Source organism: Euleptes europaea, chromosome 18 (assembly GCF_029931775.1).
Source record: "Euleptes europaea isolate rEulEur1 chromosome 18, rEulEur1.hap1, whole genome shotgun sequence".
NCBI classification, from domain to species: Eukaryota; Metazoa; Chordata; class Lepidosauria; order Squamata; family Sphaerodactylidae; genus Euleptes; species Euleptes europaea.
In genome coordinates this window covers 13521339-13588819 of record NC_079329.1, presented here as the reverse complement: position 1 = coordinate 13588819, position 67481 = coordinate 13521339, and the positions used below count along the sequence as shown (strand labels likewise).

Below are 67481 nucleotides of genomic sequence, written 5' to 3'. Positions count from 1 at the left end.
AATTATACCTGCGATTGGATATCCTAAAGGAACTGGTTATCTTTGAAATCCAGAAGAGGACTTTTGCCTCCTGATTTACACCAAAAATTATTTCATACTTACCTTGTATCTTTGTATATATTTAGCAACTTAGTAGTTAAGATTTCATGTTGCACGCTTGTTTTGTCTTTTCTAACTTTGTCACCTATTATATATCTGCTACTTTGTATCCTGTCTATGTGCTTCTTTGTACCATTTCTCCCATGCTAATTTCCAAACCTCCAGGTAGTAGCTGGAGAACTCCTGCTGTTACAACTGTTCTCCAGCCAATAGAGATCCGTTCCCCTGGAGAAAAAAGCCGCTTAGACAATTGGACTCTATGGCATTGAAGTCCCTCCCTGCTCTAAAGCCTGCCCTTAGGGTAGGAAGGCCTTTACCCTTGCCAGATGCCATGCCCTACCATCGGCTGTTTAAGAGGGGAAATATAAGAAGATCCCTAGATCAGAGAGGTTATGTCCGTGTGGAACAGGGGACATTGAAACCATCGAACGTGCACTGATATGTTGCCCATTCTACCACGAAGTTAGGTCAAAGCTTATTTCCCCCCTACTTGGTAAATTCCCCGAAGAGTCAGTTGAGCATTTGGCAAAGAAGCTCCTATTAGGAGAAGACCCTCAGCTTACGTTCCAGACTGCCAAGTTCTGCGCTGTTGCTATTAAAATACGCAGAACTTTATGAGAGAATGATTGTTAGAATATTTTACAATTTTATCAATTTTAATATGATCGTTTTAACCAGGGGCTGCTTTTATTGACCTTACACCTTTATATGTCTGTGATTCTGCAGTGCAAAACTATTGTGTCTGGAAACTTTGACGTGTTGGCACATGATCGGTCAGTTGACCGTATTAATAAACTTGACTTGACCCTGCCCTTAGGGTTGCCAATCTCCAGGTAGTATATCCGGATCCCTGTAGCACACTGGATGAGCTCGGGGTACCTCTCTTCTGCTGGCTCATATGGACAGCTGGGGAGGCTGAATTTTCACTGAAGATTTGAGGCACAACCTCTTGCACTTTAGGAGGACACTGGGTGAAAACGCACGGTCACTTTATCCTCCTTTAATCCCTGTTTCAGCCAGGATTCAGCCTGGATCGAACGCATGCGTTTCGCCTAATGTGAGTTCGATCCTGGCTAAAACAGAATTAAAGGAGGATAAAGTGACCATGTGTTGTTGCCCATTGTCTTCACTGTTGCTCCAGAAGATTACTGGTTCGAATGGAACTTTTTGACCATAGAACTATTGGGATTTTTGTATAGGTATTTGTATAGTGGTTGTGCATGTTGACTTTTTCTGTCTTTGTGTATTGTTAGATATTGTCCTGGTATGTTACATGGGAAGACACTGCAAGTTTAAGGTATTGATTTGGCACATTTTTGACTGCTGTTTATTGTGTTGAGCATACGTTACATTAGGCTAACCTCATTATATGTCACCTCCAGGTAGTAGCTGGAGATCTCCTGCTATTACAATGGATCTCCAGCCTATGGAGATCAGTTCACCTGAAGAAAATGCCCGCTTTGGCAATTGGACTCTATGGCATTAAAGTCCCTCCCTCCTCAGGCTCCACCCCAAAAACCTCCCGCCGGTCGTGAAAAGGGACCTGGCAACCCTATCTCCAGCCGATAGAGATCAATTCCCCTGGAGAAAATGGCTGCTTTGGCAGTTGGACTCTATAGCATTGGAGTCCTTCCCCTCCCCTCCCCAAACCCCATCCTCCTCAGGCTCCACCCCAAAAACCTCCTGCCGGTGGTGAAGAGGGACCTGGCAACCCTATTGATCAGGTGTGTGCTGGGGTTTCTGTGCTTGGAATTTCATTCCCAGGCATGCACAGGCCAAATTCAGGACTGTAGTGGACTTAAGCCTTCTCCTCTTCACTCTTTTCTGCACCAGGAGGTTCCATTTAGCTGTCTTGCTTACCCATTGACAGAACTATAAGCCCTTTAATTTGGCTGCTCGCTACCAAGTACATCCCATTCAACCCAGTGGGACTTTTCCCCATAGGTACACATGCATCGACAAAGATGTAAGGATTGTGTAGAAGTAGGGTTGCCAACCTCCAGGTGGTGGCTGCAGATCTCTCGGTATTGATCTCCAGCTGACAGAGATCAGTTCACCTGGAGAAAATGGCCGCTTTGGCAGTTGGACTCTATGGCATTGGAGTCCCTCCCCTCTCCAAACCCTGCCCTCCTTAGGCTCCACCCCAAAAATCTCCAGGTATTTCCCAGCCTGCTGGCAGCCCTATGTAGAAGTTGCAGAGACTTCTAACTCCTTGCCTGGAAAACCTTCACCTGCCCAGGTTTTGGGTTTTCTTAAACAGTTTTAAGATGCCAGAGAAGGACTGGCTAAAAAGTTATCAACCCTACAAGTAGGGTTGCCAGGTCCCTCTTCCCCACTGGCGGGAGGTTTTTGGGGCAGAGCCTAAGAAGGGCGGGGTTTGGAGAGGGGAGGGAATTCAATGCCATAGATTCCAATGGCTCAAAGTGGCCATTTTCTCCAGGGGAACTGATCTCTACCGGCTGGAGCTCAGTTGCAATAGCAGATCTCCTGCTATCACCTGGAGGCTGGCAACCCTCCCTACAAGAAACTCTTGCTATCAAGGAACAGGCGTGTGTGGAATATGTGGCCTCTAACTTACTGGGCCATACCTCTCAGCAATTCTTCCTTTTACGTTTCCTTGTCCCTGTTCTCCCACTGAGTGTTTGGAAGATTCTGTGGCTTCCTGTTCCGACTCTGATGGCCTTCTCCCGTTCCCAATGAATATTCTGGCAGGGTGCCTCTGGCAAAGCTGGGTCATCACAAGCTCGAAGGGGAAGCTTTCCTTATTGCTACATCTCCCAAAGCAGGCTTAAGCACAGACTCACTATTATGTTTCTAATCTTGTGCCTCCCAAAGCCCAGGAGCACTGTAAGGTTTACTTACGTTGTCAAAAAGAAAAAACACAAGGGAATAACATTCACGAAGTTCATCTGCAGTACTGCCAGAGATATATCAGGGCAGGAAATAAACACAGAGAGCAGGTCTATCCAATAGGGTTGCCAACCGCCAGGTAGTAGCTGGAGATTTCCTGCTGTTACAACTGATCTCCAGCTGATAGAGATCAGTTCCCCTGGAGAAAATGGCTGCTTTGGAATTGGACTCTATGGCACTGAAGTCCCTCCCTTCCACAAACCCTACTATCCAATGAAGCTTCCCAATTAGAGTTGCCAACCACTAGGTACTAGTTTAGGGTCGGAAGGTCCCTCTTCGCCACTGGCGGGAGGTTTTTGGGGCGAAGCCTGAGGAGGGAGGGACTTCAATGCCATACAGTCCAATTGCCAAAGCGGGCATTTTCTTCAGGTGAACTGATCTCTATCGGCTGGAGATTGGTTGGAATAGCAGGACATCTCCAGCTAGCACCTGGAGTTTGGCAAGTAGAGTTGCCAGGTCCTTCTTTGCCACTGGCGGGAGGTTTTGGGGGCAGAGCCCGAGGAGGGCAGGGTTTCGGGAGGGAAGGGACTTCAATGCCATAGAGTCCAATTGCCAAAGCGGCCATTTTCTCCAGGAGAACCGATCTCTATCGGCTGGAGATCAATTGGAATAGCAGGAGATCTCCAGCTAGTACCTGTAGGTTGGCAGCCCTGTACTAGCTGGTGATCTCCCACTATTACAACAGATCTCTGGGTGATAGAGTTCCCCTGAAGTAAATGGCTGCTTTGGCAATTGGCCTCTATGGCATTGAAGTCCCTCCCCACCCCAAACCCCGCCTTCCTCAGGCTCCACCCCCAAAATCTCCAGGTATTTCCCAATCCGGAGCAGGCAAACCTATTCCCAATGGCCTCACACTGAGCACAAACCACATGATCCCAGATGTCTGTTGGCTGAGCCCTTCTTCATCATGACTCTCAAGGTAGGCTTTACCTTTGCAACGCTCCTTGGGGCAGTTTTATTAAGAAGTCAGCTGATTCATACGTTTTTTTCATGAAAGGACAGTGATATTCTAGGCTAACAACTCAAACCGGATCTATTGATCCCATAAAGAGGACATGCTGAAGGCCTACGCCTACCATGTGAGTTCCTATGTAGGTCAGTCAGAGGAGACTTCTGGACTGGTAAACCCTGAGGGAGGAGAGACTCAGGTGGCCATTCTGAAATGCGCAAATCTCAAGCGAAGGGCAGTCTGCAGTCTGAATCAGGATTGAATGAAAAATACACACGGCAATGCACAGGCTTCTGAGAAGGCCTTTGGAAGCCTCTATATTGGACTGATGGTATGAGAAACAGCCAGAGAGAATTATCTGTGGAACTAGGGTTGCCAACTGCCAGGTAGTAGCAGGACATCTCCTGCTAATTCAACTGATCTCCAGCCAATAGAGATCAGATCACCTGGAGAAAAATGGTCGCTTTGGCAATTGGACTCTATGGCATTGAAGTCCCTCCCCAAACCCCACCCTCCTCAGGCTCCGCCCCAAAAATCTCCCGCCCGTGGCGAAGAGGGACCTGGCAACCCTATGTGGAACCCAGGCAGGATGCTACTGCACTCGTCTTGTTTGTGGGCTTCCTAGAGACAGCCGGTTGGCCACTGTGTAGGGTTGCCAGTAAGGCTTCCAGGTCCCCCCTCTCCTCAGGCGGGAGGCTATCGGGCTGAGGTCGGGATTGTATGTGCGCACGGGCGCACTCGCGTACGCATCAACACGTGTGCGCGTCACTTCTGGTTTACAACCAGAAGTGCCACCTTGCGAGGGGCCTTTTCTTCTTAGTTTGAGCGGTAAAGAGCTGTGTGCATGTTTGCCCACCGACCCTCAAGTAGTCGGCAGGCAGAGGGATAAATTACTGGGGGTTTGCCCGCCACCACTGGGCACCTGGCAACCCTACTTCAATGCCTTAGAGTCCAATTGCCAAAGCGGCCATTTTCTACATCTGAACTGATCTCTATTTGCTGGAGATCAGTTGTAATAGCAGGAGATCTGCTATTACCTGGAGGTTTGGCAACCCTACCACTGTGTGAACAATCTGCTGGACCTGATGATCCAGTAAGGCTTTTCTTATGTTCTTATGTAGCTTGCAGGGCCTTTTCTCTTGTAGCCTCTTTGTTTTGGCACACATAACTCAGGGATAGGGTTGCCATCCTTCAGGTTGGGGCTGGAGATTTCCTGGGATTACAACTGATCTACTGGGGGGGGATGGGGGGGTAGGGTTGCGAGATCCAGGTTGGGAAACTCATAAAGATTTGGGGATGGAGCCTGGTAGGGTTGCCAACCTCCAGGTATTAGTGGGAGATCTCCTGCTATTACAACTGATCTCCAGCCGATAGAGATCAGTTCACCTGGAGAAAATGGCCGCTTTGGCCATTGGACTCTATGGCATTGAAGTTCCTCCCCTCCCCAAAACCCCACCCTCCTCAGGCTCCACCCCAAATACCTCCTACCGATGGCAAAGATGGACCTGGCAACCCTAGAGCCTGGAGAGGACAGGGACCTCAGTGGAGTACAATACCATACCCTCCAAAGCATCCATTTTCTCCAGGGGAACTGACCTCTGTAGTCTGGAGAGGAACTGTAATTCCGGGGGGTCCCCACGTCCCACCTGGAGGTTGGCATCCCCATCTCCCGACGACACAGTTCACCTGGAGAAAATGGCCACTTTAGAAGGTGGACTCTATGGCATTATACCCCTTTGAAGTCCCTCCCCTCCACAAACCCCGCCCTCCTCACGCTCCCCCCTCCCCGCCCAAATCTCCAGGTATTTAGCTGTTAACCCTATCCAGGGAAGATCTGTTTGAGGTGAGATTTGCAGATATTCTACATCTTGAAGATATGCAAGACCCTTTTTATTTTGAAAGCTCTGGAAAAATTTTAAACAAAGTCTGGGTTAGTTGATTGCTCTGTTTACCTGTAGTTGGGTAACTACAGCTGAAAGTGTTCTACTTTTCAGTAATCTTTAGTTGGCTTATTTATTTATTTATTTGGAATATTTCTATGCCACCTCTTCACAGCTTTGCTCGAGATGGTTTTAAATTAAAAACCACAGTATTAAAGCCCAAGCCATTTAAAACCCATATTAATTTTGTCCGCTGACTTGGGCATTTTGAACGAGGGCCTCAAGGGAACCTCTCCCTAAATACTATGGCGATTGTCTTCTTTTTAATCTTATTACGTTTTGTCAAAGGGTGGAGGGAGGGGTAGACCAAACGAACACGGCTGCATGAGCTGATGCTGTTTTTTGCATCTCCAGCACAACTGAATTTAGGGTTGCCAGCTCCGGGTTGGGAAATACCTGGAGCTTTTGAAGGTGGAGCCTGAGGACGGTGGGGTTTGAGGAGGGGAGGGACTTCAATGAGTAGGGTTGCCAACCTCCAGGTAACAGCTGGAGATCTCCTGTTATTACAACCGATCTCCAGCCAATAGAGATCAGTTCCCCTGGAGAAAATGGCCGCTTTGGCAATTGGACTCTATGGCATTGAAGTCCCTTCCTTCCCCAAACCCCGCCCTCCCCAGGCTCCGCCCCCAAAATCTCCGGGTATTTCCCAACCTGGAGCTGGCAACCCTATCAATGAGGTATAATGCTGTATTTCTAAAGCAGCCATTTTCTCCAGGCGTACCGATCTCTGTCGCCTGGAGAGCAGGTGTAATAGCGGGAGATCTCCAGCCGCCACCTGGAGGTTGAGCAAACCGAAAAAATAATATAACAGACACACAAGCCACAAACAAGTAATTTAAACATAAGCCTAGACTCTTTCACTATTATGGCATGTATTATAACTCATACATAAAGAATATCAAGGAAAGAGTAAGTCATTCATCTGATGACATATGAGTCTCACCGAGAACTGCAAACGTTGTGGTCTGATGGATATTATGTAATATATGTTATTCTGTAGAAGAGAACGAAACAAGTTTAACTGGAACTTGTCAATATTGTTTTTCTCACGTGGATCAGGTTCCCAATCCTTTTGAGAGCCGTTCGCAGCTCAGTGTGTCTCCCGACCTTGAGCTGTCTATACAAGATTGCCTCAGCATATTTCCTCCCACCTATTCACATCAGAGTCTATTTGGACTTTGGAGCTTTTTGTCGCTATATGTGATTGGCTTACTCCTCGTCCTCTGGATATCATCTCTGCACATGCTCGGTGCAGCATTGTATGGGACACGTACCATTTGATCCTGCTTTGGAGGATTGTTTCAGCATTCATTTGTGGAGGCATTTTAAGATCCTCGTATATGATTTTCCATGCTTGCTATTCTTTATGTATATGATATATTGACTGCTATAATACTGAATGACTTACCCTTTGCTTGATATTCTTTATGTATGAGTTATAATACATGCCATAATAGTGAAAGAGTCTAGGCTTATGTTTAAATTACTTGTTTGTGGCTCGTGTGTCATATTATTTGTTCGGTTTGCTCAGTTTAATAACACCACTTGGAGGTTGGCAACCCTAATTGTAATATCTCAGTAACACTTCTGCATAGCTTAGCTCCTGCCCCTCCTCAGATTGACCATGAGAGTGGTGAGAATAGCAGATACCAGGAGATACCAGGGGGAACGTCCCCATATGGTGTTGCCATTGTGAACACCTCTGCATTTGCAAAGGCAATAAAAGCTGCACAGGTAAGGTTGCCAGTTGCGGGCTGGGCAATACCTGGAGATTTTGGGGATGGCGCCTAGGGAGGGTGGGGTTTTGGAAGGAGAAAGACCTCAGCAGGGGATAATGCCATCGAGTCCACCCACCAAAGCAGCCATTTTTTCCAGGGGAACTGATCCCTTTCGTCTGGAGATCAGTTGTAATAGCAGGCGATCTCCAGGTGCCACCTGGAGGTTGGCAACCCTATGCACAGGGAATCATCCCTGTGAGGGAGCAACCCAGATACCCTGGAAGGCCCTTGGAGGTCAAACCCTCCCCCCCTTGTTACCCCCCTCCGGTAACAGGCATTCAGAAGTATACTGCCTCACCACGTGGAAATTCCCCTCTGCATCTCATAGCCATTGACAGACCCCTCCTCATGAATTTGCGTATCCCCTTTTTAGAGTCGCCTGCCATTGAAGCACACACTGGGTGTCTTTGGGCCAGTCATTGTCCGCCTACCCTACCTCACAGGGTTGTCGTTGCGAGGATAAAATGGAAGGGGGAGAACAAAGCTGTCGTAAGCAGTTTTGGGTCTCAATTGGAGAAAAAAGCCAGGTATAAATATCTATGTAACTAAATAAATATAAATGTTTTAAATAAATGATAAATGCATGACCCTGCTCCCACACTTTGAAAGCTTTATGAAAACCACAATGCCTGTGTTTGAAAAGCAAGTACAAGTTAGCTATGACTCATTTAAATCCCATTACTTTTAAAAGGACAGACAGGGATGGGGCATAAATTGGATTAACTCTGCAGAGGATTAACTCTGCAGTAGTTATGATGAACTTTAGTTGGATTGGGGCCCTAGCCTCTGAGTTTTTAATCAACCTTGGTAAAGTTGTCTTGAGATCTAGAAATCTTTTTTCTTTCCCATTCCAGTTCTGCTGGATAATAGTCTGAAAGCGACGTTGTAAAATCTAATGCGGAACACCGGCTGTGTTATCAACCAGAGACGCTGGAAGTAAGGAAGACCAGAGATTTGCTAAAGGATCCCCAGCTGAATAGCTGATCCCATATAAAAGCTGGCTGTCGTGGAAAAGGTTCACCTGCTCACAGGATCCAGATAATAGGCCTGTTTGATCTCTGGGTAAATTTTTATTTCCAATCTGTTACCCAATTTTATAGAGCAGGGAAGGTGGGCGATGCGGCTTCAGTTCGTCATGTCAAAATTGCTGCCATTCCCCTTCGGCATGGCTGCTCCTTCCCTTGTTATGAACACATCCATCTGAATACATCCGTTTCTTCAGTAATGGAGCTGCGGTCTATACCTGGCAAGGCGGTCCGTTTCCTGCATGGGTGTGTTGCGCTGAGATCGTTTTGGAGGAACTGAGGCCTAAAAAGCCTGAACCAAGCGACGACGTTCAATGGTGAAGGTACACAAATCATACATCTGGATGCCAAAGCAAATGAAAGGGGGAGGAAGGTCAGGGGGTTACGGGGAGCTGGGAGGACGCCTTGATAAGAAAGGTTCTTGTCAAATGGGAGGGAAGAAGGAGAAGACCGTCTTGAAACAACAGGTTGTGTGGAGATCCGCCTTGACAAAAGAAGAGGAAGTCAAAGGTGAGGGATACTGAAAACGAAAGCGATGATGTCCAGTTTTACGAGACAGCAGGAAACAGCCAAGCCACAGGGATTTGAGGTCAGCGGTTGGGTCGGGCCTCTACTCGCAAGCTAGTTTCCCGTCAAAGCTGGACAAACAGATGGCGAAGGCCTGAAGCGCACAGAGCGGGTAGCGGTAATCCATGGTGAACACGTCAGGCGCCACACGGCCAAACTGCAGCACAATGTACTGGGCTGTAGGTTGGGGAGAAACAGACAAATGAGATGAAGGGCAGCATTTGGATACCAGACGTTGTCCCTCTGCCCACCCTTCCAACCAAGGCCTCCTTAGAAATGTGACCCGGATTTTCCTCTCACGCAGACATATCGCCCTGCTCCTGGCCATCAGCTTCACCTTCTCCCTTTCCACCTTGCTATCTCTGCACATACGAGTGGAGGTAGTTGGTTGCAGTGAGGGTCCTCACATGGCCGTGTCTACACTAACCCATTTTTCCTTGACCTAATCCAGTAAATAACGTACACTGCTAGTGCAATCTGCACCAAACCCTTGATCCACCAAGGGCAACCGTTTATCCAAAGACCTCTTGTCTATTGCATTGGGGTCAAGCCCGACAAGAAGGAGATCCCAGGATCACCCAATGTCTTTAAAACACACATTTCTGGTCAATCAATCAATCAATCATACATTTCTTGTCATCTTGGCCCTGATTCAAACCAAGGCCAGGAGAGGGGAAAGTTGGTTTAAATTTTTCCCCTCTATGTGGCTTCACCAATAAAATATGTCCTTCCGGGGCTTACAAAAAGAAGGCCTTTGCCTAGTGTTGCCAGGTCCCAGGCGGGAGGTTGGAGGGTGGAGCCTGAGGAGGGCGGGGTTTGGGGAGGGACTTCAAGGCCATAGAGTCCAATGGCCAAAGCGGCCGTTTTCTCCAGGTGAACTGATCTCTGTCAGCTGCTAGTACCCTACCTTTGCCTGATGTTTGGGTCCCTTCCTAAGATGTCCTGGGTCCCTTGACCAGCATGCTGCATATTTACTTAGAAGTGAGTCCTCCTGAAAGCAATTGAGCTTACTGCCAAATAACCCTGGTTAAGACCAGTCCATAAAGCCCCCCCCCCCCACTCTGGAAATGGCATCCTCATAACCTCTTCGCCCACTCACGGTCGTCGTCTGAGATGATTTGGAAGTTCTTGACGGAGGCCTGGGTGACACGGCCATGAAAGTTGAGGATGTACGACTGGGTTGCCTCGTTCCAGGCAGGCATCTTGTTATGGAGTTTGATCAGGTTCTGCATGTTCCGGTTCTGGTACTGAGTCAGTAAGGTCTCGTGTTCCTGTGGACCACAAACATATGCATCAAGTGATTTGCGTTGGGCGGTTTTGCCCCCAGAAGTGTGCCAACTGCAGTGACCCACTTACATTTTTAGGCTGGATACAGATCCTCTCATTGTCCAAGGTCATGCCAGGGATGATCACTGTCATCTTCCGTGGGCCCCTGAAGCCCAAGACATTTGTTTCCTAGGGGAGGGGGAAATGGAAGAGGAGAGAAGCACGGATGCTGTTCTGAGCTCTGAGAGGATGGGTGGGATAAAAATGTGATGCATGGACGAAAGCTAGCATTTTGGTTTAAACATTTTCTTGTCTCCTCCAACTGCCTCATAAGAATATAAGAAGAGCCCTGCTGGATCAGACCAGTGGTCCATCTAGTCCAGCATCCTGTCTCACACGGTGGCCAACCAATTCTTCTGGAGGGCCAACAACAGGGAATAGAGGCTGAGGCCTTCCTAAGAACATAAGAAGAAACCTGCTGGATCAGACCAGTGGTCCATCTAGTCCAGCATCCTGTCTCACATGGTGACCAACCAATTCTTCTGGAGGGCCAACAACAGGGAATAGAGGCTGAAGCCTTCCCCTGATGTTGCCTCCTGGCACTGGTTTTCAGTTTACTGCTTCTGAACGCCAGTCACCATGGCTGGTGGCCACTGATAGACCTGTCCTCCATGACTGGTCCTCGTGCTGTGCCCTGGCAGCATCCTCCTTGGAGAGAAGCTCACATAGCAAATGGCAACCAGCTCTTGCCGCAGCTGGGCTGATTCGGGAACAAAAGGTTTCTTGTCCGGGCTTGTTCCGTTGTCAAACACAGTAAACTTGGTCCCCAGCACGTTTGATCTAGAAGCAAGGGGAAAAAATAATGCTTGCGTGTTTCAAAATTAATATTATTTTATTATCCTTTGAGTCTCCCAAAAAGTAAGCTACTTGGGGGGGTCTCTTTAAATAAACAAATAAATACATAAATAATTATCCCCCCTTAGCTTGGTTTCGGCTGGGGCGAGCGGGCTATACATTGAATTAATAAATTGAAATAATAAATAAGTATCTTGTGGTGCAATCATTAATGGAATTATCCCCTTCTAAGCCTACAGATTCAATGCATAAATCTGTTTAGGATCACACTGTGGATGTCCCTCCTGTTTGGGGTTTTGTTTTAATTGCTGCAGAGGACCCTGAATATGGGTTGCCAAGTGCCCGGTGGTGGCAGGTAAATCCCCGCCAATCCACCGGGCTGCCCGCCGACCAGCTGAGGGCCGGTGGGTAGCACGTGCACCTGCGCGACCTCCAGCGTCCTTCCGGGTTTACTCGGAAGCGACGCAGACGCTCTAGCAACCTCTGCAGAAAGAGCGTCCTCTGCAGAAAGAGTGTCCACATAGGCGCGTCACACAGGACGCACGCATGCATTGCACCAAGTGAGCATGTGTGTGTTGCGCACTGCAGCAACGCTCCTAAAAAGCTCCTGCTGATGGAGCTATGGGACCTGGTAAGCCTACTGGAACACTCCTAGGGAAAAATTAGATTTGATCTCAATTCCCACTTCCCCACCCCAACAGTGATGTGCTGCGTAGGAAGAAATATCCATATACCTACACGGTGGCTGTATGTTCTCCTGTGAGGCAAAAAACAGCTCTGGGGGGGCTGAATGAGATTGGGGAAACGGTGCAGGAGATAACACCCTGCCTCACACAGCTTGCCATGCCCCAGTTCTGAATCAGGGCCCCCGTGAATCCTATTTCTACCTTTAAAGACTGTTGACAGATCTCCTGATATCATGTCCAATTGGGCCTGTTGCTGAGCGTCCCGGAAAAAAGCCAGGATTCAAATGTAAAAAAAATTAAATAAAATGTTTTTTAAAATTACTCTACATGGTTTATGGTAAAAGCCTTTGGCCACATACAATAAATGCGACTTGAACTTAAAACCAGAAAAAGGAATTGTCTTATGCTGCTGAAGAGAAATCTGGTTTCATAACCCTCCAGAAAAAAAAGCTGTGAACATTTTCGAGGTTTAAGAATAATTTTCTGCACAGTATGAACATTTGTTTTGGGGCAGGTGGAGCTGCAGAGTTCTGCGTAACTCCAAAGACTTCCAGCATTTAATTTTTTTCACTGACCCAATAAAGACATTGCCTCACTTGTTCTCTCTCTCTGTGTGCTTTTCTTTCTTTCTGTAGGACCAAGATGACACTGAGCCCCTGGGCTGTAACAGAGGGTGTTAAGGAGCCACATGTCTTGTATTGTGTCGTCCCCCCACCCACAACAGCTGCTTGTGAGAGAAATGAGGCCGAGACAGACTTGCCCCAGGAACGTACGGGAGAAAACAGACACACCTGACTTTTCCAATGAAACTCTCCCCGCCCCGTGACAGATCGATGGGATCCAGAGAAATGAGGTAATTAGAAGTCTTGCTTTTTTTCCTCTTCCGTCCAGACATGAGGAAACGCTGAGAAAGAATGCCCAAATGTCAGTGAGATGGATTCCTGGCCAGAATCTCTTCCTGTCTGCCAGCATTCCCCATCGAACGCTTCTCTCACCTGCCAGTTTTTGCAACTCCCACTACTGTCCACAGGAATCCCTTCCCCGAGCCATCGTTCCCATCCAGACTAATCGCAGAATAATCTGGGCTTCTTTAATCACAAAATTAGTCACAAAACCCAGGAGTGGATTGCCAAACAATGGCAGAGGTCGGAAACTGGCATAGATCTCACCACTTCTTTGTGTGATTGATCTGCAATAGATCATGCCCATCAGGACATTCTGAAGGAGACACTTCCCTGTTCCGGGAACCATGGCCACCAATTAAACTGGACAAGAAGACTGTCCTCTTAAGAAGTGTCAATTATATGCCCAGGCCATCAAGGCCAGAGAGAGCGGCATCTAAATTTCTAGAACAGGGGAGGGATTGTAGCTCTAGGCCAAACTAGATATGATGGGAAGGATCTGTATGTGTTTATTTATACAGGTTGAGTATCCCTTATCTGGACTGCTTGGGACCAGAAGTGGTCCGTGTTTCGGATCTTTCCATATATTGGAATATTTTGGAATTTTGCATCTACAATAATGAGATATCTTGGGGACGGGACCCAAGTTCATTTATGTTTTATATACACTTTATACACATAGTCTGAATGTAATTGTAAACAATATTTTAAAATAGTTTTGTGTACATTGAACCATCAGAAAGCAAAGGTGTAGCTATCTCACCAAAATACCTGTTATCTGCTGTTAAACAAACAACAAACTAACTAACAACAGTCTTTCAGTCTCCACCTATGATGCAGTGTACACTGTATTTTATTTTATTTTTTTAGGTGAAAGGAAACATTGAAAGCAGGCAGGATGAATCTGCCTGCATGCTGGCTTGAAGGGTCCGGTTTTTGGATCAGTCTGGGTATGTGAAGTCTGGATAAGGGATACTCTACCTGCATACATGTGCCCCATAAACATGTCCCCCAGAAGCAAAGTGAATGGGCCAGGGGATCCAAACCCTGCCTCCCTTCTGTGCCATACTCCACAGTACCCATACTTCTGGAATCAAAGCCAGGCGGAATGGAGTATGTCACGATAAGATGTGGGAAGGACAGAGTTCAGCTCCCCTTGACCAAAAACTTAAATTTAGACATGAACAGATAGATATCTATGTAAAAAAGTGTGAATCTGTTCTCCCCCCAAATCGCAGTTTACTTGGCCGTCAATGGTAGAGCACATGGGTTATACACAGAAACTACAAAGTTCAATCCCTAGCACATCTAGTAAAAAGAATCTCAGTTAGCAAGTGTTGCGAAAGACCTTTCTCTTTCTGAAATCCCAGAAAGCCCCTGCCAATCAGAGTAGACAATACTGAGCCAGATGGACCAATGGTTAGACTCAATATAAGGCAGCTTTCTGGTTTATTGGATTCCCTTCCCCTGAAGGGTCACCAGAATTCCAGCCTTTCAAAAATGATAACGAGATGGCAGGGATAAAGAGGGTTATCTCTTACGGATACTGTGGACTGCAAAAAAAACCAATCAGTGGGTTATAGATCAAATCAAGCCTGAACTGACCCTAGAAGCTAAAATGACTAAACTGAGGCTATCGTATTTTGGACACAGTCTCTTGCCATGAAAACCCCAAAAGGGGTCGCCATAAGTCGGCTGTGACTTGAAGGCACTTTACACACACACACACATGAGAAGTCAAGAGTCACTAGAAAAGACAGTCAGGCTAGGAAAAGTCGAGGGCAGCAGGAAAAGAGGAAGACCCAACAAGAGATGGATGGATTGACTCCATCAAGGAAGCCACGGCCCTCAGTTTGCAAGATCTGAGCAAGGCTGCCAAAGATAGGACATTTTGGAGGACTTTGATTCATAGGGTCGCCATGACTCGGAAGTGACTTGACGGCACTTAACACACACACACAGTTTTAAATCACGGAAGACGGCCTGAATTTCTGGGAAAGGGTACACGTTCAAACAAGTCAATAGAAATAACTGATCCCAACTGCCGAAAGCAGGTTTTCTGAATCAAAAATGACAACAACAGACTTATTTTCCTGTTGTCCGATACCTTCTTTCCATTTTCCATCTCAAGATGCAGGTAGTAGAAAGGGAAGATGCCTTTGTCCATTCCCTTCCGATCCCGGGTGATGCGACACTGGATCGTGCTCCCTTGAGGACAAGGCTTGAGAACAAACGCCTCTATGTCGTCCACCTGGAGGGACAGCGGGATGCTCGATTCCCCACTTGGAGTCTGTCAGGGTAAGAAGAAAAGACGGGTGGGCCCTGATGGAACGAGGTTTGGAACCTTTCTAGAGAGAGAACATTCCCTGCAGTAACTCATTCAGGGCCGGCGTCAGCATACCTTGAGGTGGGGCAGCTGCTAAGGCCCAGATCTTCTGATGGGGCCCACTGCCGTCCCCCACTGCCCCCCACCTGCTGACCTCCCCGGCTGCCCATCTGCTTGTTGTGAGCCCTCCTGCCGCTAGGGTTGCCAACCTTCAGTACTAATAAAAAACAAAATTCAAAACTCGTGCTGTACAAAATTCGTGCTGGGTCATGTGGACCCAGCAGCATGAAGAGAAAGGCAGGAGCCTTTTGCTCGCTGGCCAGAAAAGGCCTGCCTTCTGATTCTGGCTACAGGCAGCCTTCGTGGAGTCCACAGAGCTAGGGTTGCCAACCTCCAGGTACTAGCTGGGGATCTCCTGCTATCACAACTGATCTCCAGCCAACAGAGATCAGTTCACCTGGAGAAAATGGCTGCTTTGGCTATTGGGCTCTGTGGCATTGAGGTCCCTCCCCAAACCCCACCCTCCTCAGGCTCTGCCCCCAAAACCTCCTGCCAGTGGCAAAGAGGGACCTGGCAACCGTACCTGCCAGCCACACTTCCAGCTGCATGCGCTGCTCAGCACAGCCAGGAAAAGGTGCATGAGCATTGAGAGGACTGGAAAATAACCAAATGGTTGGGGGAAGGATGGATGGGTGGGTAGTGGGGGAGAATGCAGGAAGGTGGGCAGGGAGGTGTGAGCAGGGGGGCACAGTGGCAGGATTAGGAGAGGAGGGGGGCCTGGGCATTCTTAGGCCAGGGCTAGGGTTGCCAGGTCCCTCTTGGCCACCGGCGGGAGGTTTTTGGGGCAGAGCCTGAGGAGGGTGGGGTTTGGGGAAGGGAGGGACTTCAATGTCATAGAGTCCAATGCCCAAAGTGGCCATTTTCTCCAGGGGAACCAGTCTTTATCGGCTGGAGATCAGTCGTAAAAGTGGGAGATCTCCAGCTTGTACCAGGAGTTTGGCAACCCTAGCCAGGGCCCACCAAAACCTGGAACTGGTCCTGGACTGGCGTGTCACTTGTTGGGATGGAAGGGCACAACTGAGTGCACATGTGACTGAAGAAAAAGGGAAGAGAAGGAGAAGAGTTGGTTTTTATATGCCGACTTTCTCTACCACTTAAGGAAGAATCAAACCAGCTTACAATCACCTTCCCTTCCCCTCCCCTCCCCGCAACAGACACCCTGTGAGGTCGGTGGGGCTGAGAAAGGTCTAAGGGAACTGTGACCAGCCCAAGGTCACCCAGCAAGCTTCATGTGTAGGAGTGGGGAAACCAACCCGGTTCACCGGATTAGCCTCCGCCGCTCACGTGGAGGAGTGGGGGATCAAACCCGGTTCTCCAGATTAGAGTCCACCGCTCTTAACCAACACTCTTAACCACTACACCAGCAAACAGTCCACCAGCAGACACTCCACCTGAGGCCCAGGGGGAGGGAATCCATGCTACAACCAAGGTCAGGAGAAGCAGAGCTTGCCTCACAACCCCAATAAATCCCCATGGGGACACCAGCATGCAGCCGCCAATGCCTGTGTGATTTCAAGGCCTCTTACATTAGACACTCCAATCTCCTCGCGGGTGTACATGACCCTGCTCAGCGTGTCCTGATCCTCCTCCTTGAAATCTTCATCCTCTGCTTCATCATCCTCACTCACACTCCTCGTTCCATTGGTGAGAGACCCTGGGAAGAGGAGGGTGGGTGTCGAAAGGGTGGGTGGGCATGGCAGGGCGTCCACGCCCTCTTCTGCCCACAGGCTGGCACTTCTTCTGGTGAGAACCCCGGAGTCCTGGCTCCTCCACAAGACCCTTTTGGGGGTCCTGCTAGCCTATCAAGCCCAGACTTTTAGACCACCTTGTCTTGCTTTATTTTTATATAAAATAATAAGTTAATAATTAATAACCTCTTCCCACCAGCGGGCACTTCTTCTGGCAAAAACCCAGGAATCTTGGCTCCTCCACAAGATCCTTTGGGGGTCTTGCTATCCTACCAAGCTCAGACGTTTAGACCACCTTGTCTGCTTCGTTTTTATATAAAATAGGAAATTCATCACTAATCTTAACAAAATCATACGCTCAATTAAAATCATAAACATACAGTAACAGCCAAATCCATTTTTGCCACCGTCTCTAGGCTCCAAAACCTGGAGAGGGGGATGGCATGGGCACAGGGCAGCAAAGTACGCTGAGCCAGCCCTGCCAAAAAAGAAGACCCAGTAGTCTCAGACGGACAGATTTCGGCATTTCCCCCCTACATTTAGAAGAAGAAGAGTTGTTTTTTATATGCTGACTTTCTCTACAACTTAAGGCAGAATCAAACCGGCTTACAATCACCTTCCCTTCCCCTCCCCACAGCAGACACCCTGTGAGGTAGGTGGGCTGGGAGGGCGTGACTTGCCCAAAGTCACCCAGCTGGCTTCGTGTGTAGGAGTGGGGAAACAAATCCAGTTCACCAGATCAGACTCTGCCGCTCATGTGGAGGAGCGGGGAATCAAACCCGGTTCTCCAGATCAGACTCCACCGCTCCAAACCACCGCTCTTAACCACTACACCACGCTGGCCATTTATGCATAGGAGGTTTTGCCGTGGATTTGGCTCACTCTAGATCCACATTTTCCCCATCCCACATTCTCAAAACTCAACAGTAAGCCCCTATGGTAATTTGGATGGGGAAAATGTGCATCTGGAGGGTGGCAAATCCAGGGCAAAACCTCCCATGCATAATTGGCCTAAGGTACCCCAAAGGTAAGGAATCAACATGAAACCATGGGCTAATATTGATACAAGTGGTTTTGTGAATAGTATATAGTAAATTTAATGCAGACACCAAAATAAATATAAATGTAAACAACTTGTAGGTAGCCCTGTTCAAGCCTCTATGTATCTATACTAAACGTGCCAAATAAACATAAGAACACAAAAGCACAACACTGCAACAATGTATCCAAACAATATCACAGCTCAGACCAAACACGTTTCGGCTGTGAAGCTTTCTTCAGTGGTCTGAATGATACACTTCTGAATGCATCTACGCTGTATCAATATTAGCCCATGGTTTCATGTTGATTCCTTACCTTTTGGGTACCTTGCAGTGCATTCCTGAGGGGAATGCCTGCGCCGGGCTTAGGAGGCAACGCAGCGGCGCTGCCTCCTAAGGAGGTTTTGGCCCTGCTGAAACCTCCTCCAGGCGCAAAAAATCGGGGCAACCCCAAAAAAGGGGGCATTCCCAGGCCATAATGGCTTAGGAGGCCGCCTAACTGCGGCACCGCCCCCAGCCCGGTGCCGTGACGCCCTGGGAGCGCCTCCCAGGACACCAGGACGCCCCAGGAACACCACCCGGGATGATGCCGCGGCCTTTGCCTGTGACTGATGGCCAGGCCTTCAAGCCGACGTTGGCGCCACAAACACCAGCGTATGTTGCCCGGATGCCGTCGCTGTGGGCCCTTACACCGGCACAGGCCTTGGCCAGCCTCCAGAGCACGTTTCGTCCTGGCTGCTGGCGTGGCTCAGGAATGCACAGTGAGTCTAGTTTTATAGGGTTACGGTTTCTCTTCCCCTGATTTTGTTGCTATATGGGTGAGAAACCACAAATGCAGGAGGCGTTTGGTTTACAAAATAAAACATTCCCAAAAAAGCAGGACCAATTCCTGGCACCAGTGGCCCCTGTGGGATGGAGAGAAATGGGATTTTTGCTCTAGTGGCTCCCCGGTTTATCCATAGGCTTGCCAGGCCCCGCACCTCCACCGGCAGGAGCTTTGCGGGGCCGTGGTGGAGTTTCAGCCGAGGTTGCCAGAGCGTCTGCGTCGCTTCTGGGTAAACCTGGAAGTGACGAGCACGGAGCATGTGCGAGGGCTTACTGAGCCCGCACACGTGCCCACTGTGCCCGCCAGCCCTCAGCTGGCCGGTGGCCAACCTGGTGGATTGGGGGGATTTTACCCACCACCACCGGGCACCTGGCAACCCTATTTATCTGGCCTGTCCTTTTCTGGCAATCCACCTTCTTTCCTCCCTCCCAGCCTGTCTCTGGTGCTTCCCTGTTTCGCTTCCCTGTTCTCGGCCATATTCCCAGAACGCACTGAGCCAAATGCAGCCAGCTGGAGTGTGGTTTGGCGCTTGTTAACTGGAATACTATTTACCTCGGTGGACGAGTATCCTGGCGCGGGGCTTCTTCATGGGCGCGGGCGGTACAGTCAGTTCCCGGAAGGACTCTTCCTCACTTTCAGAGGTGCTTTGGAGAGAACAGGTGTTATACAGTTCGCTGCAAGCATCCTCAGACCCTGCAGACTCCGCGCCTTCATTCGGGGGGCTGTCCTTGGGATCTAAATGGGATGAGACACAGGATCAGTCACTTGTGGGTGAATTCCTCACAGGAACAGGCTGGTGGGGTTTCCCCATTGCTGATATGGGTGCTGATACAGCACAGCACCAATAGGGCTTCTACAAGGCAGGATACCATGGCTTAAGTTGTTCAAGCCAATCCCCACAAACAGCTTCTACTCCTACCGTTCCTGATGCACAGGCCTTGCCAAAAACCTGTGTGCCTTGCAGAAATGCAGAGATGTGGGGTTTTTTTGTGAGCCAGCAGAGGCTCTGCACATATGTACAGGCCCTGGAATCTCACCCTCCACATCCATGATGACAGACGGTACGTCTCGGCTTGGAGATAAAAATTCTTTCTTGGATCTGGAAGCCTGCCCATGCCTCTGGCCACTGGATCGCCCTACAGATGGTAAAAGACGAGTGACTGTCCATGCCAGGAGAATGGATGCCTAGCAGCTCAGGGTTAAAGTTCAGAGGTGCACAGAATCCATATATCTATATCTGGGACATTGATTCATAGGGTCGCCATGAGTCGGAAGCGATTTGACGGCACTTGACACACACATACACATACACACATCTGGGTCTCAAAAAGCCAAATGCTGTACCTTGGATAAATTAGGCAAACCGATTACATGTGCTTATTGTCATTATATCTGCCTGGTCGTGAGAAGGATACAGGAACCTCTTTGGTTCCTGCCATGGCATGGGACTTTGCCCAAACATTTGAAAGCTCAGCTGTGCAGGGGGTCTACTCCCCCCCCTTTCAGAACAGATGTGACTGCAGAAGCCCAGAATGCACATGGCTTTGCCTTAAGGTTGCCAGCTCCGGGTTGGGAAATACCTGGAGATTTGGGGGATGGAGCCTGAGGAGGGCAGGGTTTGGATAGGAGAGGGACTCCAATGCCATAGAGTCTAATTGCCAAAGCGGCCATTTTCTCCAGTGGGACTGATCTCTATCGGCTGGAGATCAGTTGTAACAGCAGGAGATCTCCAGCTAGTACCTGGAGGTTGGCAACCCTATGGGGGAGTTAGCTGCCCACACCCCCAGCCCCAATCTGAATTAACCCCTCCTCCCAAAGCTGTTTTTAAGCCCTAAAAAAGCCACACAGGATCGCTGTTGATGGCTCCCTTGCTATCTTCTTTGGTTCTTATTTCAAAATAGTGGGGAACGGGTACTTTGCGGGCCTGCTTTACAGGGGAGGCTGTTTCTGGAGTATTGTATCCAAGTTTGGTCACCTCAGTCCCCAAAGGTAAAAGTCAGCCTTCATCCAAACAAAGGAAAATATCTGGCTGTCTGGGAAGAGTTACCTGGCGGTAGCCTAGAAATAGAGGGACACTCAGAGATGCTGGTTGCCTAGCAACCGAGCCTCTTCCCAGGCCTCACCTTCTCTCTGCTTGGCCTGCCAGCCTTTCTTGGGCTCCAACTCCTTCTTGCTGATAGGCTGGGTTTCTTCCAAGATGGCCTCTTCCAGCTCCACTTCATCGGAGAAATCTGTCCAGGCAGGACAAAAAAGGAAAGACGAGTCCTGATTATGGAACAAAATAATATTGTGTAGAGGTGGATGGCCCAGGCTAGCCTGATCTCATCAGATCTCAGAAGCTAAGCAGGGTCAGCCCTGGTTAGTATTTTGATGGGAGACCACCAAGGAAGGCCAGGGTTGCTGTGCAGAGGAAGGCACTGGCAAACCACCTCTGTTAGTCTTTGGCCATGAAAACCCCATAAGGGGTCGCCATAAGTCGGCTGCGACTTGACGCCACTTTACACACACACAGAGGTGGAGACAGAAAAGTGTTACTATATAAAATAATATTAGGTAATTCTTTCTAGAGCCTTTTCTAGAGTCTTTTCTAGAGTTGCTAGAAAAGACAGTCGTGCTAGGAAAAGTTGAGGGCAGCAGGAAAAGAGGAAGACCCAACAAGAGATGGATGGACTCAATGAAGGAAGCCACAGCCCGCAATTTGCAAGATCTGAGCAAAACTGTCAAAGATAGGACATTTTGAAGGCCTTTGATTCATAGGGTCACCATGAGTCGGAAGCGACTTGATGGCACTTAACACACACACACACACACACACACACAATTCTTTCTATTAACACAAAAATATGTCATGTTAGTGTCACATGACAGGAAGAAGACGAGCTAGTGCTATGACCTAAACCATCGGGGGCATTGGAGGATTGACGCGTGGGGATGGAGGAAAAGAGAGAGAGAGAGAAACAAGGGAGAATGTGTGTGTATGTGTGGGGGGCAACTCAACCTGCTTTTGCTTAAAAGGAACCCTCTCTAGCCCTGTGTGATCTTGCTTTGCTGTCCTCCCGCTCTTCTCAGCATGTGTGCAAAGAGAGGAAGGAGCCATCATGGCTCAGGGGTACAACATGGGCTTGGTATGCAGAAGGTCCCCGGTTCAATCCCCAGCATCTCCGGCTAAAAGGATCAGGTCACAGGTGGTGTGAAAGACCTCTGCCGGAGACCCCGGAGAGCCGCTGCCAGTCTGAGCAGACAACACTGACCTTGATGGACCAAAGGTCTGATTCGGTATAAGGCAGCTTCATGTGATGCTGCTACCCTTAACGCAGCCAAAGGGGGCTGCATGACACACCTGAGGAGCACGTTGCAGACCAATGGATTAGATCACCACGGGCAAGAGTCTGTGGAAGAAGCTGTAGGGTTTTTTTGGGGGGGGAGGGGTTCCCGCCTCAGGACTTTCTGTTACCTCCGTTTTCTCCTTGGCCATTGTGGATCCGATTCACTTGCATAGAGCTGCCCCATAGGTGACTGCCAAAGTGGGCCTCTGGGACGGATTCCACAAGGAAAGGATTGTTTGTACCTTTGGAAAGAGAGACAGAAGGAGAGTTAGACATGCTGTGCGTATGACCCACCCAACCTCTCCTGTTTCGCTGAGAGGGAAATCTCTGGTCCAATACACACAAGTGTCTTGAGTGATCTGAGTTCAAATCCCAACTCAGGCCCAGCTCATACATGCCAACTGCCGTGGGTTGGATACAGTGCAATGGAGCGAAAAGGGGGCATTCCACACCATCATGGCAATTTTTGCCACTACGATGCCACTTTAAAAAACTGTAAACATAGTCCCCTGTGCAAGCACCAGGTCATTACTGACCCATGGGGTGACGTCACATCCCAAAGTTTACTAGGCTGATTATGTTTACGGGGTGGTATGTCATTGCCTTTGGTCACATTAGGAGAAGACAAGAGTCACTAGAAAAGACAGTCATGCTAGGAAAAGTTGAGGGCAGCAGGAAAGAGGAAGACCCAACAAGAGATGGATTGACTCCATCAAGGAAGCTGCAGCCCTCAATATGTAAGACCTGAGCAAGGCTGTCAAAGATAGGACATTTTGGAGGATATTGATTCATAGGGTTGCCACACACACACACACACGTGTGTATCTTTGCCTTCCCCAGTCATCTACACTTTACCCCCAGCAAGTTGGGTACTCATTTTACCAACCTCGGGAGGATGGAAGGCTGAGTCAACCTTGAGCTGGCTCCCTGAAACTGACTTCAGTCGGGATCAACAGAATACTGGTTCAGGGAACTCAGAAATGTGTGCATGTGTGTGGAGGGGAGAGATGCGTCAGTGAGTTAACAGTCCTAGGGCCGGCTCATTCTTTAAAAAGGAATGCTTCTTCACTGGTTGGAATTCTGCATCCTGCTTGTCAATATTCTCTAAGGCCTGCCATGAGAAGAGAAGCAATTACTGCAGAACGGACTAGACGGCACGGCATTCGGGACCCGGAGGGTAGCAAACAAGCTTACCATTGCACAAGCTGTGCTCGCTGCAAGACTCCATGAGCGGGACCCGTTCCTCGTGCTTGCCCCCCCTGCGGCGCCCCTTCACTTTGGAGTCCATGTTGGCCTGCACCATCAGAGGTTCCTGGCGCTTGCGCCGCTGCTTCTTTTCAATGATCCGGCGCTGCAGGGGAAATGGAGAGAAGGTCAGGAAAGAGAAGGCGGGTGACCTATGGGGCTTATACTGGGTTGCCAGTTTCCAGGGGCTAGCTGGAGATCTCCTGCTATTACAACTGATCTCCAGGCCGATAGGGGATCAGTTCGCCTGGAGAAAATGGCCACTTTGGCCATTGGGCTCTGTGGTATTGAAGTCCCTCCCCTTCCCAAACCCTGCCCTCCTCAGGCTCCGCCACCTCCCGCTGTTAGCGAAGAGGGACCTGGCAATCCTAGGCTTATATCTCCCACCCTCCGTCAGACATTGGGACTGTCTCTGGGCCTGGCTGAATTCACCCAGGTTACCATCCAGAACCACCGGACTCTTTGCACATGCCTAAGAGGGTCTTAACTCAAGAGATGGATTGACTCAATAAAGGAAGCCACAGTCTTCAATCTGCAAGTTCTGAGCAAGGCTGTCAAAGATAGGACATTTTGGAGGAATTTCATTCATAGGGTCGCCACGAGTCGAAAGCTACCTGACGGCACTTAACACACACAAGAGGGTCTTGTGTTTCTCAAAGAGGAATCCCTTCCTACCCATCCCCAACTGCTTTTGAAAACGAGGGCACTTTCAGAATAAGGTATATGGCATTGGGGAGGGGGTTGACAACTGGGGATGTCCCCCATTCAAGGGGAACAAGTCAAAGATCTCACTGGCGGTCTCTAAAGTTCTCTTGATCTTCCACCCAGGACACATAACCTCGACAACATCATCTTAAATCTGTCTATGCCTAGGGCTGCCAGCTCCAGGTTGAGAAATACCTGAAGAATTTTGGGGCGGAGCCTGAGGAGGGTGTGGTTTGGGGAGGGTAGGAGTCCAATGGCCAAAGCAGCCATTTTCTCCAGGTGAACTGATCTCTATCGACTGGAGGTCAGTTGTAATAGAAGAAGAGTTGGTTTTTATATGCCGACTTTCTCTACCACTTAAGAAAGAATCAAACCAGCTTACAATCACCTTCCCTTCCCCTCCCCACAACAGATGCCTTGTGATGTGGGTGGGGCTGAGAGAGCTCGAAGAGAACTGTGACTAGCCCAAGGTCACCCAACTAGCTTCATGCGTAGAGCTGGGGAGAACAACCTGGTTCACCAGATTAGCCTCCGCCGCTCATGTGGAGGAGTGGGGAATCAAACCCGGTTCTCCAGATAAGAGTCCACCGCTCCAAACCACTACATCACGCTGGAGATCTCCAGCTAGTAACTGGAGATTGGCAACCCTAGTCCATGCCATTGCTTTTCTTATGGCTCATTTTTCCATGCCAGTGAGTCTATGAGAGGCGCACAACTTCCAGAACCCTTGCGAGGCCTGGTTAGGACTGTGGAAGATGGAGCGGAGCCAGGAGATGTGTCCCTCAGACTTGCCCTCTCCCCGAAATACAGCCCAGAAAGCCTTCCCTCCCACAGTACCTGGAATTCCAGTTTCTGCTGCCGGAAGGATGCCGCTTCATCGCTGGCATTTCTAGAATAAAAGGAGGTGTCCACATCAGGCGGTAAGTCGGGGAGAGACCAGAGGCGGCGGTATAGATTCCAGTACATTCTGAGATGCTGCATCGGCCTGCCAGCTCGGGCAGCTGCAATGGCAGGCGGCAACTCCCCAGGATTACTCCTTCCTGGGGTTTCTGGATGCCATAGGACCAAAGGGACTTTGTGACCTCACAAAAGCCCCAAGAGGCAGCCACTGGTGGGGTGGGAAGGCACCTGGACAGGCTTCCCCCTCAACCCCTCAACCATCTTCATCCAGACAACGATTTTGATTTTGCCCAACTGCTTTGGAGTGTACGATTCTCTCGAACATCTGTATGTTCACACTGATGGAGAATTCAAAAGGAGGAAGGGGCAGGACCAAGGACACCTGCGAAAACAGGAGCTGTTCCCCAACCGTGCATTCCTCAGCAGAACGACTCCCTTCTAGGCTAAGAAGGTTGTAACTCAGCTTGGTGCATAGCTTGGATAGATAACATCTACTGGTGTTCCCTGGCCCTGCCAAAAAATCTGGCTCTTCTCAACCAGGGCCAGGGCCTTCTTAGCTCTGGCCCCAGCCTGGTGGAACACCATGCCCAATGAAATTTGGGCCCTGTTGAAGATAAAGCAGTTCTGCAGGGCGTGTAAAACTGAGCTGTTCCACCAGGCATGTGGTCGACGACAATGGCGGTATTCCATCTAGCTGGCCTCTCCCCCCTCCCCGCTTTCTCCACCTCTGTTATGCACCCACAAATGATGTAGTTTGTTATGCTGCTATAGTATTGGTGTTATAATTAATATATTAAGACGTCTGGCTTTTGCTGTTGAATTTCTGATGTAATTAATGTGAAATGTTTTAAATGGTTTTAGAGTGTCATTAGCCTGGCTTTCCTGGCTTCGACCAGGAAAGGGCGACCTGTAAATTAAACAAATCCAGTCCAAGAATCACTGCACTCTAAGATTGTAGTGTAGACATTATTGGAAGTGAAGGACTTTGCACTGTCTCAGCCTCAGACTCTAGAGTGGGGCTACAGAGAGCCAGAGTGATAGGTCAAAATATGTGTACCCCTTCCTTTTCACTGCTCTGGTGCTGCCCCTTTGAGGTGTTGATTGCTACTCTCAGGGAATCTTCCTTTCCTTCCTTCCTTCCTTCCTTCCTTCCTTCCTTCCTTCCTTCCTTCCTTCCTTCCTTCCTTCCTTCCTTCCTTCCTTCCTTCCTTCCTTCCTTCCTTCCTTCCTTCCTCTCAATTGTCAGAGCAGGGCTTGGTTTCCTGCATCTCCATCCACCCTAGTTTAGCTAGTTTAGAATGCTATCTCTGTCCCGTCTAGAATAGAGTTCCTGGTAATAAAGGACTCATGTTTGTTTGCTAAGATTAAAAGACCCTGTGCAAACTATGTTTCCTCAAACAACAGCCTAACGTGATCCCGCCGTGCCACGTGTGCTGGGTGCCCACCGCAGATCCTGTCCGAGATCACTGCTGCCTGTTGGTCTTTCCTTACCTGGCAGGTGCAGACGAGGGCTTTTTACTCGATGTCGCCACGGGGCTGCAAAGACACAGCGCAGGTGGGTCACCCCATCAAAACACAAAAGCTCTCAAAATACCGCGCTAGTCTGAAATGTGTGTTGACAAAGCAACCAGGAGAGGGAATTCTGTTCTTGCAGCAAAATACTAAGTGCTCTCAATACCCACATGGCATTAAAGGCCGAGGCCAATCCTGCTAGTACAAATTGTGGATCTGTCAATTAGTAGGGTCAGCCCAGGCCAGATATGGGATTGAAGAGAGGCTGGTGTGCAGCACCCCACAAAACCTCTCTTCTGTCCCTCTTAAGGATAGGGTTGCCAACCTCCAGGTGGTAGCTGGAGACCTGGAGGTTGGCAACCCTAACGCATACACCTCTGCCTCCCCCTCCCTTCCAATGGAGGAATGTCATGTTCTGCAAGCTAACATAGGGTTGCCAACTCCGGGCTGGGAAATTCCTGGAGAATTGAGGGTGAAACCTGGAAAGGGGAGGGATCTCAGCAGGGTATAACGCCATACAGTCCACCCCCCAAAGCTGCCATTATCTCCAGGGGAACTCTGACCTCTGCAGTCCAGAGATCAGTTATAATCCCGGGAGATCCAGAGTCCACCACCAGCCACATCAGATTGGTCTTCACTTTGGTATGGCCTTCTCATAAGCACAAAGTTGTAAGAATCTCTCTGCTCTCATTTGTTCCTTCTGGGGGCAAGCCACAACTGCTAAAGTGATTTTTCAATGGGTGAAGTCTCTAACATGGACTAGAGTTGCCAGGTCCCTCTTCACCACCAGCGGGAGGTTTTTGGGGTGGAGCCTGAGGAGGGTGGGATTTAAGGAGGGGAGGGACTTCAATGGCATAGAGTCCAATTGTCAAAGCGGGCATTTTCTCCAGGGGAACTGGTCTCTATCAGCTGGAGATCAGTTGTAATAGCAGGAGATCTCCAGCTAGTACCTGGAGGTTGGCAACCCTAAACATGGACATGTCTTTTGACGGAAGCCTTGCCAGTGGGTGATTCAGTGCCAATGACCTCAAGGTGTGGATTAAAAGCACGAAAGGCTACCACTTGGAAGCATTTCTTGTTCTTCCGAGATGGACAGGACAGAATTAGCTCCATAGGGATTAAGAAAGAGAGCTCTCTCACACACACCAAAGTGCATGCAGAAACTACAACAGCCCCAAAACTTACATGTCAGGTTTTGGAGATGGTGGTATCGGAGCAGGTTCCAACTGCATCTGGCAAGCAGAAGGGAGAGAGAGAAAAAACGGAGGCCTAATGCGACACTATTAATTCTACTTTGACATTCCTGTAGGAAACAGCGCTATCAGATTCAATCCCCCACCCCTCCATCCAGGCTTTCCCTGACTTCCCTTTACTTTGCCATGAATCACTAAAGCCAGCTCCCCTTACTGAGATTTCAAGGGGCCAAAGGCACTTCCGTATTCGGACAATAATGGATAAAACACACACTTTGGCTTAAAACGCTGATACCCCGCCTTTTGCTACAAGTCTCCAGGGCAGCTAACAATCCATATGAGCAAAGTAGTTTCTAACCTCTGAGAATTCAAAGTATCCTGGTTTTCCTTCTTCGCTCACCCTCTTCCTAGTGAACCCAGGAGTTTTAGCCCCTGAAAGACCAGCGAGTGTAAGGTTGGATCCCGCCTTCTCTCTCCAGTTCGGAAGGTGCCTTCAGACTGCTGTCGGCAAAGGCGGGCTGGAGGCAATTCAGGGCTTCCTCCTCCCCCACCTCCCGAAGCATCAGCTTGTCTCTTGCCTTAATCAGCTTTGTCCGTCTTAAGGCTGTGCTTTGAAAGGTGTGTTATGTATGGGCTTTGGGAGTGGGGCCTGCGAGCAGCTATTCGTTGAGTTGGGCACCAGGCATGTATTTATGCCTGCAGGTGACCAAGAGAAGAAGAGTTGGTTTGTATTCCCCACTTTTCTCTTACCTTTAAGGAGTCTCAAAGCAGCTTACAATCGCCTTCCCTTCCCCTCCCAGCGTGGGGTAGTGGTTAAGAGCAGTGGTTTGGAGTGGTGGACTCTGACCTGGAGAACCGGGTTTGATTCCCCTCTCCTCCACATGAGCGGCGGAGCGGAGGCTAATCTGGTGAACTGGATTTGTTTCTCCACTTCTCCACATGAAGCCAGCTGGGTGACCTTGGGCTAGTCACACTCTCTCAGCCTTACCTACCACACTGGGTTAGGGTTGCCCACCTCCAGGTAATAGCTGGAGAACTCCTGCTATCTGATCTCCAGCCGATAGAGATCAGTTCCCCTGGAGAAAATGGCCGCTTTGCCCATTGGACTCTATGGCATTGAATTCCCTCCCCAAACCCCACCCTTCTCAGCCTCTGCCCCAAAAACCTCCCGCCGGTGGCAAAGCGGGACCTGACAACCCTATACTGGGTGTCTGTTGTGGGGAGGGGAAGGGAAGGTGATTGTAAGCTGGTTTGATTCTTCCTTAAGTGGTAGGGAAAGTCGGCATATAAAAACCAGCTCTTCTTCTCCCCACAACAGGCATCTTGTGTGATCAGTGCGGTGACAGAGTTCGGAGAGAACTGTGACTAGCCCAAGGTCACCCAGCAGGCTTCAAGTGGAGAAGTGGGGAATCAAACCCGGTTCTCCAGATTAGACTCCACCGCTCTTAATCACTACACCACGCTGGCTCTGAGTTCTAGTAGAGAACATGGAAGAACAAATCCCTCCGTATCTCTTTTCTCAACCCTCGTGGTTTTATAAACCTTGGCCCCACATACACATCTTCCTCCTCCTGGAAATAAAAAAAAGTGAACGAAAAATCCACAGGATGCATTCTTCTTTTCCCCCATTCTCTTACCTCCCTGGGAGATGTCCTTCAACTGAACATGTACGCTTTAGGAATCCACTGTATTGCCAGTGGGCGAGTGTTTTGGGCAGCCTGTGGTCAGGCTTTGCAAGGACCACCCAGTCCCTCAGACGGCATTATTGTGGGCAAAGAGCAAATTCTGCTCGGGAACGGAGGTTTGTGGATCGACCAGAGGAGAAAAGTCTGGAATTCTTTTGTACAAAAAACACCATAACAAAAGCACCTCCCTGCAGCTGCTCGAAAACCTACATCCTTTGGCGGTCAAAAGAGAAGCCGCCAAAGAGGGTGGCGTTTTCTGAATGGACAATGGTTAACCATGGCAGTGCTGAACCACAAAGTGTTCCATTCCATTCCAGAATGTACGAACAATGGGATTCACTAGGGCCCTTCTGTTGGGTTGCCAACCTCCAGGTACTAAGCAAAAAAGAACGCACTCATGGCTGATAAACAAAAGCCACATAATACTTTTTATACATTTAAAAATACAATTTATTAAGCCACATGATGCCTTTTATGAAGACCAAGCCAAATGGCACCTGAATAAAAGGTATCATGTGGCCTCCGCTTTGGACCAACGTGAACCATCTTCAAGTACTTGAAGGGCTGTCATATAGAGGAGGGTGCCGAGTTGTTTTCTGTTGCCCCAGAAGGTCGGACCAGAAATTAAATCACTAGTGTTTCCATCTAGACATTAGGAATAATTTTCTAACAGAGCGGTTCTTCAGTGGAACAGGCTTCCTCGGGAGGTGGCAAGCTCTCCTTCCCTGGAGGTTTTTAAGCAGAGGTTAGATGGCCATCTGTCAGCAATGCTGATTCTATGACCTTAAGCAGATGATGAGACGGAGGGCATCTTGGCCATCTTCTGGGCATGGAGTAGGAGTCACTGTGTGTGTGTGTGTGGGGGGGAGGTAGTTGTGAATTTCCTGCATTGTGCCGGGGGTTGGACTAGATGACCCTGGTGGTCCCTTCCAACTCTATTATTCTATTCTATGATTCCCTGCAGCCTAGTTCCATTGAAATTCTGCCACGCAAACTCCTAATATATGACTCCTCTGTAATAAGAAATAGAAAAGGGCAAGAGTCCAGTAGCACCTTAAAGACTAACAAAAATATTTTCTGGCAGGGTATGAGCTTCCGTGAGCCACAGCTCACTTCTTCAGATACAGCTAGAAAGTGAATCCATCTGTCTTTAAGTAGAGGAGAGTGAATCCAGACCAGCATCAGCATGTAAATGTTAACAGTATGTCAATGTGAATAGCAGGCGTGATGGGGTTAGGTGTGGTCTGCAGAAGAGTCTGTGATGTCCAGGGGAGAGATGGGCGTGGAGAAATCAGCATTGGTCATGAGCCACGAATGCAAGGTCCTTATTCAGCCCAGGTAAATGCATTGACTTGAGTTTGAATATCAACTGTAATTCAGCAGTAATAAGAAGGCACTCTTCCCATGCTCAGAGGCATGCTTTTTGTGTTTTCTACAACCCCCCCCCCCCCCACGCCAGGACTGTTGCATTGCAAGCAGCTTCGGGGGCGGCAACCAAATCCCGCCTCTCCTCCGCCTCCCCCAAAAACCCGGGGGAAAAAAGACAGCATGGGGGCGGGCCTCCAAACATCAAGAGGAGGCGCGGCCTGTTATGCAAAACGCGGCGTGACGCAGCAAGCCGCGGCGGACGTGACACTGGCAAGGCGGGCGAAGTCCGTAAGCGGGAGGGAAGGGGCGGGGCCCGGTATGCAGATATAGGGGCGGAGCAAGCAGCAAGCAGGGCGGACGCGACACGGGGAAGGTGGGGGAAGTCCGTAAGCGGGAGGAAAGGGGCGGGGCCCGGTATGCAGATATAGGGGCGGAGCAAGCAGCAAGCAGGGCGGACGCGACACGGGGAAGGTGGGGGAAGTCCATCAGCGGGAGGAAAGGGGCGGGGCCCGGTATGCAGATATAGGGGCGGAGCTGAGCGAGAGGAAGGAGCCAGCGGGGTCCGGGGAAGGTGGAGGAGTTTTCGGGTCTCTACTGAATAAAGGTCAGCGGGAGACGCCGCGCGGGCGGGCGGGCCGGCCCCGGAGGCTGGTTTTAGTGCTGGGGCCGAGCCCCTGCACTGACTTGCTGTGTCATGGCTCGGCCTTGCTGGGGAGGGAGGGTTTTCTGAACATGGGCAAAGTGCATTTTTTGCTCCGGATCAGCCGTCCTGACCCTGTTTGCAAGGGGTGGGGGAGGCTGATGGGAAAATCAAGCTCTGTGCATCGTCCCTTCTGTTGCTAGACTGGCCCCGGAGGCTGGTTTTAGTGCTAGGGCCGAGCCCCTGGACTTATTTGCTGTGTCATGGCTCGGCCTTGCTGGGGAGGGAGGGTTTTCTGAACATGGGCAAAGTGCAATTTTTGCTTAGGGTAAGCAAAAATGTTTGCAAGGGGGCCGAGCCCCTGCACTGGCTTGCTGTGTCATGGCTCGGCCTTGCTGGGGAGGGAGGGTTTTCTGAACATGGGCAAAGTGCAGTTTTTGATTCGGATCAGCCGTCCTGACCCTGTTTGCAAGGGGTGGGGGAGGCTGATGGGAAAATCAAGCTCTGTGCATCGTCCCTTCTGTTGCTAGACTATCCTGGGCCCTGCAAGGATGGGTTTGGGAAATGACGCAGGCAGGGGCTGCCTGCTCTGATCTGGAAGCGAATGGGACGGGATCCCCTCTGCGCTTCCTTGAAGGTGCCTGCCCTGGGACTCTGGATTGGCGCCTTCTTGGTGGGGAGCTTGCCTGCTTGGTGCAATTACAGTTTCGCTTTGTGTAGCGGTGGCCCACGTGTACCTTTATGGTGACATGGGGGAGTCTTTTCTTCCGCTGTCGTCTCCTGTTCCTGCCCGAAGTAAGTAAAGGTAAAGGTCTCCTGTGCAAGCACCGCGTCATTCCTGACCCGTGGGGTGCCGTCGCATCCTGACATTTCCAAGGCAGACTTTGTTTGCGGGGTGGTTTGCCAGCGCCTTCCCCAGTCAAGTAAGTGGCAGGACTCAAATGCAGCAGCTTGCGTTTCCCATGGAATTTCTCTGACATGTATTCTGCTGACATTACCTGCCGAGGGTCTTTTCCTTCCTCGTTTTCTGTGGCCTGCTATATGTATTCTACAGCATCAGGTAGCAGCATTCTGGGGCAGGTGCCATTTTGAATGTTTGTTTGTTCTGATGTTTACACCGTGGGGATCCAAAGCGGCATATGACAGTGTCCTCCCGTCCTCCGTGTTATCCCCATAACAACAATCCTGTGAGATGCTTTAAGTTGACACTGACCCAAGGTCCCCCGGTAAGCCTCTGTAGCAGAGGGGGGATTCCAGTCCGCATCTCCTGGATCGAAGGCTTTTCTGTGCACTGGCTTTTCTGTGCACAACACAAAACAATAAAAATGCAAATAAACATCTACTGTGTTAGGGTGAGCCTCTAGCCCAAAAATGGGTACTAGTCATGCTGCATCTCTATTCTCTCCAGGAGCAGAGGATCATGCCTTTTATATTAGGTGCTGTGGAACACAAGCAGGACTATGCTGCTGTGGCCGTCTGGTTTGTGGGCTTCCTAGAGACACCTGGTTGGCCACTTGAACAGATGAAGCTGCCTTATACTTCCATCAAAGTCTATTCAGACCGTCAGTAGCTCTCCAGGGTCTCAGGCAGGGGTCTTTCACATCACCAACTTGCCTTTAACTGGAGATGCCGGGGATTGAACCTGGGACCTTCTGCATGCCAAGCAGAGGCTCTACGGCTGAGCCACGACCCCTCTCCTTCACTGTGTGAACAGACAGCTGGACTTTATGGACCTTGGCCTGATCTATCAGGGCTTATGTTCTTCTGATGTTCTTATGTTCTTTCTTTCTGTGCCAGTCTTAGAAAGAAATTTTTCTTTTATAAGTGGAAACAGTAAAGGGGTGATCTCTCACTTACCATTGGTCTGTTGTTCTGTCTCGTTCTGCTGTATGCACATAGCCTAATCATGAGTTGGAGGCTGCCCCACATGTAAGTCTGCTTCAAACGTAAGTCTGTTGCAGTAGCAATGGAACTCTTCCTCAACTCGTACGCTCTTCTTGCAGGTGACCAACCCACACGGCGATGCGCTTGACGTGGCTTGTAAGTGCAGCCCTTTTGGGACTGGCCATCTGCGTGCCCATTGAACGGCCCAAGGAGAAGCAAGAGGCAGAAACTCCCCCGGATCAAGCGGTGAGTGCTGAGCTCCCCACCCTCTTCAAAAGCAGCTTTTAAATACTTCTGCGCATGCCAGGGAAGTCTTGTCATAGAATCACAGAGTTGGAAGGGACCACCAGGGTCATCTAGTCCAACCCCCGGCACAATGCCAGAATTTCACAACTACCTCCCCCACACACCTCCAGTGACCCCTACTCCATGCCCAGAAGATGGTCAAGATGCCCTCCCTCTCATGATCTGCCTAAGGGCATAGAATCAGCATTGCTGACAGTTGGCCATCTAGGCTCTGCTTAAAAACCTCCAGGGAAGGAGAGCTCACCACCTCCTGAGGAAGTCTGTTCCTCTGAGGAACTGCTCTGTTAGAAAATTCTTCCTGATGTCTAGATGGAAACTCGATTGTTCCATGGCCAGATGGTACCTGTAGTTTTAAGAATGGCCCGTTTTTTTGCCAGCGTGGTGTAGTGGTTAAGAGCGGTGGTTTGGAGGAGTGAACTCTGATCTGGAGAACCGGGTTTGTTTCCCCACTCCTCCACAGGAGCGGCAGAGGCTAATCTGGTGAACTGGATTTGTTTCCCCACTCCTACACACAAAGCCAGCTGGGTGATCTTGGGCCAGTCACACTCTCAGTCCTACAGGATGTCTGTTGCGGGGAGGGGAAGGTGATTATAAGACGGGTTGAGTCTCCCTTAAGTGGTAGAGAAAGTCAGCATATAAAAACCAACTCTTCTTCTAGGTGAGAGGCTTTCTTCAACACTAGATCAGGCGTTCTTTCCTTGGCCTACACAGACATGCCTGCACTATGGCTCATTCACATTTCACGTCTCCTTCAGAAAAGTATTTCCAGCCACCTGGCACCCGAGATTTTTTCATCTAAATTTTCCAAGGATTCAATCCAGGACCAAGTATCACTGAGTGAAGGCCCCTCCCCAGTTAACCTGACTCCTCCCTCCTTTGTTTTCACCCAGGACACAGGACTGTTCTACAACCGCTACCTTCAGGAAGTCATAAATGTGTTGGAAACGGATGGGCACTTCCGAGAGAAACTCCAAGCGGCGGATGCTGAGGACATCAAGGTGATTTGGGATGCTCAAATTGCAGTGGAGGATTTGGTTGTCTAAGTGAGGATTTGGGTAGATAGAAGAAGAAGAGTTGGTTTTTATATGCCAACTTCCTCTACCACTTAAGGCAGACTCGAACTGGCTTACAATTGCCTTCCCTTCCCCTCCCCACAACAGACACCCTGTGAGGTAGCTGGGGCTGAGAGAGCTGTGACTAGCCCAAGGTCACTCAGCTGGCTTCATGTGTAGGAGTGGGGAAACAAATCCAGTTCACCAGATTAGCCTCCGCCACTCTTGTGGAGGAGTGGGTAATCAAACCCGGTTCTCAAGATCAGACTCCACTGCTCCAAACCACTGCTCTTAACCACTACACCATGCTGGCTCTCTAACGATATGGCCTTTCCTGCATGAGGATTTTTGCAGTGGGGTTGGATTCACAGGCCCTTTGATATGTGGGGGTTGGCTAGCTTCAAGCAAAACTGGTGGGGAACACTGGGGACTTCGAATAGCCTCTTCTATCATTTGCCCTTCTCTTCTTTCAGAGTGGGAAACTCAGCAAAGAGCTGGATTTTGTCAGCCACCACGTCCGCACCAAACTGGACGAACTGAAGCGCCAGGAAGTGTCCCGGCTCCGGATGCTTTTGAAGGCCAAGATGGATGCCACCATGGAACAAGGTGAGTCGGAGACGGATAAAGTTGAGTAGTGGCGGGGGCTCCTGGAAAGGTTTGGGGTGGGATGTTAAGAGGTGGAACAGACTGACTGCACCAGGGAATTCTGGGTTCTGTTGCTGGCACTGTTGCCACAAGCGAGTGCTAGAAGAAGAGTTGGTTTTTATATGCCGACTTCCTGTACCACTTAAGGAAGCATCAGACCGGCTTACAATCACCTTCACTTCCCCTCCCCACAACAGACACCCTGTGAGGCAGGTGGGGCTGAGAGAGCTCTAAGAGACCAGTGACTGGCCCAAGGTCACCCAGCTGGCTTCATTTGAAGGAGTGGGGAAACCAACCCGGTTCACCGGATTAGTCCGCCGCTCACGTGGAGGAGTGGGGAATCGAACCCGGTTCTCCGGAATAGAGTCCACCGCTCGAAACCACCACTCTTAACCACTGCACCATGCTGGTGCAGTGTGATGGACTTGGGCCAGTTTGGATGTTACTCTTCGGCTGCCTCTGCTCTTGCTCACTTTCTATGCCGCCGGCACTCCTGCGTGCACAAGACCAATATTTTTCAAGGAGGCCTTGTGCATGTGGAAGTGCTAGGAAATAAGCACCACAGCACAGGGAAGCTTCTGAAGTAGAAGGAGAAAAGAGGGATGCAGCAATATATGATCGGAGCCGCTAGGCCCAAGCTTTAGACTCGGTGCCCAACAAATAGATTTGGGGAGGGAGCGCCAGACCCATGGAGCTACAGCAGAAAAGGCCCTGTCTCTTGTTGTTACTCATACTCTTTTAGAAAGTGGGGGGAGGGACACACACAGAAGAGGACCCCTGAGGTTGAACACACATGAAGCTGCCTTATACTGAATCAGACCTTTGGTCCATCAAAGTCAGTATTGTCTTCTCAGTCTGGCAGTGGCTCTCCAGGGTCTCAGGCTGAGGTCTTCACATCACCTACTTGCCTAGTCCCTTTAACTGGAGATGCCTCGGGGGGTGGGGGGTGGAGTCCCCGTCTTTGGAGGTCTTTAAGCAGAGGTTGAATGGCCATCTGTCGGGAGCACTTTGATTGTGGGATCCTGCATGGCAGGAGGTTGGACTGGATGGCCCTTGTGGTCTCTTCCAACCTTGTGTGATTTTGTGATTTTATGCCGGGGATTGAACCTGGGACTTTCTGCATGCCAAGCAGATGCTGTACCACTGAGCCACAGCTCCTCACAACTGAAGGTTGACTTCAGTTGATGGGTAGGTTTGTTTGGGAACAGCAGTATACAGTCACTAATCCAAGATATACTGCTCCTGAATGTGGAGGATCCACTGGCAGACCGCTGCCAGTCTGAGTAGACGATACTGACCTTAATGGACCGACGGCCTTATTCAGTATAAGGCAGCTTCATATATGTTCATGTCTTACTATTACTATTGATAAATGCATCACGTATGACCTGCTTAAATTATGGGTACAGTTCTACATCTGTAATCAGTTTTTCCCTTCCCTTTTTGCTCCCAGATGTCCAGGTTGATCACCGGACTTTACTGAAGCAATTTGAGCATCTAGACCCTCAAAACCAGCATACGTTTGAAGCCCGAGACTTGGAGCTGCTCATTCAGACGGTGTGTCTCATCCTTCTCACGTGCTTTCTTTCAAAACAAAGCCAGCTGGGCTGTTTTTGGCTACTGCTGGCTTGCTTCTTGCTTTGAATATGCAATTTGTGTCTGGTCTCACGCGGCTAAAAGGGAGCCAGCATGGAGTAGTGATTAAGGGCGGTGGTTTGGAGCGATGGAGTCTGATCGGGAGAACCGGGTTTGATTCCCCACTCCTCCACATGAGCGGTGGAGGCTAATCTGGTGAACCGGATTTGTTTCCCCACTCCTCCACATGAAGCAGGAGCCCCGTGGTGCAGAGTGGTAAGCTGCAGTACTGCGGTCCAAGCTCTGCTCACGACCTGAGTTCGATCCCGACAGAAGTTGGTTTCAGGTAGCCTGCTCAAGGTTGACTCAGCCTTCCATCCTTCCAAGGTCAGTAAAATGAGGACCCAGCTTGCTGGGGGTAAAGAGAAGATGACTGGGGAAGGCGCTGGCAAACCACCCTGTAAACAAAGTCTGCCTAGAAAAGGTTGGGATGTGACGTCACTCCATGGATCAGGAATGACCCGGTGCTTGCACAAGGGACCTTTACCCACGAAGCCCACTGGGTGACTAAGGGCTAGTCACAGAAGTCTTAGAGCTCTCTCAGCCCCACCTACCTCACAGGGTGTCTGTTGTGGGGAGGAGAAGGGAAGGTGATTGTAAGCCGGTTTGATTCTCCCTTAAGTGGTAGAGAAAGTCGGCATATAAAACCAACTCTTCTTCAACTCTTCTTCTATTTGGAGCTTTTCAGTCCAGGAAAAAGGTCTTGCAAGGGAGACCCAATAGGGACTTTTATAAAATTATGTGTGATATGGGCAAAGTGGCTAGATGTAACTTTTTCTCCAATTTGCACGTTAATTGGCGGGGGTGGGGAGCTTTTGGAGAACACCGTCCAGATTTTGACTTCAGCCACTCGTAGCTAATATATTTTTTTATTCTGCCTTTCCTCCATGCAGCTCAAGGATGCACCCCCGCGTCCCCTCTCCCCCCTTTTATCCTCACAGCAACCCTGTGAGGTAGGCCAGCCCTGCGAGTTGAGTGATATCAAGATGGCTTCTAGCTTAGATGACTGTTGAAGGAGATTAGAAACTGAAGGCAGGTCTGTCAACTTTAGTTCAGTGGAACTTCCAGGTTCAAAGTTAACCTGCTCCTGAAAATCAGATTTGGGGTCGTGGTGGGGCAATAGCAGGGGAAGCTTTTTAGCCCTGCTTTTTGGCTTCTTGGAATTACCTGGATGCTGGACTTGGAGAAGGATAACTGGAACATGTGGCCTGGACCAGGCAATGTGGGGGCACCCAGGCTAGAATCATAGAATTGGAAGGGACCACCAGGGTCATCTAGTCCAACCCCTGGCACAATGCCAGAATTTCACAACTACCTCACCCACACACCTCCAGTGACCCTACTCCATGCCCAGAAGATGGCCAAGATGCCCTTCCTCTCATCATCTGCCTAAGGTTATAGAATCAGCATTGCTGACAGATGGCCATCTAGCCTATGCTTAAAAACCTCCAGGGAAGGAGCACTCACCACCTCCTGAGGAAGCCTTTTCCATTGAGGAACCGCTCTAACTGTTAGAAAGTTCTTCCTAATGTCTAGATGGAAACTCTTTTAATTTAATTTCAACCCGTTGGTTCTGGTCCGATCTTCCCGGGCAACAGAAAACAACTCAACACCCTCCTCTATATGACAGTCCTTCAAGTACTTGAAGATGGTTCTCATATCCCCTCTCAGCCTTCTCCTCTTCAGGCTAAACATACCCATCTCCTTCAACCTTTCCTCATAGTACTTGGTCTCCAGACTCCTGATGGTCTTTCGTCCCCCTTCCAGGCTACTAAGCACTTGGAAAACTTTGATGCAGACCACCACAACGAGTTCAAACGCTACGAGATGATGAAGGAACACGAGCGTCGAGAATACCTGAAGTCTCTGGATGAGGAGAAGCGCCGGGAAGAGGAAGCGCGTTACGAGGAGCTCAAGAAGAAACACAAGGAGCACCCCAAAGTCAACGCCCCAGTACGGAGAAACTCCTTTAAGATTTTTTTTTAACAAAAATTATGGTGTGAAATTTTTTTCAACATGCCTTGACTGCCTTACGTATAATCCCATACAGGGAAGCAAAGATCAGCTCAAGGAGGTCTGGCAGGAGACTGATGGCTTAGACCCCAATGAGTTCAACCCTAAGACCTTCTTCAACTTGCACGGTAATGAAAGTGGGGGGAGAGAATTGCCCTTGGTAGACACTTTCCAGCTCTGATTTTAACAGTGTCTAGCTAACATATTTTTAGCCCACACTTCCTGACTAGAAGAAGAGGAGGAGTTGGTTTTTTATATGCTGACTTTCTCTACCACTTAAGAGTCACTTTTCCTTCCCCACAACAGACACCCTGTGAGGTAGGTGGGGCTGAGAGCTGTGACTAGCCCAAGATCACCCAGCTGGCTTCATGTGGAGGAGTGGGGAGACAGATCCAGTTCACCAGATTAGCCTCCGCCGCTCATGTGGAGGAGTGGGGAATCAAACCCGGTTCTCCAGATTAGAGTCCACCGCTCCAAACCACTACACCACGCTGGCTCTCAGTGTGTCACACGTGCTTTCTGCATTTTCTGTGTTACTTCACAGGGTTGCTGTGAGGGTAGGTTAGGCTGAGAGAGTGGCCAGCCCAAGGAAACCTGGTGAGTTTCATGACTGAGTTGGGACTGAACGCAGGTGTTCCCAATCCTACCACAAATTCCAACCACTATGCCACATGGGCTTTCCTGGGAGGAGCTCTTCAATGCTTGAAGTAACTGCCTCCCCTGGTTGTCTGTAATGAACTACCTCTAGGTGATCAGGAAAGGTGTGCAAAGTTTAGCTTCTTGTTCAGTTTTTCCATTAAGCCAGTGGTGGGTGTAGTGGTTAAGAGTGTTTAACTTGGGTTCAAATCTCTACTCGTGCCGTGGAAGCTCTCGGGGGTGGGGGCAGTCACACACTCTCAGCTTAACCTACCTCACAGGGTTGTTTTGAGGATCACATGGAAGAGAGGGAAATGATGTATACCACACTGGGGTCACCATAGGGAGAAAGGTGGGATGCAAATGGAAACTGTGTGTGTGTGGGGGGGTGTTGACTAGTAGAGATTTATGCTGGCAAGTAATATTTTGACTGATGTTTTTATGTACACTAAGAGAGCCAGCGTGGTGTAGTGGTTAAGAGCAATGGTTTGGAGCGGTGGACTCTGATCTGGAGAACTGGGTTTGATTCCCCGCTCCTCCACGTGAAGCCAGCTGAGTGACCTTGGATTAGTCACAGCTCTCTTAGAGCTCTCTCAGCCCCACCTACCTCACAGGGTGTCTGTTGTGGGGAAGGGAAGGTGATTGTAAGCCAGTTAAATTCTTCCTTAAGTGGTAGAGGAAGTCGGCATATAAAAACCAACTCTTCTTCTTCTTAACTTTACCCTACCCCATTCTGAAGGCTCAGAAAGAGTGAAAAAAAGAACATAAAAATTAATCCTGTTCCAAGGAATTGTAAAGTGGGCCTGCACTTCCATATACTGGTCAGAGAAGGAAAGATTTTGTTTGTTGCCACCTCCAGACAGCTTTTTCCTCCCTTCTCACTTTTCAATAATTCATATTTGGTACTGGCCATATAAAGTTTTTCCTTACACTGTCTCTTTAAAACAGTCACAGTAGGGAAGCCGGTGGTGTTATCCCCCTATTGCAGGTTGAGGTATAGAGAACCAGCAGCTTGTCTAAAGTTGCCTGGGGTGTTCATGGCTGTTCCTGTAACCATTCCCTTTCTCCCCCCCTCCCAGACACCAACAGCGACGGGGTCTTAGACGAGCAGGAGTTAGAGGCTCTTTTCACCAAGGAGGTGAGTTTTTGGCCGAGTTTTCGCTCACATGTTTGAGTACTCTTCTGTACAAAACACTGCAGGAGAAAATTAGCCTGGCAAGGAAGGGTGGGACTATAGGCCTCCTTGAGGGGCTAGCTTTCTGTGTGGAGGGAATATTTTGTGTTGAGCTGTGTGAGAGCCCTCTGCCCTCTGGCATGGTACAACTCAAGCCCCAGGCCCTTCCCACAGTGGTGGGAAATAAGTTCAGTGTATGATCAGTGGGGCCTATGCAGTACATCGTAATTGATGGACAGGCTCAAAGAGGAGAATGTCCATGAATTTCTGAACCAAGACCACAGACCTATCTTTGTGTGTAACGGGGAGGTTGGGGGCACTGTGGTTTGGAGGAGGGCAATGACTAAATTTCTTGGGCTCTGACCTCTGCCCTTCTCCCCTCCTTGCAGCTGGAGAAGGTGTACGATCCCCGTAACGAGGAAGATGACATGCTAGAAATGGAAGAAGAGCGGCTGCGTATGCGCGAACACGTCATGAAAAATGTGGGTGAAGGGGAGTGCGTTGGGTGGGGGGGAGACAGGACAGTTTCTGTTCGCAGGATCAGGTTAGGAAGGATAGATACAAATAGGGCTTTGTGTGTGTGTGTCTTTAGTGGTGATGGTGGCAGAAGGGTCCTGAAATCTGGTGCTTTGTGTTGGGAAATCCTCCACTCAAGGAGCCTTTAGGGTCTCTCTGCCCAGTCCCTGTCTGCCCTATGCAGGAGACAATGCTGCCTTTCTTCTGACTGCTGATGAAGGCTGTATAACTGTGGTTCCCGTTTTGTTCCAAAAGTCTTAAGCGCTGATGGGCTTGTTGGGAAAGCTGTCTGGAAAAGGGGGGCGTACGGAGCCTTTTGAAGGTGGGGGCATCACCCAACTTCCATGTCTTGCAGGTGGATCTAAACAGGGACCGGCTGGTGAACCTGGATGAGTTTCTCAGATCTACTCAGAAGAAGGAATTTAATGAAGCCGACGGATGGAAGGTGTGTGAGGGGCTTGAATGTGTGATTGGGGGTGGTGGTGGAGAAAGCACGTCGCTAGTAGCAGCTAGTTCCCTGCTCTGGTCCTGCAACAAGCTTGAGGTTTAGCTCCAGGGGCGAAATGAATGCTCATATTAACCTTCACACATCATTTACTTAGTATTTAGCTATTTTTCTTCAAAGGTTGAATCTAGAAATAAACCTTTGAAGAAAAATAGCTAAATTAGCAGGAATCCAGTTTCCGAGAGGAAATGATGGACAGTTCAGCATTGTTCTGCAGTCGCATTTCTATTCAAGCACTTAGGCCATTTATACATGGGAGGTTTTGCCTTGGATTTGCTGCTCTCTTGATGCACATTTTCCCCATCCAAATTCTCAAAACTCCACAAAAAGCCCCCATGCAGAGTTCTGAGAATTCAGATGGGGAGAATGTGCATTTAAAGAGTGGCAAATCCAAGGTAAATCCTCCCACGCATAAATGGCCTTAGTTGGAAAAATGGGGGATGACTGCGAAAATTGGCACGTGGGATGAAATAGCGGAGGAAAGAAAGACAAACGTTGCATGCAGAAGAAACGTACGGGCGGGCAACCCTGTTGTGATAACTAGGCCCATTGCCGCTATGTCTCCTTTTCTCTCTCTTCCTTCATCCAGACGGTGGAAGAAACACAAGTCTATTCTGAGGCGGAGCTTCAGCGCTTTGAGGCAGAGTTAGTGGCCCAGGAGGCGGAGTTAGGCCGGCGTGCAGAGCAGCTCCACAGGCAGCGCGAAGAACTTGAGCAGCGGCAGGTGCAGCTCAATGCTCAAAAGAAGGAGTATCAGCAGGTAGGGTGCACCGGCAGGACATTGTCTTCCAGTTGTGTGTGTAGGAAAGAAAGCGCTTGGGGTATTTTTAATCTTGGGCACCTGGTTCTCCTGAGAAGGGTGGGGTAGTGGAGTCTCATGGATTGCTGAAACCCATAGACAAGTCCCCAATGATCTTTTTATAGACAATCACTTCTGGATTCTTATTGGAGGTATCCTGTCACATCTCTGATAGCGTCTTGCCTTCCTGCTCTTACCCATATATGTTTTGGGCACCACAATTTAAGAAGGATGTAGAAAATCTGGAAAGTGTCCAGAGGAGGGCAGTGAAGATTGTGAGGGGTCTGGAGGCCAAGTCCTATGCGGAAAGGTTGAAGGAGCTGGGTATGTTTAGCCTGGAGAGAAGACTGAGAAGTGATATGATAACGGTCTTCAAGTACTGTCATATAGGCTGTCATATAGAGGAGGGTGCCGAGTTGTTTTCTGTTGCCCCAGAAAGTCGGACCAGAACCAACGGGTTGAAATTAAATCAAAAGAATTTCCGTCTAGACATTAGGAAGAATTTTCTAACAGAGCGGCTCCTCAGTGGAACAGGCTTCCTCAGGAGGTGGTAAGCTCTCCTTCCCTGGAGGTTTTTAAGCATAGGCTAGATGGCCATCTGTCAGCAATGCTGATTCTATGACCTTAGGCAGATGATGAGAGGGAGGGCATCTTGGCCATCTTCTGGGCATGGAGTAGGGGGTCACTGGGAGTGTGGGGGAAGAGGTAGTTGTGAATTTCCTGTATTGTTCTGGGGGTTGGACTAGATGACCCTGGTGGTCCCAACTCTATGTGCAAGGCTTGGTGTGCACAAACAAAAACCAAAAAATTGCTGATGTCAAAGCTGCCTTACACTGAGTCCATCTATTGGACTATTGATCCATCTAACTCAGTATTTCCTATTCTGATTGGCAGCCATTGAGTATCTCAAGTAAAACAACAACCACATTCCCTGCATCTCTTTTAAGCAGAGATGCCAGGGATTGAACCTGGAGCCCCCTGCATGTGAAGCAGGTGCTCTTGCATTGCACCACAGCCTCCCAAGGAATGTCTGGTGCAGAATTCCAAGATGCTGCTGCTGCTTCAAGTGGATGGAAAGAGAGAGAGCTGGCCGGTTGGGTTTCCTTCCATTTTAGATGTGTGGGAGTGACCAAGAACCTACTGTGAACTTTATCTCTCCTGCAGGCGGTGCTCCAAATGGAACAGAGGAAATCTCAGCCGCAACCCGAGCAAGGACACCCGGCTGGACCGGGGGGTGAGCTGAAGTTTCAGGCGCAGCCTCCCCACGCAGCCCCAGCAGGTGAGAGCCAGAAACTTGCTGGATTCTCTGAATGGAGTTCAGTCTCCTTAGATGGGGAAGGAGCTGGGCTGTTGGCTATTCCTGGGAGGGTTTAGGATCTGGCGATGCAGTCGCCTCAGTTTGTTTGCCTCTGTAAAAGCCCTTCAGGCACTCGGCTCATATTTGCCAAAGGTACAAAGATGGATTATCTGTAGCAATTTAAGTTCCATACGTAGGGGTGCCGTACAGATTCTGAATCCAGCATGGTGTAGTGGTTAAGAGCAGTGGACTCTAATCCAGAGAACCGGATTGGTTTCTCCACTCTTCCACATGAGTGGTGGACTCTGATTTGGAGAACCAGGTTTGATTCCCCACTCCTTCACACAAGCGTTGGAATCTAACAACTAGTTGTTTCCCCGCTCATCCACATGAGTGGCGGACTCTGATCTGGAGTACCGACTTCGTTCCCCCACTCCACATGAACGGTGGACTCTAATCTGGTGAACCGGGTTTCTTTCCCCACTCCTCCACATGAAGCCCGCTGGGTGACCTTGGGCTAGTCACAGTTCTCTCCGAACTTTCTCAGCCCCACCTACCTCACAAGGTGTCTGTTGTGGGAGAAGGGAAGGCGATTGTAAGCCGCTTTGAGCCTCCTGAAAGGTAAAGCTGGGTATAAAAACAAACTCTTCTTCTCTCCTTCAATTGAGTGAATGTGAGTTCTAGGACCTGAGTCCAGAAGCAGCCGCCAACTCTTTGTCTTCTCTTTGCAGACCAGGCCCGCCTGCCTGATTCTCACCGCGAAGTCCCGGTCCATGGCGGCGCTCCACAGAACCAAGCAGAACCTTCTCAGACCCAGCAGCATCCCCAAGTTGCGATCCACTAGAACTCTGGGGCAGGAAGGGAGTGAAGCCTGACCCTACAAGGAGCACAAATTGGGGAAAGAATTAAAAATGTGCCAACCTCTTCCCCCCCCCCCCCCCCCGCTGCAATCTGAAGCGGTCCAACCCATTTTAACATCTCAGTATTCTATCACCTCATTTTTCGGGAATAGGTAGATGAGGAAGGGCAGAAATCGAGAGTGGTGGGAGGAGCTTGTTGCAAAATTCCCCGCCCCTTTTCCCCATCAGGGCTCTCCTGCCCCTCAACCTGAGGAAACATCCAAGGTAGCCTGGAAAAGGGGCTCTAATGAGGGAGGTGAAGGTGCGTGCTATTTAGAAGGGGGAGTGAGGGACCGACCCTGTGCTCTGGACGTTGCCCTTGGATTTCAGATGCTTCTGAGGAAATAAAAGGGGGGTGGGTGGGAAGCATGACGTTGCTGTTCAGTGTTCAGGGCTCTGCCCCCTTCCTCCTCCTCGCCTGACCGGGCTCCTTATCACAGAATTACAGTGTTGCACCTTTTGAAAAAAAACATGCAAAAGAGCTGAAATTTGGCGGTGGTTTTTGAAACGACTTGAGTCCTTTTTATTTAATAAAGCTGTTGTGATCCCCCCTCCCCAGTGTCTTTTTCTGTATGGCTTCCCATCAGTTTCTCTCCTTCCTTCCTTTTGCAGTGGCTCCTTTTCAGGATTGTTGCTGTCTCTTTTTTAAAAAAAAATTCCCTGTAATATTTTGTCTTTTCCTTCAGCTAGAACCAGCATGGTGTAGTGGTTAAGAGGGGTGGTTTGGAGCGGTGGTCTCTGATCTGGAGAACCGGGTTTGATTCCCCACTCCTCTGCATGAGCGGCGGAGGCTAATCTGGTGAACTGGGTGTTGTGGGGAGGGGAGGGGAAGGTGATTGGAAGTCGGTTCGATTCTTCCTTAAGTGGTGGAGAAAGTCAGCAAATAAAAACCAACTCTTCTTTTTCTTCTAGAAATGATATCCTTTGGTAAGGAGCCTGGGGCTAGGATATTCTGTGAGCCTAGATTTCCCCCACCATAGGCATCTGTTTTCTTACTGCTGTAATGATTGAGATGCCCGGCCCCCATCTTCAGGGGGCAGGGGAAGGTTTAGCACCACCAATGTGGTGGTGGCAGGACAGCAGAGGCACAAAATTCCAGGGGAATGGGTTACCCTGTGAATGCAGTTAACACGGGCAAGTCTCTGCAGGTCCACAGTAGCTGTGTACCTGTTCTAATCATGTTGCTGGTGAATATGAGGGGAGCCCCCCGGAGAATATTTCTAGGGACCTTGGTATGGCTTTGGGGCTCTGAGCCACAATAAGGTTGGGATGGCTAAATCTAACACAGAGCTGGCAAAATAGATAGAACCTGGGCGAAAACGCATGGTCGCTTTAGCCTCCTTTATTCCTTGTTTCAGCCAGGATCAAACACACGTTCGGTGAAACGCATGCAGTCGATCCTGGCTGAATCCTGGCTGAAACAAGGAATAAAGGAGGCTACAGCGACTGCGTTTTCGCCCCCTGTGTCTCCTGGATGGGAAAGAATGCAGAAAGTTGGGGCGGGTTTTTTGCTCCACTTGGTGATGTCGCCAGGTATGTTCCTCAGCAACCTAAACATAAGTACCAGAATGAAGGCGGGTAATGTTGGAGGAGAGTGTTATGGATACCCCGGACTGCCAAAAAAAGAAGCCTGAACTGACCCTAGAAGTTAAAATGACTAAACTGAGGCTATCGTATTTTGGTCACATTATGAGAAGACATTGGAAAAGACATTCTAGGAAAAGTTGAGGGCCGCAGGAAAAGAGGAAGACCCAACAAGAGATGGATGGACTCAATAAAGGAAGCCTGAATTTGCAAGACCTGAGCAAGGCTGTCAAAGATAGGACATTTCGGAGGACGTTGATTCATAGGGTCGCCATGATTCGGAAGCGACTTGACTGCACTTAACACACACACACACACGTTACTCTCACCCTGTTGTAACTTCAGGTGTTATGATCTTGAAGAGAGGGGAGGGTAATGCTTTCCTATCTTCACACTTATTTTTGTCGATGAAGAGAGAAAAATGAACGTCGCTCAGTAGCACCAGCAAGCACAGTTGTTACCTCCCATTAAAATGCACAAAATGGGTGAGCTTTCACAAAACTAAACCAGGGGTATCGAACATACGGCCCGTGGGCTGGATCCGGCCCCTTGAGAGCTCTTATCTGGCCACCACCACCCCACTCTCGATCTGGGCTGGTGAGCCTCCTCGGCTCACCAGTCGAGGCAGCCACCCTTCCCCTCTCTTGATCTGGTTGGCGAGGCAAATCGAGCTTACTGTTTGGCCCAGTCATGCTGGCAGAGAATCGTTGCCCTCTGGACCTGCGATAGATGGCAGGAAAAGCCTTTCCCATCATGGCTTCTAGCCAGGAAGTTGTGTTCAGCTCCCAGTAGGTCCGTTGCGCGTGCTTGGAGAATGTTTGTAACGCTTCGTTGAAAGCCAAGAGGCTGCAAATGCCTGTGACTGGCTTAGCATGAAGAGAAGCTACTGAACATAAGCATCAGCCTGGGGCCGTCACGTGCGCAGATGCTATCGCTTTCCATTGATGAGGCCCTCCCAGCGATGGAACGGAACAAGGACGGAGTCCTTGCTTCGAGCTGCTTAGCCTGATGTATGCTTAGGGTTGCCAACCTCCAGGTAGTAGCTGGAGATCTGCTATTACAACTGATCTCCAGCTGATATAGATTAATTCCCCTGGAGGAAATGGCCGCTTTGGCAACTGGACTCTATGGCATTGAAGTCCCTCCCCTCCCCAAACCCCGCTCTCCTCAGGCTCCACCCCACAAACCCGCCGGTTGCAAAGAGGGACCTGGCAACCCTATGTATTCTCCACCTGCATTCCTATAAGGATATTGATCGCAAGATGCCTGCTGAACTCCTCCTCCTTCAGGGTGTGTGTGAAACCGACATGTGTGAGAGAACCCCTGGGGAGGAGCCAAAGTATGTGAAGATTGCTGCAATAATATGAGAAACACATTGAGCAACTAGCGTATGTAAATGGACTCTTAGGAACCACAAATGTTTTCCTGATGCTTGCCTGGCAGGTAGCCAGCTCAGCCTCTCCTTCCCTAAGTTCTCTGCATGAAAGAGACTCTTACTGGGCAGGAAACAAACTTTGCCCCTCATAAGCAAAGTATGGTCTTTTATGCATGGGCTGGATCTCCCTGCTTGGACCTGGGTTCATTGCACATTGAAGTAACCCGGGTTGGGGGAAACTGTATGCATTGGCTTGAATGATCAGGGACGAAACTGTGTGCTAATCGAGCCATGAATACAGAAAAGCAGTCTCCCAACCTCAAACCAAGTCCCACCCCTTTAAATGCTGCTCTGTAATTGGCTGACTTTGCAGTGCTCCCCGTGAGAGAAGATTTCCATCCCCCCAAACCCAACTGCAGCATAAAAAAGCATTTTAAGAACAAAAAATGGAACAATCTGAAAGAAGGGTGCGTGGAGAAAGCCAAGCCTCGTTTTAAAAAAGCCTTTCTTTTGCTCAGAAAGAGCTTCGAGGTAGCAGGAAGCACTTGAATCCCCGCCTCTTTACACACTGCTTTGTAATTGGCTGTGAGAGAAGCCAATCTTCTGTTTCCCCCTGCATGCTGCTTTGAAGAGGGGGTTGGAACAGGGAAGTGCAACCCGAGAACGGAGTACGCTTGCTCTGTGACTCCAGAATGAGCCAGGGTGAACGGTTTGATTCGGGCCAGAAGAAGAATGGGAAAAGCTGGGTTCGTTTCGTGTCGAAACAGCGTTGAGCTTCCAAGGAATGAGGTATCATGCATACTGAAAAATTTGATCCTCGCTGAAACAGGTAATAAAGGAGGGTAAAGTGACAATGCATAATCAACCTATGTGGCACGTGGGAGAGATCAGTCCTTTGCTTCCCGTTGGCTTTTGGAGACATCCCACGGACAGCTTCCTCTGATGGGCATGAACGTAGCTTGTGGCAGCTTTTAAATTTCACAGTGTGCCTCTTTGGTGTCGGTAATACTTGGGAGGGTGGGGAAGGAGATCTTGCTGGCCGTTGTACTAATAACAGCCTCCTAGGCAGCAATCAGAAGGAGATCGAGACTGGGAAGGGCAGCCATGAAGGAGCTAGAAAATATTTTGAAGTGTGAGGATGTGTCACTGGCCACCAAGACTAGATTAATTCATGCCATCGTATTCCCTATTACTATGTATGGGTGTGAAAGCTGGACAGTGAAGAAAGCTGATAGGAAGAAAATCGATTCCTTTGAAATGTGGTGTTGGAGGAGAGGGTTACAGACATTGTGGGCTGCCAAAAAAACAAATCAGTGGGTTCTAGATCAAATCAAACCTGAACTAACCCTAGAAGCTAAAATGACTAAACTGAGGCTGTCGTATTTTGGTCACGTCATGAGACGACAAGAGTCACTGGAAAAGACAGTCATGCTAGGAAAAGTTGAGGGCTGCAGGAAAAGAGGAAGACCCAACAAGAGATGGATGGACTTAATAAAGGAAGCCACAGTCTTCAGTTTGCAAGATCTGAGCAAGGCTGTCAGGACATTTTGGAGGACTTTCATTCATAGGGTCGCCATGAGTCGGAAGCGACTTGACGGCACTTAACACACACACACACAGGCAGCAATCGCTTGTCGCATTAAATGCTAAAAGCAACCGTCGTACCTTTAGTTCTTTCTCCGGCTCCATAATATTAATCTAGGTCAATTTACCCCAACTGAGGCACTGCTGCTTCCCACCACCATGTATCACTGACTGCTGCTGGAGGGAGTGTGGTGGGGAAAATGCAATGCCAGGACCCAGGTAAGGTATCTTCGACAGAATGGAAGGAGAATTTAAACATACAGTTGTTGTGTTCAGTAATATCCATGCTTTTAGTGTGGCATTTTCACCTTAATTTACACCACTGCAGGCCTAAGGCCTTGCATGTCCGGCCAACGCCCAGTGCAAATGGAGAATGCCCCCGAACCAGCTGTGAAGGTTTTGGGGTACACAGGGTTCCTCGAGGAGACAACTCAATGTCCGTGGGTAGGAGGTTTGGGAACTAGATAAAATTTCCATCTTCCCAGCGAACAGCTTGTCGGTGCACTCCAGAACTATACTTAGGGTTGCCAACCTCCAGGTACTAGCTGGAGATCTCCCGCTATTACAACTGATCTCCAGCCGATAGAGATCAGTTCCCCTGGAGAAAAGGGCTGCTTTGGCCATTGGACTCTATGGCATTGAAGTCCCTCCCCTCCAGAAACCCCGCCCTCCTCAGGCTCCGCCCCAATACCTCCCGCCGGTGGCGAAGAGGGACCTGGCAACCCTAACCACGCTCCCATTTTCCTATGACTTTGTTCCGGGCTCTTGCTGTGCGTTCCCACGAAGCACCGCACTTGGTCCATTGTTAACTTAAAATAAAGATTTCATTGTAACTCTTGTCACGTTCTATTTTTTCCTCCCCACACTCCAGCAGTTAGGGCAGATGCTCACGGCTATCCATAAATGGGTGTTGGCTTAACTGTGCCAGTCATTATTTAATTTTTTTTAGAACTTGTGAGTCAGTTGTTTTAAGTATGCGAGGCCACATTCCTGGCGCATGAGAAACAGGCGGTGCGAGCAGCACGTTGCTTCCCCCCCCCCCATTCATGATCATAAGGTTATTTGTGTACTGCTGAGGTGACTCCGGCTGCGTTACTCAGATCGCCTCTGTCGCTCTCTTTCCTTCCGTCCTTTTGGATACAACTGAAGTTGTGCCTACGCGGCAGGCTTATACTCTGATTAGGGTTGCCAACGTCCAGGTAATAGCTGGAGATCTCCTGCTATTACAACTGATCTCCAGCTGATAGAGATCAGTTCACTTGGAGAAAATGGCTGCTTTGGCAATTGGACTCTATGGCATTGAAGTCCCTCCCCTCCCCAAGCCTCCCCTCCTCGGGCTCCGCCCAAAAAAATCTCCCGCCGGTGGCAAAGAGGGATCTGGCAACCCTACTTCTGTAGGATTGCCAGGTTCCCCCCCCCCCCCCGGCCACCAGTGGAGAATTGTGGGGTAGGGTTGCTAGCTCCAGGTTTGGAAACCCCGGGAGATTTGGGGATGGAGCTTGGTAGGGTTGCCAACCTCCAGGTACTAGCTGGAGATCTCCTGCTATTACAACTGATCTCCAGCAGATAGAGATCAGTTCCCCTGGAGAAAATGGCTGCTTCGGAAATTGGACTCTATGGCATCGAAGTCCCTCCCCTCCCCAAACCACGCCCTCCTCAGGCTCTGCCCCCCAAATCTCCTGCCCGTGGCGAAGAGGGACCTGGCAACCCTAGAGCTTGGGGAGGACCTCGGTGGGGTACAGTGCCATAGAGTCCACCCTTCAAAGCATCCATTTTCTCTAGGGGGACTGATCTCTGTAGTCTGGAGAGGAGCTGTAATTCCAGATCCCCAGGTCCCACCTGGAGGTTGGCACCCCAAGTTCCGTGAGATAAGATCAGAAGACAGGGTAGAGAGGAGCTGCCCAAACCTGGAGATTGCTTTTCACCTTGCCTTTGTTAGGCCAATGATGGCCGTAGGGTGTGTTGAATTTATTTATGATTCGATTTTCATTTTGCATTTCTTGCAAGACACGTAGGGCAATGTAACGAAGTCCCCCCCTTCCCATTTTATCCTCAATACAAGACTGTGATACAAGCTCAGGGGCATGATAATAATTGGTCCAAGCAAGGTCATCCTGGCAGAGTATGATTTGAACCTGGGTTTGACTCTCTTAACTACCACACTGTTTCTCAGCTTTTTAGCATATTTCATTCTCCACTTAGGCTGCTTCCTTGAATATTTTAGGTGCAGTTCAGCAAAAAATGCTCATAAGTACTAAAGGGCTGGCATAGCAAAGTTACTGAGCCAGGAATACATTACCTGGCGCCAGGCAAGTTGTTCTTTCCAGGCAAGCTCCCCCGCCCCCCATAATGTGAAAATATGTGGCAGCAGGGAATTAATTACTTATGAGGAAGAAGAGTGGGGGTACAGATCAAATACAATGGTAATTGTGTGTGATAGGGAGCGGCCCTATTTCCTCTCTGGAAAGGGTAGCTGAGACTTGGGGCCCAAATGCTGCTCAAGGTTAAGCGTGAGAGGCTAGTAGTAATGTTCTTGGGAAATGTGAGAGGAAATTAATTGTACTTTGGGAAGTGTGAAGGGCAGGTCAGATTAGTAAGAGTGGGTTTTTACATGCTGACTTTCTCTAGCTGTGGTGCCGGGGGTCAACGCCCTCCCTGCTATTTGCCCTGCAAAAAAACCCAACCATTTTTTTTTCTCTTACAGAAGTGTGGAGCACATGGATAGATAACTTGTTGATGGGCAATACATTCAGAAAAGGCAAAAAAGTATTTATTCCTGTGCTGCAATTAACGGGTGGAACTCACTGCCACAGGCTGTAGAGATGGCCAGTAGTTTAGACGGGCATATGACTGACCACTCTGAGAAACGTGACACTGGACTAAATGGACCTTTGGTTTGATCCAGCAGAGTTCTTCTATTCTAAGACAAAAAGCAGTCTGATTCCCATTTTTGTTTTAAAAGGAGGAGGGTATTGTATATATGCAGGACAGCGCAGCATAGATTTCCCACCATTGTTACATTTTAGCTCTAAATGTGCATTAAAAATGGCCAATTCCCCATTCTCAAGAAAACACTGGGTGCAGAAGCAAGGGTTTTTCTTTCTTTTTATTATACAGACTGCTGAAACACCAATCTGTTTATAAATCAATATAAAAAATACTGAACTGTCAGGCAGTTATTACATATGATGATACAGAAAGATTAATCAAGTGTCTCGGATGGCGAGTTCACATTACAGCAATAATTTAATTAAATAAAAACACTCTGAAAATAGGCAGCTTCTGCAACTATCCCCAAGGCCAAGTCCCAGTTTGAAAGGGATGCATTTAAACCGACCCATCTAGGGCTCCAAGTATTTAAACCCCGGTAGTAGGGCCTACAAACACAGCATTCTAATGCCGTAAGCATCACAGCTAAAATCTCCATTTAAAAGTAAAGCCAGCCACATGGAATACTATGTGAATAAGGCTTTTTAGCCTGCCCAGACACATTTCAATCCAGCATTATTGTGCAACCGTGTTCAAGACCAAGGCTCCTCCATCCAGCCACAGATTCTCCGAACATCCTTCAGTCTCTGTTCCCCTGCCCATAAAATGGTCATTGTTGCAACTGCATTTCACGGGCCTGGCTCACCATGGCAACAACCCAGCAGCATTACATCAGAGACCTCACCTGCACACACACCAAAGTCATTATAACTGTGGCTACGTGTGATGCAATGCACATAAAATGCAGGAAACCGAGGTAGCAATAAGTTAAGATCAGTGCATTTACTCAGGAAAGGAGAACCCAGAAGGTCTTGCTCCTGGGGGGCCTCCGTCCCCCAAGTCTAGCCCCACTTGAGGGGCTATGGAACACAAGGCCAGTTTGATTGGTAATTTTGATACGCAGCAGGCTAAAGGCTAAAAACAGACAGGTCCTGGGTTGATGGACGCAACTGTGTGCCTGCAAGGCAGGCGTGTTTTGTGACACCCCCCACCCTTCAATTCAGAGGACAGCCTCCCCATAGGAAATGCTAGCAGTTTTGAATTCAGGCTCCCCTGCTTGCAGCGATCAAAATCCCACCCGCCTTCCTCTGTGTTTCTGCCCAGATAGACTGCTTCACAGCCACCACCGTGAACAGCTATTCAATTCACAATTTTTGTTGAGGCGCACAGCTTCTCCTGTCCGGCTGAACCGTGGAGTGCATCATCAGTGTTTTCCTGAGGAACACGGTCCACATCCCCGTGGATCTTCCTCCAAGCTTTGGCACGATGTTCCAGCTCCAGACAGGACTCCAAGACGGCTCCTACCTCTGCAATTCTGCGCTGAAAACGACAGCGGTCGCGGGCCATTTCCTCCCAGGGGCCCCGGCGAGCGGCTCGGGAAGCGTAATCCCAAACCACCAGTGTGTGGACAGTGACCTCGGGAGAGAATCGAACCTAAAGATGAGGGAGAGAGGACGAGGGTATTATAGCAGGTATTTCTTAGAGGGGGCAGCTGTGTGCTGTGGAAAATGAGACATGGATGTATGTGTGTAAAACAGAACAAGAAATCCGATGCGGCAGTTCTCTACTCCCACTACTGCTAAAAAGTGCACATTTCTAACGCACAATAGTTTTTGATAGAGTTGCCGGGTCCCTCTTCGCCACCAGTGGGAGGTTTTTTGGGTGGAGCCAGAGGAGGGCGAGGTTTGGGCAGGGGAGGGACTTCAATGCCATAGAGTCCAATTGGCAAAGCGGCCATTTTCTCCAGGGGAACTGATCTCTATTGGCTGGAAGGTGGGGAATGTTACAAGGAGAGACCAGTGCAAACCTAGATTCCACTCCACAAAGTGATGTTCACTCATAAGAACATAAGAAAGGCCCTGCTGGATCAGACCCAGGCCCATCAAGTCCAGCAGTCTGTTCACACAATGGCCAACCAGGTGCCTCTAGGAAGCCACAAACAAGACGAGTGCAGCAGCACCATCCTGCCTGTGTTCCACAGCACCCAAAATAATAGGCATGCTCCTGTGATACTAGAGAGAATAGGTTTGCAGCATGACTAGTATCCATTCTAACTAATAGCCATGAATACCCCTCTCCTCCATGAATATGTCCACTCCCCTCTTAAAGCCCTACAAGCTGGCAGCCATCACCACATCCTGGGGCAGGGAGTTCCACAATTTAACTATGCATTGTGTGAAAAAATACTTCCTTTTATCTATTTTGAATCTTTCACCCTCCAGCTTTAGCAGATGACCCCGAGTTCTAGTATTATGGGAGAGGGAGAAAAACTTCTCCCTGTCCACTCTCTCCAAACCATGCATAATTGTATAGACCTCTATCATGTCTCCCCTCAGCCGCCTTCTTTCCAAGCTAAACAGCCCTAAGCATCTTAACTGCTCCCCATAGGACAGTTGCTCTAGTTCCCTAATCACTCAGAATGGGCGTGAGGCACGCTCCATTGTATCCTCTTATCTCATTTCATCCTGGCACTCAGTTTTACATTTTGCTTATCTAACGAAAGCAGGGAGTGCCTCACACCCATGCTGAGTGAACAGACTACTTTTCGGACTGGATCTTGTTTTGCACTGGCCTCTCCTTGTAACACTCTCCCACTGCTTTCTGATGTGAACATGAAGTCCGCCTGATGGAATTACAAGGACTCCCATGCATCTGATGAAGTAAGCTCGGACTCACTTCGAGGTGCCGCAGGTTTCTTGTTTTATACCCAAAAGAGAAACCGAAGGGCACCCGCGTGGTGTTAGTAGTTAAGAGCAGTGGACTCTGATCTGGAGAACCGGGTTTGATTCCCCGCTCCTCCACATGAATGGCAGAGGCTAATCTGGTGAACTGGATTTGTTCCCCCACTCCTACACACAAAGCCAGCTGGGTGATCTTGGGCAAGTCACAGCTCTGTTAGAGCTCTCTCAGCCCCACCTACCTCACAGGGTGTCTGTTGTGGGGAGGGGAAGGGAAGGTGATTGGAAGCCAGTTTGTGTCTCCCTTAAGTGGTAGAGAAAGTCGGCATATAAAAACCAACTCTTCTTCTTCACTCTAACCAGTCTCTGTCTGACACTGATTAATCCACCTTTATCAAAGGCATTTCATGCTTCCCCTCCCCCCAAAGCGCCAGGGCTCACTGCAACTCTGAATCCACGCTTTATGGTTTGAAATCTTTATTTCCCCCTAGTTGCTCTGCTTGTGTGTTTGAGGACTGGCTGTAGCAACGCAGGCATCAGGAAAAGGCATACCTTCCATGCTCAGAGCAACACTCTTTGTCCCCTCACATTCCGGCCCCAAGACTCAATTCAAATAAAACCCCAAGTGTCCACAATGCAAGCCAACAATTTGCTCTGGGTAAGGCTAGGGTATTTCTGTAGTTCTGAGCTTGTCACAGAAAATGTACAAAGTGCTGTTAAGCAAACTAACCAAAACTGCTGCATTCTGAGATTATCAGATTTTGCACGATGGATCTGCACGTAGTTTGGATGACAGATTTCCACAAAGGAAGCAGCGGATGGTAAGGGAGAGGTCCCACTCGGCTCGGAAATCTCATCCACTTACATCATCCACTTCCTCGCTTGGAAGCCTAGCATTGCACAGAGGAAAACTAGATATTTCCAGCTTTTTCCGGAACGGTGAGACGAGGGGGGCGGGGGACGGGGACGACTAAGCCCAAGGAAACACAAGGGTGGAATTGTTGCAGCTCAATTATCATGGAGACCAATGATTGACAATTGAGAGGAGGTTGGATGAAACTAACAGCTCTTTATTTGATCAAAGATAGAACCGGGTGCGCAACTCCGCACCCAAATGGCAGGCGGGTGATGACACCCCCCCCCAAGAGGCAAGCAGTATGATTTATAACTTTCAGGCAACTACGTTTACAATAAAGATACATTTTCGATCATGAGATGCTTCACTGTTCATTGTCTTTTACATATTCCAGCAATCGCATCTAGCTTGTCAGTTTCACTAGCCGGTTAACATACTGTGCCTTATTACAGATAAGAGAGCTATGCCCGTTCTAGGAAAAGGAACGCTTTAGCCTTGGAGTTGCAGGGTGGGGTCTGAGCGGGTGATGTTTGTGTATGTGTGTTAGGCACATTAGTGAAGGGAGGGGGGGCTTGGGTGATGCTTAATGCTTGCGTGTCTGCATATACTCGTGAACATGAGAATGCTTGGAGCCTAGGAACCATTGCATAGGCACTTCAGAACTAACAGGGAAGAGCATCTGAGACTAGAAAGGGAGGGCCCCAGTGAATAATTCTGTGGGGGTCCATTATAAGATCTGCGGGATCTTAAGAAGCTATTCCTCCAGGCCTATAGCTGAGGACAACCCCGAGATCTTTCTGGCCTCCCCATCCCGTCCCCATTCTTGAAATCTGTGTGTGTGTGGGGGGGCTGATCTGCTGATATTTATTACACTGTGGCACCTAGGTATATTTATGGCCATCTGGGTATAATTTTTTTTATTAAGATTATGGTTTCAATGGGGTTGACGATTAAGAGTATGGTTTTAATGAGGTTGATGATATTATATATTGGATAGGTTTATGTTTTTAATTGTTGTTACCCGCCCTGAGCCTGGCTCGCTGGGGACGAGGGCGGGCTATAAACTTGAAAAGTAAAATAAAATAAAAAATTAGGGATGCCACGGAACTGTGCAGCCCCTCTTTTTGACTTCCCCACTGCATTTTGCGTTTCTCTCCCAGACAAATGAAATCCACGAGTCTCTCTTTCCAAGCCTCTTTTTTCTCTCGTCCCTGTTGTATGTAAACCAAAAATAAATCTTGAATGCCGGTGATGAAAGTAGGTGAAACAAAAAGGCCCACAAGGGCATCGTGCAAGCATGAAATATAGCCCATGCATACAACCCTAATTGTAACGTTCGTTCCCATGTAGTAATTTCCGAGAATTAACAACAGAGTCCCTTCGCAGCAACTTCAAGGCTAATAGTTAGTGCGGGAAATGGCATTTTGGGAAGGCCGGTGTAGACATCAGGCACCTCAACTCCCCCCCGCCCCACCCCCAAATAACCAGTCATCCAGTTCTGACACGCACTGCAATACCACAGTGCTGAGCCTACCTCATATTAGGATACCCACTCTATTCCTGTGTGTTGTGCATCTATTAAAACCATGGTTGCCCTGCTGCCCACCTGATTAACACAATGGTAGTTAGGGGCGAGAACACCACAGCAAGAGTGGTAAAAAAATAATAATGGCGACTTCCACGCTTTGTCGATGTGTGTGAACGAAGCGGGGAGTTCTCATCCGGTTATCAATGGTGAGGGGCAGAATCAGGGGCGTTACTATTAATTACAGAATAACAGAAAGCCGCAAGCCAAATTCTAGAGCTCTGGTTTACTCCACAAACATTTTTAAATGTGACTCACCTTCTTAACCATCTGGCATGCCTTCTGGGAATCAGAGGACGTTTCTGTGGTCACCAAGTCATAGTTTCTTTCAGTTTCCAGCTGGCAGCATCGGTGAGTTGGATGCCCGGTGGCAGATCTTCGGTCTTTTGGGGATGATGGTTTTGGAAGATTATAAAACTTCTCCGGCTTAAAATCTTTTTTTCTTATATAAAAGGAGACTGCGATTTCCTTGTGGTTCTTGGGTTCAGGTGAGGCAAAGGTGGCTGGTTGAATGGATTTGGAAAAGCAGAGGGAATGCAAGGGGTTCACGTCGGGGAAGCAGGGTCCACAGAGGTTTTCAGGAAAACCCTGACTTTGGGAGTTATCTCCTGCTGCGGAAGAACTATCCCCATTTTCCAAAACAGCACCATCTAAACATGATTGACTGGTCTCTTCCATCTCATCTTCGCTTGACCAGTCTTCTGAATCATCATCGTCCTCTTCCTGAGATGGGCTTTGGAACAAGGAGAGAACAAGGGGGCTGTTGAAGCCATAAGAGGCAGTAGGTGTCCCCAAGTTCTCCTTGGCCTTGCCATACTGCAACAGGTATTCCCCATTTTCCAAAACAGCACCATCTAAACATGATTGTCTGGTCTCTTCCATCTCATCTTCGCTTGACCAGTCTTCTGAATCATCATCGTCCTCTTCCTGAGATGGGCTGTAGAACAAGGAGAACACAAGGGGGCTCTTGAAGCCATAAGAGGCGGTAGGTGTCCCCAAGTTCTCCTTGACCTTGCCATTCTGCGACAGGTATTCCCCATCCTTTGAAAAATATGATGTAGTTTCCATGCTCTGTTCTTCAAACATCACAAAATCCCCGCTAGGTTCGACACTCTCCCTGTGTCCCTGAGAAACAGAGGGACTCTCCACACTTTGCTGAGAATCCCCTTCGAGATCATTTTCAAAATCCCCAAACTTTTCATAGGAGCTACGGGAATCTCTCCCTTTCTCTTCAAAATATCCCCCAATACCCAAACCTTCCACTGACTTCTGGGGGAAACTCCCAAGACACTCTGCAGCCCCCAGTCCCACGTCTTCATCAGATGAACTTTCCGAATCGTTTTCAAAGTCAAAGGAGATGGAATGATGCATAAGACACAACGCAGCGTGATCTTCTAAACCCATCTTATCCATTTTAGCACCACTGAAAAACTGTTCTGGGCGTTCTCCAAAATTCCTGTCTTCAATTAAACTTTGTACATCCTCTCGAGACCAGCTTTCTAGGCTGTTCAGGATAAGATACCCTTGATGGTCGACTTCACAGTTGAGCGCCTCTCCATCTTCTACTTTGCTTTCATCTCTCGCATGTTCTTCTTTCTCTCCCATGGGTCTCCTTGCCTTCTCCAAAGGGGCTGCAGCTAGTCTGCATACCCCCTTGGCAATGCCCATCACTATAGCCCTCATTAGTGCCCCAGAGAAATCCTGCCAGAGGTGAAACCATTTCTTCACCCAGTGCATCGCAAGGTGAGCCACACGTCCAGGTAGCATGGCTGTATCGTCCGGCTCGGCAGCAGGAGGGAACCTGCTCCATTCCAGAGGTAGTATTTCGGTCACCCCGAGTCCAAAGTGATCACAGAAAACAAAGGGCAAGCCTAGGCTTTTTGGCCGCAAGGCCAACTCACTGGGTGAGTGAGGAGGCATTTTTGACCTGAAAAGAAACAGAAATGAGAATAAGCCAAATGCTTTATTAGAATCTAGGGACTCTAGAATGGAAAAGTGGCAGGCGGAAGTCTGGAGGATTGATTTCCAAAGTCCTGCAAACTTGTTGGTGGGGCACATATACCGTAGGTCCCAGGTTCAATCCCTGGCATCTAAAGGATCTCCAATAGGAGGGAAAGACTGCCTAAGAGTCTGGAGGGCCACAGCCAATCAGAGCAGAACATGGTGACTCAGCTGGACCAGTGACCTGATATAAAACAGTTTACTATGTCCAGGGGGAGAGGCATCAATCGCAAAAGCCTGTCCCCTAGTCCAAACTGTGCAAGTACAGGTTCTGTTTACTTAGTAGGGAAATGACATTCTGCACATGCTCTGAGGTGCTGTTAAGAATTGTCATTCTCCAGGACCAAGCCCTGCTACCGACAACAGATTTCAGTCCTATTTTAGAGGGGTTTTTGCTGCCTTTGGGCAAGTTAAGCCATGGGGTATATTATAAAAAAGGTAAAGGTCCCCTGTGCAAGCACCAGGTCATTCCTGACTCACGGGGTGACGTCACATCCTGACATTTACTAGGCAGACTTTGTTTACGGGGTGGTTTGCCAGTGCCTTCCCCAGCTACTTGAAACCAACTTCAGTTGGGATCGAACTCAGGTCGTGAGCAGAGCTTGGGCTGCAGTACTGCAGTTACCACTCTGCGCCACGGGGCTCCTATTCAAGGTATATTATGGTAACTGGAAAAGTCAGGACTGCTGGGTTCTGTGGGAATTCAGGACAGATTGGACTCTGGTTAAAGACACTTTGGCCATTTATGCTTGGTAATTAGCAGCGCGTTCTAGGCTGAAGTGCCCCACATATTTTTTTTAAATTTCTTCATGCTGAACCGTCATTCCAGCCGTCACTGCGAAACAGGCACATACCTGCTTCACATTTCTTAAGAGCCCCTTTAGCCCGATCTTTTGTATTTGCTCCACCCCAGCATCGAAGCATTTACTGAAGGAACCATGAAAAATCACAGCAGCGGCTTGCATCGGGACAGTAAATAGTCATTTTAAAGGGCGGATTTAACAAAAGCAGCTTTGAGGGAGCATCAAAATCTACCCCGCATAAATGGCCTTTTATTTCCTTGCGAAGGAAGTTAAATGGGTTAGGAAAGGCCAGTCAGATCTTTCAAGCAAGAACAGCAAGTTGGAGGAAGGACCCATATCCCAAACTCCATCCGAATTCCTCTCTCCCCTGAGCTGTGCCTGAGATTCCCTCTCATTTCACTCCGTACTGTTTCCCTGGCTAAAATGTGTGGGTTGGTTTAATCCTGGGCGCGCCCCAAACAAGCTCGAGCAAGTGCCCCTGGAACGCTGGCAACACCCCAGTCCGGAAGCAGGAGGGGGGGGATCATTCGCATCCACACACAACAACCGGCTGGATCCCGTGTGCTGCTGTCGGGGAGAGAGGCAGAAAAAACAAGATTCTGACCACTACAGGTTAGAGCTGGAAGGGGAGGGGGGGAAGCGAAGAGACGGAAGGGGAGTATTGCTTTTATGAATCCTGAGCGCGCAAGGGAACAGAATTTACGAGGCAGACGGGACTCCTGGTAGTTCCTAGGAGAACATTTGGATTTTGACAGCCAGGAAACCCTGATAATCACCAGGAGACCCTGAGGATCCCCCTCCCCTCTCCAAAATAAGACTGGATTCCCTGTAAGGATATATCGTCCCCAAACCTGACAAACCTCTGTAGTCACCTTAGAGCTAAACCTGAGAAAACTTACTGGCAGGTAGACTAATATTAGGCAAAGGTTGGGGAAGGGGCTGTGGCTCAGTGGTAGAGCATCTGCTTGGCATGCACAAGGTCCCAGGTTCAATCCCCGGCATCTCCAGTTAAAAGGGACCAGGCAAGTAGGTGATGTGAAAGACCTCCACCTGAGACCCTAGAGAGCCGCTGCCAGTCTGAGTAGACAATACTGACTTGGATGGACCAAGGGTCTGATTCAGTAGAAGGCAGCTTCATGTGTTCATGACTTGGGCATGATACTTGGTAAGCAAGTGATGTACCAGAAGGCAGGATCAGGACCCTTTTTGACAATGGGGTTTCTTAATGAAGAATGCTAGGGGTAGGTCAAGATGACATTAAAGTCGTTTCTGTTTGGTCTTCCCCACCCCCAAATTGAAATCTGAGAAAAAACATGGCAAAAAGGGAGGAGTTGTGTGTGTGTGGGGGAGTCCCCCAAAGGCAGAAGAAGAGTAATTTAAGTGGAGAGGGGGAAGCTAGTGAGGAAGAAAAACAGGGAAATGCAAGGGGAATACGGGGTTTGGGAAGGTAAAATTCAGACAGAGGAAAAATGTGCAGAATTGGGGGGGGCACATAAAACACATAAGGGTTATGCGGGGGGAGGTAAAATGGGACCTCTCTTAGAATGGATGAGTTCCAAAATATTACAGGGAAGGAATATTTTCGATGCCTCGGCAGGGGTTAGGATCGGGATGCCGTTTCGGTGAAAGGGCAGCGCTGCCGGCTGGTTCCAGCGCAAAGCTCCGTAGGTCAACCAACCCCATTCTGCGTCATGCCTTAAGCAAGAACAAGGACCGAAACTGAATGGCAATTAGAAGGGTGGTAAAGGTTTGGGTGGATGCCTGTAGGAGAGGTCTAAGGTTGGTGGATCGGGGCCAGAACCGTGTATAGCAGAGAGGGAGGAGGGGGAAGAAGCCAGAGGGTGGGGGTGCTCACCAGGACGCCTGGGTTCTCTGAGAGAGTAAACAAGAAAACCAGGAACCGGGGCGTTCCTCTTGGGAAACCAGACTACTGGGTTTTCTGGAACTGGGTGTGGGGCCAGGTCAAGCCAACGACAATGTGGGAGGCTGGATTCCTTGGGAGGGAGAAGGTGAGAGCAGAAGGGGAAGTGGGAACCGGGATTGGACCTTGGAAAGGGGAGGGGAGAGGGGACAGGAGATCTAGCGGGTCGGAAAAGGGGACCCAGGACCGTGGGAAAAGGGGACCCAGGACCTCCTCTCCCCCTTACCTCTGGGGTCTTATCCCGGGATCAGCTCGCTCCAGCAAGGAGCTTCGGGGCCGGCGCGGGGAAGCAACCGAAAGATCGCCTTGGCCAAACTCCACGGGTCGGTGGCGTCGCTCTCCATGCCTTCCCTATCGGGACCGCGGCTGCTTTTTGTGAATGGATAGATCAGAATGGCGGGGTTGGATGGCCGGCGGCGTCATTCACTCTTTATAGCCGGCGTTCGGAGACCGTGCGTCACTGGGCGGTGACGTCACAGACGGGGAGGGCGTGGCCCGGCCGAGGGACGTGAAAGATCCAGAGCGCTCGATTGGGGAGGGGAGGGGGGAGCAGAAGCAGGGGGGGGGGAACAAAACCAGCTTTCGAAAAAGGAAACAGCTATTTCACGTGTCGCGTCTGCCGGAATTGTAGAAGGGGAAAAAACCCCGAGCTGGTAGTTTCCATTTCCACAATTTAATCGTAAAAGGTTGAAAGTCCTAAATAGTGGAACTGGAAATTACTCATTGATGTTGAAATTCGTTTGTAAGCGCGCCTCGTGCTATTGCGCCTCGCAGATATTGCGTTTTCGAGCAAGTCCATCGTCCCGGTTTTTCCAGCAGCATGTGCTCGCTTCATGTGTCTCTGGGCCACATTTTGGTAAATTCTCGCAATATTTCTAGCGGTTTCATTATTATTACAGTACATTTTTTAGACATAACACTTATATGCACTGGGAAAAAAAATGCATGTAACTCGGTTTATTGCGGTGGTCTAGACGAAACCCTCAATATCTCCGAGGTATGCTTGTATTTCCCTGCTGTGATACATATATGCACACAGTATATATATATATATGTGTGTGTGTGTGTGTGTGTGTGTATCAAGTGATACATATAAACAGCCTCTTTGGTATTATTATTTATATAATAATATTTTGACATTAATTTTAATTAATAATTTAATATTACTTAATAATTGATTAATTTAATAATTAATCAATTAATCATTAATTTAAAACTAATAATATAAATTTTATATTTATTATAAAAAATAAAATCCCTCAACTCAACCAAAGACAGAATGGTTGAAATGTGATACGAAAAGATTTCCCCCACCTTAGAATCATAGAGTTGGAAGGGACCACCTGGGTCATCTAGTCCAACCCCCTGCACAATGCAGGAGATTTACAAAAGAGACAGTACTTGGCCCAAGGTCACTTGGTGAGTTTCATCTTATCGTATTTCACGTGCTTTAAGGATATTTTTATCCTTCTTTTCTGACTTCAAGGGGTTTTTTTATCCCACGCTTTGCTCCAAGGAGCTCATGCTATAGATGTCCCCTCTATGTTATCCTCACAACAACTCTGTGAGGTAGGTTAGGCTGAAAAGAGAGAGTACTTGGCCCAAGGTCACTTAGTGAGTTTCATGGCAAGCAGGGATATGAACCCTGCTCTCCCTGCACTAGTCCAACACTGGATCTCGCAGAAAGTTTCTCATGTAAGAGATTTTTTAAATTCTACAAGGTTAACATTGAAAAGGAAGAAAAAAAGGAGGGGAATAAAACCCAACCTAAAAACAAAAGCTGGGTACCCAAGGTTGGGTGAAAAGAATATATATATATATAAGTCTTTGTATAAATAAGGAAAGTATAATTTATTAGAAGCGCTACATAAAAGCTAAAATTATTTAAAAGCATTAAAATAGCACAATGGCATTTCCTGAGGTTGATAACTGTAACCACATAACAAATGCGTTTCGGCCTATGGGGCCTTCATCAGTGGTTAATTAAAACCCTTTGTTAAACCTGCACACATTTACAGAAACACATTAATGGATACAAATACAAATACAAACAGTTCAGTATTTATACATATATATATATATATTCTTTTCACCCAACCTTGGGTACCCAGCAAACACTGAAAAGGCACAGCATCAATTAAAACAGTGAATAAAAATAAGCAAAAATCTGCCAACAGCAGTAAAAACTACACCCATGCAAACAGGGTTGCCAGGTCTCTCTTCGCCATCAGTGGGAGGTTTTTGGAAGTGGAGCCTGATGAGGGGGTTTGGGGAGGGACTTCAATGCCATAGAGTCCAGTGGCCAAAGCGGCCATTTTTCTCCTGGTGAACCGATCTCTATCGGCTGGAGATCAGTTGTAATAGCAGATCTCCAGCTAGAGGTTGGCAACCCAACATGCAAAGGTTCAACCATTAAGGACTTCCAGAAGAGAAGGAGCCAAACCAGGTGCAGGAGGCAAAAAAAACAAAAATCCATCACCTAAGAGCAGCAACGCTGGAGGCCCCTGGGCTGCCGCCCTGCTCTAACTTAACCCAGGATTGGGTTCAGCCCTGAAACTCTGGTTTAGGAGCTCAACAGCAGGGAGTGTCTGACTGACATTTCAGGGCTGCCAGCCAGCCCACACACACGGTGGCTGCGGCTGCTTCTAGGCATACCTGCTTGTGGTACCTGTGGCAGAAGTACTTTTGAAATCGGAGGCAGTAACCTGGCAATGGCGGCTCGGCTACATGTGATGTTTAGCGCTCTTGTGTGTGCTATTAACCCATCTCTTCAAAGCCACGTGGTGGTGACTCCACACGTTCATGGATACCATGTGGTACAATGCTCGTGACCTGTACAAATTCTACTGTTAGTTAGTTAGTTTACTGTTTGGTGTGACGTCACCCTGTGATTAAGGATAACTACCCTTCGTGGGAACTAACATGCATCCAGTATTTTGAAATTTAATCTTTAAGGTGTGCAATATTAGAGGAATCTATATGAATAACTGATGAAGAATTCTACCGATAAGAATTTGAAACGGCCGTATCCTCCATCAAGTTACTCCTCTAAAATTGGTATTTCTGCTAGAATTGCACACTTACCTGCATGGGACTTATAGAAGAATGCAGCACCTTGCCAAAGACCTTGCATTTTTGTGAATTTTGTTAGTGTCTGTGTCACCATCCATGTGGACTTGTTTGGTTGTGCTTGTTATTTTTGTATGCTTGTACATAACACTGTATGTTTATATGTATAGTTGTATTTAGACACCATAGGATAAATATTGGTTGCACTTAACAGTAATTGTTATTGTACAATTTTGTCGCCCCTGTACTAAGTACCTGGAGGTTGGCAACCCTACCCTATGATGAGTCTGAGGTTAGGAATGCTGGGGACCTGGCAACCAATGGACACTTGCTGGGGGAAGCAACTGCCCCGACCCCCTGATGGAGGAGGTAGCCAACTTCTTATGGCAGCAGTGGATTCACCTGTTTCACACATGGCAAGGACTGCTCCTTGCTTGGACCCTGGTGGCTGGGCCCCTAGGGGTGCGTGATTCTTGAACACATGAAGCTGCCTTACACTGAATCATACCCCTGGTCCATCAAAGTCAGTATTGTCTACTCAGACTGGCAGCAGCTCTCCAGGGTCTCAGGCAGGGGTTTTTCACGTCACCTACTTGCCTTGTCCCTTTAACTGGAGATGCCGGGGATTGAACATGGGACCTTCTGCATGCCAAGCAGATGCTCTACCACTGAGCCACTGCCCCTCCTCAAGGTTCTTTTGGGGCCCCACCTTGGATTTTTACCCAGAATCACTAAGACCACCCCTACATTATTGAATGCACGAGGGAAAGCCAAAGAGTTTCCAGGGAGGCCACGTTCTCTATTCAGTTTTCCTTTTTGCTTTCTTTATTCTCCCCCATTCACTTTTCAGCTGCATCAGGAAAATATCTGAGTTACATCATGTGGAGGAGGGGAGGAAGAAATCAGGGCTCCCCATTACTTGGCAGTGGGGCTAGGGGCTGGGGTAGGTTTGCATAGGATACCAGAGAAGGAATACTGTGCGCAGTTCACTTCAAAAAGGATGTGGACAGAATGGAGCAGGTGCAGAGGAGAGGGACGAGGATGATCAGGGGCCTGGAGACCAAGCCCTGCGAGGAAAGGCGGAGGAATTTGGGAATGTTCTATCTGGAGAAGAGGAAGTTGAGGGAGAACATTATTGCTCGTATTTGAAGGGCTGTAACTTAGAGGAGGGCAGGGAGGAGAAGAAGAAGAAGAGCTGGTTTTTATATGCTGACTTTCTCTACCACTTAAGGGAGACTCAAAGCGGCTTACAATCACCTTCCCTTCCCCTTCCCACAACAGACACCCTGTAAGGTGGGTGGGGCTAAGAGAATGTGACTTTCCCAAGGTCACCCAGCTGGCTTCATATGTAAAAGTGGGGAATCAAACCCGGTTCTCCAGGTCAGACTCCACCACTCCAAACCACTACACCTCGCTGGCTCCCTTGTGACAGCAGAGGATAGGACTCGCAATCATGGGTTTAAATTCATGGGTGGAAAGGTACTGGCTGGATATTAGGATTTTCTTTTTTTTTTACACTAAGAGTTGTTCAGCAGTGGAATCAGCTACCTGGGGAGGTGGTGAGTTCCCCCACTCTGGCAGTCTTCAAGCAGCAGTTGGACAAACACTTGTCAGGGATGCTCTAGGCTGATCCTGCATTGAGCAGGGAGTTGGCCTGTATGTCCTTTTCCAACTCTATTATTATTAGTTTAAGGCAGGATAGCTGGGAGTGCTGGAAGATAGCAGAGATGGTTGCCAGTTTTGGATTTCAGACAGCTTACCATGTGAGAAGACCCATGCTTAGGGTTGCCAGCTTCGGGTGGGGAAATACCTGGAGATTTTTGGGGAGGAGCCTGAGGAGGGCAGGGTTTGGAGAGGGGAGGGACTTCAGTTCCATAAAGTCCAATTGCCAAAGTGGCCATTTTCTCCAGGTGAACTGATTTCTATCGGCTGTTGATTAGTTGTAATAGCAGGAGATCTCCAGCTACTACCTGGAGGTTGGCAACCCTGTCCTCGATGCAGGAGTGACACATGACAGGGAGGTAGGGTTGCCAGGTCCCCTCTGGCCCCTGGCAGGGGTTGGGGGGGGTTAGGACTGCACATCTAGGTTGGGAAACTCCAGGAGATCTCGGGGTGGAGCCTAAGGAGACAGGGGCCTCTGGGGTACAGTGCTATAGAGTCCACCCTCCGAAACATCCATTATCTC

At 49.0% G+C, this 67481-nt stretch overlaps 2 protein-coding genes across 2 annotated transcripts; one reads left to right on the top strand and one right to left on the bottom strand.

Annotated features, from left to right (window-relative positions):
* Window positions 1-9292: 9292 nt before the first annotated feature.
* On the bottom strand, window positions 9293-33388 carry TULP2 (TUB like protein 2). The gene is made up of 16 exons (XM_056864268.1): window positions 33349-33388; window positions 29694-29739; window positions 26585-26629; window positions 25031-25082; window positions 23438-23594; window positions 22372-22485; window positions 21041-21148; window positions 19955-20053; window positions 19470-19652; window positions 16890-17017; window positions 15085-15267; window positions 12867-12979; window positions 11260-11374; window positions 10625-10723; window positions 10368-10539; window positions 9293-9445 (listed from the first exon to the last, which is right to left on the bottom strand). The coding sequence occupies exons 1-16, from the start codon at window positions 33386-33388 to the stop codon at window positions 9312-9314; spliced, it is 1788 nt and encodes a 595-aa protein (XP_056720246.1). The 3' UTR covers window positions 9293-9311.
* Window positions 33389-33513: 125 nt separating this feature from the next.
* Window positions 33514-44797, top strand: NUCB1 (nucleobindin 1). Its single transcript, XM_056864267.1, has 12 exons — window positions 33514-33621; window positions 34572-34679; window positions 35207-35339; window positions 36832-36935; window positions 38781-38966; window positions 39064-39154; window positions 40742-40800; window positions 41226-41318; window positions 41708-41797; window positions 42447-42617; window positions 43821-43935; window positions 44685-44797. Exons 1-12 carry the CDS (start codon window positions 33514-33516, stop codon window positions 44795-44797), a joined length of 1371 nt encoding a protein of 456 aa, XP_056720245.1.
* The last annotated feature ends 22684 nt before the right edge of the window (window positions 44798-67481 follow it).

Coding starts and splice junctions, on each gene's coding strand:
- NUCB1 (XM_056864267.1), top strand. CDS start 33,514: ATGCGCTTGACGTGGCTTGTAAGTGCAGCCCTTTTGGGACTGGCCATC. Junction 33,622..34,571: donor AAACTCCCCCGGATCAAGCG/GTGAGTGCTGAG, acceptor GTTTTCACCCAG/GACACAGGACTGTTCTACAA. Junction 39,155..40,741: donor GACCTTCTTCAACTTGCACG/GTAATGAAAGTG, acceptor CCCCCCTCCCAG/ACACCAACAGCGACGGGGTC.
- TULP2 (XM_056864268.1), bottom strand. CDS start 33,388: ATGTGCATACAGCAGAACGAGACAGAACAACAGACCAATG. Junction 19,653..19,954: donor TGTCATCATGGATGTGGAGG/GTGAGATTCCAG, acceptor CATCCCATTTAG/ATCCCAAGGACAGCCCCCCG. Junction 10,540..10,624: donor TCTGTATCCAGCCTAAAAAT/GTAAGTGGGTCA, acceptor TGTGGTCCACAG/GAACACGAGACCTTACTGAC.